The 72,089-nt window shown below is 36.5% G+C and overlaps 2 protein-coding genes, 1 long non-coding RNA gene and 2 pseudogenes across 3 annotated transcripts; 2 read left to right on the top strand and 3 right to left on the bottom strand.

The window, feature by feature from the left end:
- The first annotated feature begins 1,837 nt into the window (after positions 1-1,837).
- On the top strand, positions 1,838-5,339 carry LOC120154509 (annotated as a pseudogene).
- Positions 5,340-24,807: 19,468 nt separating this feature from the next.
- Positions 24,808-26,864, bottom strand: LOC120154479. The gene is made up of 2 exons (XM_039166220.1): positions 26,316-26,864; positions 24,808-24,945 (listed from the first exon to the last, which is right to left on the bottom strand). Exons 1-2 carry the CDS (start codon positions 26,862-26,864, stop codon positions 24,808-24,810), a joined length of 687 nt encoding a protein of 228 aa, XP_039022151.1.
- A 6,532-nt stretch (positions 26,865-33,396) lies between these two features.
- Positions 33,397-33,825, bottom strand: LOC120154519. Its single transcript, XR_005518886.1, has 3 exons — positions 33,785-33,825; positions 33,577-33,673; positions 33,397-33,486 (listed from the first exon to the last, which is right to left on the bottom strand). It is a non-coding gene; the product is annotated as an uncharacterized LOC120154519 (long non-coding RNA).
- A 4,510-nt stretch (positions 33,826-38,335) lies between these two features.
- On the bottom strand, positions 38,336-39,980 carry LOC120154478. The gene is made up of 2 exons (XM_039166219.1): positions 39,693-39,980; positions 38,336-38,482 (listed from the first exon to the last, which is right to left on the bottom strand). The coding sequence occupies exons 1-2, from the start codon at positions 39,978-39,980 to the stop codon at positions 38,336-38,338; spliced, it is 435 nt and encodes a 144-aa protein (XP_039022150.1).
- Positions 39,981-53,900: 13,920 nt separating this feature from the next.
- On the top strand, positions 53,901-71,498 carry LOC120154477 (annotated as a pseudogene).
- The last annotated feature ends 591 nt before the right edge of the window (positions 71,499-72,089 follow it).

The following is a 72,089-nucleotide window of genomic DNA, read 5'->3' as shown; positions in this document are numbered from 1 at the left end:
CTCTGTATTGTGTACCAAACAAGGTAACAATCTCCTCCTTTCTCCGTAGTTACGTTGATGATGGATATTCATCCCACTTTTCTAAATCATACATATGCACTTTATTAAATTTACTTTTTACTACATCAAACATATTATAATAAGTGATGAAAATTTTATGTAATTAATTACTAATTCATCATTTAAATATTAAAATGTCCACCAGCTACTTGGTAAAGTGACCGGTCCAAACTTTATTAAATTCCCGCGGAAAAGGCGCTAAAAGATAAAATATAAGTAAACAGCTTTTATCAACAAATATATAAAAATAAGATAATGATATATTGCACTTTGTGCACTGGAGATAAAATAAAATGTTATCGATTTTAGAGGTCTGTTACATGAAATGCATGATATTTAATCATCGAGATAAATTAATTATTTGAATTAATTTCATCATATTTCATATTTAACTTATATAATAGTATCATCAAAAATTACTAGTTCCCGATGATTATAAAATTGAATATATGGAACTTTAAAATAATCGGGAGCTTAATCATTCAACTATAATGCAAAAATATTTTTATTATATCAAATTTAATACTTACTTATATTATTAAATTAATATTTTTTCACTTTATTTAATAAAATTATTTAAATGATTATTTATATATTTATAAAATTTATATTAAAATATTCTAAAAGTATTATAATATATGAAAATATTTTAAAATATTTATTTAATTTTTAAAATCATACTATTTATTTATTGAAATAATATTACTCTTAAGTAATATTTAATTTTAAATAATATTATGCGTAAACAAAGTGATAGTTGGATACAAAATGTATAATTTATCTTAAATTTTAAATTATTAAAAGTAATAGATAATTGAAAATAATACTATTTCAAATAAATAATTAATTATATTTTGAAAATAAATAAATGTTTTTATAATAAGATAATATACTTTTTCATAATATTTAATATATTTTTTTACAAAATATATATTTTTAAATTCTAATAAAATAATTAGTCGTCTGATTTAATAATGATAGGTAAGTATTAATTTTATTGTAATAAAATATTTCACACTATAGTTGAGCGAATAAGCCTTCGATGATTATTTAAAGTGTCTCATATTTGAATCTTATAATCATCGAAAAATAATTTTATGGTGAATCTATTATATAATTTAAATATAAATATGGTGAAATTTTTCCAAATGACTAGGTTAGCTTAATAGTTGAATGATTTATTCTCACTTAAGAGACTTAAAAAATGGCTGTCCCTTTTTCTCATATGTATGAGTAAGGGGAGGTAAGAAGTAGGCCCCAACACCAGGTTAAGAGCAACTTTTGTAAGAGACCTCCGAATTATGAAATGTCCTCCGTTGACTCGATCCCACGACCTCAAGGTTAAGAACCTTGTGCTCTACCAACTTAAGAGACTTAAGTTGAATTCATATTACAAGCTAAAAAGTTTTTTTTTTATCTCCATAGTTGGTGACACATTATCTTAATTGGTTGAACAAAATTAATTAAATAATAATGAATAAAAAATATAATGTGGTAATTAAAAATAAAAAACTAACATGTGTCACATAAAAATTATCGTTAATAGTTAAAAAAATTAAATTTAAAAACTAAATGAAATAAGAACAATTTAACTAATAATATATTTTGATTTTTCGTTTTAATAGTGTGCGTGTGTGACGTGAATCATAATTTTTTTTATAAAATAATTTTCCTCGGATAAAAATAATAATTTCCATAAAAAAACAATAGAATATAATAAATTACTTTTTTTCCTATTATGCATTTATATGATTTGAAATTGGAGCGGAGGAACTGACAAAGAAAAAGATACTTTCGTTTCTGCGATTGTGTTTGAATCAATAGCGAAAATGGAGGAAAAAATTCTAACAGATCGTAAATCTACAAATCATCAAGCTCTGGAAGTAGAATTAGGGTTTTCTTCTGTTTCCATCTATTTTGTATTTAGCTAATGGAAGCTGATGTGCCCATTTCCTTCTCAAACCCCAACGGAATCATCTCTCTTTCTTTCTACTGAGATTTAGGATTATTTTGGAATCTTTTTAAAATTATTTTTTCGATGAAGATTAAGGTGTTGTGATATTATTGTTATGGATCCTCTGTTTTTTGGGTGTTTGTTGGATGGCTTCAGCTAGTGTGCTGCTGGTTGGGAACAACATTACTATCACTTTCGACGCTGTTGAAGCTAATTTTGGTAAGCTCTTTTTTTTTTTCTTTATATTTTTTTAAAGATTTGCTCTCAGCTTTTCCTGTTTGGTTGCTGATAAAGTGCTGGAAAATCGAGAAAGATTGAATCTTTTCTTTGTGAATGAATATGCGATTTAATGTTTTGTTTGTATATTGGTGTTGACATATAATTGATTCTCGCTTGATGTTTTCATTTTTGTTGTTGATAATTTTCAGCTCCACCAGTTAAAGTGTCTGGGAAATGTGGGGTATTATATTGGCAAATCCTATCGATGCCTGTTCGGATTTGAGTAATAGTGTTGAAAGGTTTCCAATATTACTTCTCCCTTTGCGCTGGTTATTAGAGGAGGATGCGGTTTTTGATGAGAAAGTAAGGAGAGTGCAAAAGGCGGGGTTTCAAAGCCGCTATTGTCTATGACAATGATGATGGTTCCTTGGTTGCAAGTAAGTCCCATTCCTTTAAAAACACCTTTTCATTTTGAATGATTGAAATTGCATATTTTGCTTTTGGTAAACTTGGTTTTACTAGAAAGATACTTGAGCCATTCTAGCAATTTATTGCCAGTAATCATTATTGGAGCCTTTTTTAAATGCATAGAATATGCCTTTTTTTTCTTGTGAATGGATTCTAAAATACCTTAAACAGGATATGCTGAATAAATAAATTGTAAATCCTATATAACATGTTTGTCTTCGTGAAACCCTTTGATTGCCTTTTGACATTATTTGCTACTAACTCTTGATCGCATCAGTGCCATTGCTAATCTTTTGTTCAACCCTTTCGGACTTTTCGATAATAATCATTCTCCACATATTTGATGGATGATAGTTTAGTGTTAATTGGTAGTCATGATGCCATAATTTTGTTTTCTTATAGATAGACACTTTTTCATCTTTCACTCTGCAATTTATCTCTGGGTCACCATGATAACATTACATTCTTGATTTTGTTTCTGAGGCATTAAATTGTGTGAATGACTTTGAATTTCATATTAATTCAACACTTGCCACATGCATGTAGAACTCAATTGTGTATTATGTGATTCTTAAAGCAGTATGCATACTACACTCAAGCAGTTTACTATGATAACTCATAATGCTTATATCTTGATTTCTTTAGATTTACTTCTGGCTGAGTAAATATATTATTCCAGTCAAACTATAATTGATTTAATCAATCACACTTGTAATTGCAAAACCATCTTCACAAGTAACTTTTTGGATGTTGGAAGATACTGTTTTGTTAAAGTATATTGAAAATTTCAGTGTGTGCTTGAAATTAAAGATATGTTATATAATATTGTGGTGTATTCTTACTGGATAACAGAAAGCTTTGAAGAAGAGTGAGAATTGAGACCAAATCTTTAGTAAGATTTCTTTCTAGATTTATAAATATGCTTCCATTATTCATACATATTTCTTCCAGGTCAAATTTATTTGTTATCTTTTTAGTGTCTCCTTGAGTGGCAGATGTTAATTTCTATCGGTCATTATTGTTTCCCTGGAACATGTATGATTTTCTTTGTGGTGCATCTAACTTTACCTCGTAATATTTTCTTTTACAGTGGCAGGGAATGCTGCTGGCATAAAGATACATGCTGTCTTTGTTTCCAAAGCTTCTGGTGAAATACTCAAAAGTATGGGTCCACTGATATCAAGCTATGGCTAAGCCCTACCTTTGAAAACTCTGCATGGTCGATCATGGCTATCTCCTTTATATCTTTACTTGCCATGTCGGCAGCGCTCGCGACTTGTTCTTTGTACGCAGGCATCACATTAGACGAGAACATCCTCGATCTTCTCAGTTCGTGAATTCCATGGAATGAACAAGCGTTTAGTAAAAGCAATGCCTAGCTTGATATTCACTGCTGTCTTGGATGATAATTCTACTTCAAGAAATGTGCAGTATGTCTTGAAGATTATACCATTGGAGAGAAGCTCAGGATTCTTCCATGTTGTCACAGTAAGCTTCTTACACACTGAGGATGACATTGCTTACTATTTTATCTGGTAATTATATTTGTTAATGTGATGATCCAATGTCTGTTCGCATGAATGTTGCATAGTGATTAAGCCCCCAATTCATGAGACATTTTTTGGTGGCTGTCCTATTTCTGTTCTCGGGACACAAAGCATGAGCTGTGAATGTAGACTTTCGGTATCATTCTTGCCTACATAATATAGTGACTTCTGTAAAGCTTCAACACTTGATTGTAACCTTATTTTAATTTGTTGTGTTTTTTTTTAATGTGTGTATATCTTAATATTTCCCGACATTTTTCAGAGTTCCATGCTTTCTGTATTGATTCTTGGCTTACAACATGGAGAACATTTTGCCCTGTTTGCAAGCATGATGCAAGAACCACCGCAGGTGGTTTACCAGCAACAGAAAGTACACCATTGCTTTCAACTACCCCAAGCTCAGTTTCCTCTGTGTTATCAACCTTTAGGTCATTAGCATCATCATCATCCATACAAATTGCCCCCAGCAGCATGGGCATCTCCACTGGCTTCTCAGACTCACTCTCTTGCTGGCCTTCCATATATTCTGCAATCATTTAGGTCCTACCATCAATCTCCTCCCATGAGCTATAGCAGAAGCTCAGTAGACCTTAGAAACGCATCTTCTCAAAGATCTCATACTTCTCATTTAGTTTCACCTGCCTCGTTGAATTATCCATCTGTATCACCGCTTAATGGAAGATACATGTCCCGATATTTTCCAAGCCAAGCAACATGTCACCAAGTTTAGTCAGTTCTTCAGGTTGCCAACTGAATCCACTGCATTGTAGTGGGTCAGCTGCTAGTTTTTCACCTTTTGCATCTGCTCATTCCCTTCCAGAATGTTAATGTGGTAAGTCCATTATGGGGTGAATTTGGAAGAATGCAATGCCCTACATATGGTAAATGATTACAGCTCTTGATACGGTCGGTTGTGTCCTTATCTAATGTCGAGATTTGACTTGCTAAACTTGTACATTGTAGCATAAGATTATGTCATTTATTTTAGTTTCCCAAATGATCAGAGTTTGTGTAATGTGATGTGAGTGGAAGATTGTAAACATTGTTTTATCAGTCTTGTAAATATAGTTATCTCCCAATGCTATGCTTTGTTATGTTGATTTAGTTTTATATGTTTATTCATTTTTTTCATGTGTATTGAAAAAAATTGAAACTAAGATATTCAAAAGGATGCGCTAAAACTAAGAGTTAAATTTCATAAATTTTTGTGCTCTGTAATTTTAGGATCTTGCGAATCCTTGTTTTCCCGATTAGTTTGTGCATGAACGAATCTATTCCGCCTCTCTGGTGGCCGCCATGACTACTATAACCGGACACTTTGGAAAGACCAGGCTCCTCGGTCCCCTTGGATAACCAACGGGTGCCTAAGGACAGAAACGAAGTATCACAGGGAATTAATATCTCTGATCATGGCTCTCCTGGTTTTGCGCCTGTATTGGTGAATCAAGACACCTCTATGGGTGAGGAATCGCAGGGGGATTCTGAAGCCAATAAATGCTAAGGATGGTTCAAAAAGTACGGAAAGCCCCATTATGCAATCTTATGAGGCTAGTTGATGGGTGCCGATCTTGGTCAATTGAGCAATACTATTTTTGGGGAAGATGAAGTTGCTCTTCTGGAGGGCGATGTAGTCTTCGACATAAGTGGCTCATACCCGGGTATAATCCAATTCTCCAATCAGGTTCATAATTCAATCGACTCTAACATGCGAAGGACGGTTATTGTTCGTCTATTAGGTAAGACTATTGGATACACGGCTCTTATGAACAAAATTAAATTACTTTGGTAAGCACAAGGACACTTTCAAATAATTTTTTTTGGTAAATAAGGGGATACAATCGCAAGTCTCGTTAAAAACTTCGCTAGACCTAGTTGGAGGAAAAGAGTACCTACGATAGTATTATAAGAAACAATTCAAGATACACTCGAGGATACAAACCAAGAACGAATTCATGAGATGACCGAATACACAAGGAAAGCGAAAAATAAAACTAACACCAAATAAACAGTTAACCTCCAGGTAGCTCGTGTTCATTGCCAATAGGAAAGCCTGAATTTGAATCTGCAAACAGTATCTCAATAATGTTCTGAAAAGATTTAAGAAAAATGATTCTGATATTTCTCTAACAGCAGATTACATCTTTTAAAGTAAGAATTAGTGCAAAAAATAGGAAAGAATCCCTAAAAATTAGGAACTACAATTAGAGACATATTTACACTAAGTCAACTCCTAAAAATAAGGAAGAAGATTCAGTTCCTTAATTCTAGGATTTCCAACACTCCCCCTCAAGCCGGTGTGTAGATATTTATCAATCCCAACTTGCCAATAAAATCTTCAACACATTCTTACTCAAACTTTTAGTTAGCAAGTCTGCAACTTGTTGCCTAGTAGGAAGATAGGATATACAAACTTCTCCTGAATTTACCTTCTCTCTGATGAAATGACGATCTATCTCCACAGTTTAGTATGATCGTGATGAACTGGGTTATGTGCTATACTGACAGCAGCTTGATTATCACAATATACTTCATAGGTTTAATATAGGATACTTTAAGTTCCTTCATTAATCTTTGTAACCAAATTCCTTAACATATACCATGAGATAAAGCTCGATATTCTGCCTCTGCACTGCTACGAGCCACAACGGACTGTTTTTTACTTCTCCATGTCACAAGATTTCCCCACATATAGCTACAATAATAACTTGTAGATCGTCTATCACTCACTGATCCTGCCCAATCAGCATCAGTGTAAAGTTCTATGCCACGCTGGTGTTTTTCTTGAAATGAAGACCTTTACCTGGTGTTCCTTTCAAATACCTTAGCATCCTGTAAATCGCCTCCAAATGTTTTCCTTTGGAGCATGCATATACTGACTGATGACACTCACACCGAATGCAATATCAGGTCGGGTGTGAGATAGATAAATAGTTTTCCCACGAGTCGCTGGTATCCCCCTGTCTACTTCTTCCCATCATCATTGCCTAGCTTAGAATTGAACTCCATTGGGGTCTCGATAGGTTTACAACCTAGCATGCCAGTTTCAGCCAATAAATCAAGAACATACTTTCGTTGGGAAATAGAAATGCTTGTCCGAGTCCGTGCTACTTCCATGCCAAGGAAGTATTTGAGACTCCCCAAATCTTTAAGCTCAAATTCTGTGTTGAGGAAGTCTTTTAGTTTCAACAGCTCACTCGAATCATCCCCTGTTAGAATAATATCATCAACATAGACGATAAGAATATAGTATTTCCCATTTTCCGAGTGTTTGTAAAAATAATGTATGATCTGCTTGCCCCTGAGTGTAATTCCTGCTGGTCATAGCCTTGGCAAACCAGCTGAACCAAGCTCTTGGGGATTGTTTTAGTCCGTATAGTGACTTCTTTAATCTACATACTCGCCCTTTTTCTTCTTCAAAGCCTGGTGGAAAGTCCATGTATACTTCCTCGCTCAAGTCTCCATTGAGGAATGCATTTTTTACATCAAGTTGTGTTAAGGGCCAATCAAGGTTGACAGCTAAGGAAAGTAGCACTCGAACAGTAATCAGCTTTGCAACAGGGGAAAACGTCTCATCATAGTCGAGACCATAGGTTTGAGTAAAGCCTCTTGCCACAAGCCGGACTTGTACCGATCATTACTCCCATCATGCTTGATTTTTGTGGTGAAAATCCATTTACAACCCACGATTTTCTTCCCTTCTGGCAGATCTGTAACTTCCCATGTCCCATTATTTTTAAGAGCATTCATTTCTTCAAAAACAACATGTCTCCATTCGGTTGATTCCAAAGTCTCTTTCACATTTCTTGGAGTCTTTACACTGTCAATATTAGTTACAAAAGTTTTGTAAGCTTTAGATAAATTTCCATAGGATACAAACTGAGAGATTGGATGCTGAGTACAAGCTCTTGTGCCTTTACGAACAGCGATAGGAAGATCTATATCCGACGAACCAAGAGACTGATCTGAAACAGGACAACCTCGGAGTTGGATGAATTTGGCACTGCTGCTATGTCGTTTTTAGGAGGAAAATGTTTCTGAGAATAAACAATGATTTCTGGAGGCCGTAGTTGGGGTTTCTCAGAAGGATTAGGTTGTTGAAGCTTACTTCCAATGGGGATTTCATCGCTGGAAAATTTTCTCTCCAGTGGAACACTCAAATCTGGTGTTATGAGGACAGGGTCACCCTTAGAATTTTGTGTGACAGTGGTGTTAAGGATAGGCTCAGGGGGTATAATAAGAAGAGTATGAAGAGTCTCATCTTCGCTAAGAGTCTCCCCCTGAAGATGGGTGGCAGAAAAATACAGGTCGATTTCAAAAAATATGACATCACGAGAGACAAATATGCGACGCAAGGTGGGTGAGTAACATTTGTATCCTTTTAGTGTGGATAAGTAGCCAACAAAGACGCATAGGTGTGCTCGGGGATCAAGTTTGGATTAATTAGGTTGGTGATTATGTACAAAGGCTTTACAACCAATATCTTGGCTGGTAAGATAGAAACACGAAACATGGGAAAGTTTTTTTGTAGGACATGTAAATGAGTTTGGAGATTAAGAACTCTAGAGGGCATACGGTTTATTAAATAACATGCAGTAAGGACAACCCCCCTATAAGTATTTGGAACTTTCATGGTAAACATTAAGGCTCGAGCAATAGCTAGTATGTCTATTTTTTCTTTCTGAGATCCCGTTTTGTTGAGGTATGTCTGTACAAGACCTTTGATGAATAATGCATTGTTCGGAGAGATAAGGGCTTAAAACAAAATTGAAATACTCCCTTCCATTATCAGTGCGGAGCGTGTGTATGTTTGAGTCAAATTGAGTTCAGATCATGGAGTGGAAATTCTGGAATACCTTTGGTGTTTCTGTTTTTTCTTTTAGAAGGTAAACCCAACATACTTAGTATGGTCATCAATAAATGTTATGAACCATCTAGCCCCCGTGATGTTTTTAACACGACTTGTCCCCCATAGGTTACTATGAATCAAAGAGAAAGGTTTGGATTGTATATAAGGCTTCAATGGATAAGGAACACGGGTATGTTTTGACAATTGACAAATTTCACATTTCAGGGAATTGATTTTTTTATTCCAAAATAACATAGGGAGCAAATGCTTCAAATACAGGAAATTTGGATGTCCTAACCTACGATGCCACATCATGATAGTGTCCTCGTTTGAAGCAGAGAGAGAAAATACTCCTTTTTTATTCTTGTCCTTGTTGTCATCCCAAATATAGAGTCCATCATCAACCTTAGCAGTGCCAATCATCCTCCCCGATTTCTGTTCCTATATAATACAACCATCAGCAGAAAATTCAGCACAAACAACCTTGTCTTTGGTAAGTTTACTTACTGACAGTAAATTACAAGATAAATTCGAGACATGAAGGACTTTCTCGAGTGAAGTCCTTAGTGAGTCGAACAACCCCAATTCCAACAATAGATGAGTATGAACCATCAGCTATCTGAATTCGAGATTGGTTGTTGCAGGGGGCATACATATGGAATAATGATAAATTACCTGTCATGTGATCGGATGCTCCCAATCTAGAATCCAGGATGGATGGTTACTAGATTCAGAAGTAATATTAAAAGCAATACCTTGAATAGCCAAGAAACCGTGGCTTATTGGTGCACTGAGTAACTTGTGAAGAGTTTCAAGTTGGGACTTTGTTAGGCGAACATCCTGAACGGCTTCAGTAGGTATAGGGGTCGCAGTGGATGAGCTGCCCAAGGATAAAAGAGCCTTGTTTTCCTTATGAATTTTTTTTGTATCGGATAACCGTGGAGCTTGAAACATTTTTCCTTTGTGTGGCCGGTACGGTTACAATAGCTACACTACAGTCGATCTCCTGAGCGACTTAGTTTTGAATCATTCCCTGCTCGAATTTTTGAAATTGAGGGCCCCTTGAGACCATGACAGATGATTCAGTAGGACTATGACCATAATTGGTCACAGGTTTTGGTTCCTTGGAATCTCCCATCATTACTCGTCGACGATTTTCTTCTCTCCGAACCTCTGTAAATGCTTCTCCAATGGTTGGAAGAGGGGTCCTACCCAGAATACGGCCACGAACTTCGTCCAAGTCTCGGTTCATCCCTGCTAGGAACTCATAGAGCCGTTCTTTATTGAGATGTGACATGAACTTGGTGTGCTCTAAGCCTTCACCCAGTCCACTTCATAGTACATATCGAGTTCCTGCCATAAGACTTTTAAGTTGTTATAGTACTGTAACTTCAAGAGTTCCTTGCTGAATGTCTTTTAATTTTAGCTTGATTTCAAAAACTTGAGAAGCATTTCCTAGATTAGAATAGTTCTCCTTGACTGCATCCCACATTATTTTGCAGTCTTGAACAAGAGGTAGGTTCGGCTTATGTGACTCTCCATGGAGTTGATCAGCCAGGCCATGACAATAGAATTATTGAGTTCCCACGTAGCATATGTAGGATCAGTAAGGTGAGGACGTGGAATTTCTCCACTGATATATCCTAGTTTCCCATGACCTCGAATCACCATGAGTTGATTAGGACCACTGTAAAAAAATCTTCCCATCTAATCGATGATTAGTGATTGTGAGGGACAAATTAACATCACTATGAGATAGTGCTTGGTTGACATTCTGAGTTACCTGTGAAGTCTCAGAATTAGAAATATTTCCAGTGTTTTCCATGATAGAAAAACAAGACACGGGAGAAAAATAAAGAAGTAGAATGGATCAGAAATATCCCTACAGCTATGATACCATGAACAGATTTGAGAAAAATGATTCTGATATTTCTCTAACAGCAGATTACATTTTTTAAAGTAAGAATTAGTGCAAAAATTAGGAAAGAATCCCTAAAAATTAGAAACTTCAATTAGAGACATATTTACACTAAGTCAACTCCTAAAAATAAGGAATAAGATTCAGTCCCTTAATTCTAGGATTTCCAACATGTTCTGAGGTGGAAGATCATATTGAACAAGATCAAAGTTGTCCATCAGCGCCATCTTTGCAGGCAATCCGCCACAATTTCCATCCCGACGGACATGAGAGAAAGTAATCATCCAGTGTTCCTTACCAAGCTCATGAATATAATGCAAGATTGTTGGGTTGTTCGGTTGGAACCTCAATTTTTTCATCAAATTTAGTGCATTCAAGTTATCCCGCTCAACCACAATGTATGGACAACCCAATTCCTAAGCAAGAGACATACCTATATAGATGCCCCAATGTTCAGCTTCTAAGACTGAGCATACCCCGATAAATTTGGAGAAGCTTACACGCCATCACCCATGTCATCTCAGAAAACACCTCCACAATAAGCTTTTGCATCGGTTACATTTCGAGCGTCTTCAGTATTTAATTTAATCCAATTCAAGTCGGGAGGGATCCAACGATTTAACCCAGCGTTAATATTACTTCTGCTGCTATATCAGTATGTAGCGCTTACTGAATGATTCCAGCAAGATGACAACTCTGATTCAAGATGGATCCATTATACATATCCTCATTATAAAAAACCACACTGTTGAGAAAGCACCAAAGGTTCCAGATGATAGCTACAAAAAGAAGATCCCAATCATGTTGGTTCTTAGCAAATCCCGCACCAGTTGTAATGTTTTGCCCAATCCAATCTCGAAAATCCAGATTAAAGAACTCGTGAAGTTTATCATTCTTAATAAGGTCGTTCCATATAGCAAGGGCAGGCGGGCAATACATCAAAACATGGTCAATAGTTTCTGTTCCATTAGTGCACACGAAACACCCGGTATCCGAAGTGAAATGTCTACGCGCCATCTCATCATTGCTCATGAGCTTTCCTTGACAAGCAAGCCACATAAAAATTTTAATTCTCTGAATGCCACGATAATGGTGAATCCGTTTCCAAATAGGGTCATGTAAATCAGGAGAACCTCCTATCCGAATTGTATAAGCAGATTTGATGGTAAACTCATTATCTTTGCCTTGCGACCAACCCACACAATCTCTATTCATCGAAGCCTTCGAGCCCTTCAGAGCAGCTATACGTAATAAGATATTCCACCAAAGGAGATTTTGGAATAGATCCCATCGCCAATTACCATTCTCATAAGCCATATCAGCCACACAAATCTCCGACAGTGAGGTGGCTTGGGTGATTTTTGGTTCGTTTACAACAATAAAGTAACTATACAAGAGTTTTTACAAAAGGTCTTGGGTGAGTTTTGGAAGTTATCTGATAGTTCAACCGTGAAGTAGGAGCTTCAATATCTTGGATAGTCACCCTTCTCAGATTATAGTCTGGATTCGTCTGTCGGGACTTTCATATCGCTATTACACAGTAGTTATTTTGTGTGATTGTCTCTAAAATTAGGAAGGTAATTAAAATTGATTATAACATGCATGCCGGAGAACAAGGTAAATTTGCACGTCTTGTAGTCGTCGTTGATCTTAATAAACCTTTGCTTACATGCATTAGAATTGATGGATTTATGCAATATTTGGAGTATGAAGGTAAACATTTACTATAAATGTTGTAACCCGTGTAACTCAGTCTGGACGTTACTGTTGAAAGTAAAACAATACAACAAACTTAAAATCAAAGTTTGGCACCGCCAAAGGGGTTTTTCAAATAGGTTTGACACCGACTACGCATGGTTTCAAAGTTACAGATTTTTGTTGATTTTTTGTAATGGGTAAATTACACTTTAGTCATTGCTCTTTAGGATATTTTCAAATATTAGTCCCTAAACTTCAACTATAAATACCCTAGCTCATTTAGCTTCAAAATCATCCCAAAAATCATTTCTCTCTCCCAATACTAGAGTTTTCTTATGAGTAGTGAGTGTTTTGAAAACACCTGTAAATTTCTCTCTTAGTAAAAGATATGCAACAGTCCAGAGACGTAGGCACAATTGGCTGAACTCCGTTATCAATTTTTCGAGTATTATTTTTCCATTTTATTTCGCATTCTCACTAATCTGGTTATAGGAAATTACTCGTGCTCAGTTATTTCCTAACAACTGGTAATCAGAGTTTTGGTTGTGAATTTTGTCAATTTTTACGAGGTTAGTATTCATTACTATTTACGTGAATAGTAAATTTCGTGAATAGTTAAACAAATTTGTCGGCGATACAAATTTGTCGACGGAGGTGTTTTAATACACGATGGTTCGTAAGAATTGTCGAAAACGATCCAAACGAAGCCAGATTCGAGTAGAAGCGATGACTACATATGAAGGGAAGGTGAAAATTGAAAAGTTCGATGGTGCGAACTTTGACTTTTGGAAGATGCAGATTGAAGATTTTCTGTACCAGAAAAATCTATATCAACCCTCTCAGGAAACAACCAGAGGGCATGAAGAATGAAGACTGGGCTCTTCTCGACAGACAGCCCTAGGAGTTATCCGACTGACGTTATCCCGCAATGTTGCTTTCAACATAGCAAAGGAAAAGACCACGTCGGGTCTTATGGCGGCTCTCTCCAGTATGTATAAGAAGCCACGGCCTCAAACAAAGTTCATTTGATGAGGCAATTATTCAATTTGCAGATGGCGGAAGGGGCATCGGTGTCACAACACCTAAATGAACTCACACAATCACAACCTAGTTGAGTTTCGTGGAAATTAAATTCGATGATGAAGTTCGAGCTTTAATTCTCTTATCATCTCTACCAGATAGTTGGAATGCTACTGTTACAGCAGTCAGCAGCTCGTCGGGATATAACAAATAGAAATTCGACGATGTTCGGGATCTGGTATTAAGTGAAGAAATTCGACGAAGTGAATCGGTGAAGCATCAACCTCCTCAGCCTTACACATAGAGTCTAGAGGGAGAACTTCATAAAGAAATTCAAATCATGGCAGATCCAAATCTAGAATGGTAAAATCAAGAATGGGAAAGAAAGATTATACTTGTTATAATTGTGGCAAGAAGGGTCACTTTAAAAGAGATTGTTGAGCACCGAAGAAAGATACCGGCAAATAGGAATCTGCCAACATGATAGAGGAGACAGGTGATGCCATGATTCTAAGCGACAACAGTCCGATTGAATCATGGATCTTGGATTCAGGAGCATCTTTCCACTCCACCCCTTGCCGAGAAATCATGGAGAACATATCAGTGGTGATTTTGGGAAGGTTCATCTACTGATGATGAAACCTTGAAGATCGTCGGAAAAGGAGACATCCAACTAAAGCTGCCAAACCAGACCACCTGGAAGCTGACAGGAGTGAGACATATTACTGGCCTCAAAAGGAATTTGATTTCTGTAAGACAACTTGATGGAGAAGGATATAGCACAACCTTTTCAGCTGTGAATGGAAGATTACCAAAGGAGCACTCGTCATTGCTCGTGGTAAGAAGACTGGTACTCTCTATGTAACGTCAAATTTAGAGAATATCATTGTAGCCGCAGATGCTGATGGAAAATCAAACCTATGGCACCAAAGGCTTGGCCATATGAGCGAGAAAGGGATGAAGATACTTTTTTCAAAAGGGAAGCTGCTGGATCTAAAGAATGTAGATGTCGGACTATGTGAGAATTATATCTTTGGAAAACAAAAGAAAGTCAGCTTTGCAAAGATTGGTAAGACACCCAAGGTTGAAAAGTTAGAGTTGGTTCATACTAATGTATGAGGACCATCTCCAGTCCCATCTCTTGCAGTCTCATTATATTATGTCACCTTTATCGATGATTCTACAAGGAAGGTGTGAGTTTTTTCTGAAGAAGAAATCAGAAGTCTTTGATACCTTCAGAAAATGGAAGGCCATGGTGGAAAATGAGACTGGTATGAAAGTCAAGCGGTTGAGGTCTGACAATGGAGGGAGTACAGAAATCGTAGATTCAGAGATTTCTGATTTCTGTGCAAACAATGGGATCAAGATAGAGACAACAGTTCCATGACACCGCAGCAGAATGGCGTAGCAGAGCGCATGAATAGACTCTGAATGAACGTGCCAGAAGCATGAGGATACATGCCGGATTGCCTAAATTTCTATGGGCTGAAGCTATCAACACTGCAACTTACCTGATCAACCATGGGCCCTCAGTTCCTTTGGATGGCAAAATACCATAGGAAGTTTGGAGCAAGAAAGAAATAAACCTTTCACACTTAAGAGTGTTTGGTTGTATTACTTATGTACACATAGATTCTTCTGAAAGAAGTAAACTTGATGCTAAGTCCAACAAATGTGCATTTTTTGGTTATGGCGGTGATGAGTTCGGTTACCGGTTTTGGGACTATGAAAATGGGAAGATCATCAGAAGCATAGATGTCATTTTCAATGAGAATGTGATGTACAAAGACAAGTCAACTGTAGAATCAAATAGCTCAAATATCGAAGCTAAAACAAAGGAATTTGTTGAATTCAAGGAGATTTCTGGAAATTATGTTCAGATCAGTCCTGAAGCAGTTCAAGAAGAACCACACACCAGAACTAAGACGTTCCTCTAGAATTCCTAAACCAACCCAGCGTTATTCGCCTTCTTTGCACTACTTGTTGCTGACTGACAACGGTGAACCAGAGTGCTGATGAAGCAATGCAAGTGGAGGATTCGGTCAAGTGGGAGTCTTCCATGAAAGATTAAATGGACTCGCTTATGTCAAATCAGACGTGGGAATTAGCTGAATTACCACCAGGCAAGAAAGCACTCCATAACAAGTGGATTTACAGGATCAAAGAAGAGCACGATGAGAGTAAACACTATAAAGCAAGATTGGTTGTCAAAGGTTTTCAGCAAAAAGAAGGTATTGACTACAATGAAATTTTCTCTCCAGTCGTAAAACTGTCTACACTCAGACTGGTGTTGAAAATTATAGCTGCAGAGAATTTACATCTTGAGCAGTTAGATGTAAAGACAACTTTCCTTCATGGTGATTTGGAGGAAGAAATCTATATGAGGTAGCCAGAAAGCTTCATAGGCAGGCAAGAAAAACCTGGTATGCAGGTTGAAGAAGAGCTTGTATGGTTTAAAACAAGCTCCTAGACAGTGGTACAAGAAGTTCGATAGTTTCATGAGTAGCAGTGGTTTTACCAGATGTCAAGCAGATCATTGTTGCTACATCAAGAGGTTCGACAACAGCTTCATTATTTTATTGTTGTATGTTGATGACATGCTGCAGGATCATACATGCAAGAGATTATAAACTTGAAGCAAGAATTGTCGAAGCAGTTTGCTATGAAGGATCTGGGAACTGCCAAACAGATTCTTGGGATGAGGATCAAGAGAGACACAAAGTTGGGGACATTGATGTTATCACAGGCTGAGTACATCAACAAAGTACTCTCCAGGTTCAACATGCAAGATGCTAAACTAGTAAGTAAACCTTTAGGTGTTCATTTTAGACTCTCCAAAGATCAGTCACCAAAGACGGAAGAAGAGCACGCACACATGGTGAAGGTGTCGTATGCCTGAGCAATTGGAAGTCTGATGTATGCCATGGTTTGTACTAGACCAGATATTGCTCGTGCAGTGGGAGTTGTTAGCAGATACATGAATAATCCGGGCAAGGTACACTGGGAAACTGTTAAATGGATCCTCAGATATCTACGAGGTACCACAAACAAAGCACTTTGTTTTAAAAGTGGAGATACGATGCTGACATACTATGTAGATGTTGACTTAGCCAGAAATGTTGACATCAGAAGGAGCACTACAAGGTATGTCTATACTCTAGGAGGTACTGTAGTGAGTTGGTTTTCTCAACTACAGAAGATAGTTGCTCTCTCCACAACTGAAGCAAAATATGTCGTTGTTACGGAAGCCAGCAAGGAGATGGTCTGGCTTCAAAGTTTCTTGGATGAGTTAGGCAAGAAACAAGAAAACAATGTCTTGTATTGTGATAGTAAAAGTTCTATTTATCTAGCAAAGAATCCGCATTTTCATTCCAGAACGAAGCACATACAATTGAGATATCATTTTATCCGGTCCCTTCTGGAAGATGTGATTTTGAAACTTGAAAAAATTAGTGGAGCTCAAAATCCGGCAGACATGTTGACAAAGACGGTGACTACGGACAAACTGAAGTTGTGCTCAGCTTCAGTTGGCATGCTAGAGTAACGAGACCAGAAATGCTGCTGCATTGATCGAGGCGTGAAGACATATTAAAATCAGTCTTCAAGTGGGAGATTGTTGAAAGTCAACAATACAACAAACTTAAAATCAAAGTTTGACACCGCCAAAGGGGTTTTTCAAAGAGGTTTGGCACCGACTACGCATGGTTTCAAAGTTGTAGATTTTTGTTGATTTTTTGTAATGGGAAAATTACACTTTAGTCATTGCTCTTTAGGGTATTTTCAAATATTAGTCCCTAAACTTCAACTATAAATACCCTAGCCCATTTAGCTTCAAAATCATCCCAAAAATCATTTCTTTCTCCCAATACTAGAAAGTTTTCTTGTGAGTAGTGAGTGCTTTGTAAACACCTGTAAATTTTCTCTCTTAGTAAAAGATCTACAGCAATCCGAAGACGTAGGTACAATTGGCTGAACTCCGTTATCAATTTTTCGGGTATTATTTTTCCGTTTTTATTTCACATTCTCACTAATCTGGTTATAGAGAATTATCATACTCGGTTATTTCCTAACAGTTACGATCGAATCTCGGAGACCACAACAATGTTTTGGTTGAACGAAAATCAAGAAAATCTCATATTTTAGCATGCATTATCAATAAATCATGAAAATCCGTAAGTAAAAGTAGGAGTTCATAATATAAACAAAATACTATGAGTTTAAAATCTAAAATAGATAATATAATTTAACATCCCTGGTTCTCATAAATAAAACATAATATAAACGAAAAATAAATAATAAAAGTCTTGAAATGTCCATACGAATGATAGTAAAACATGTTACTAACGATCCTCTAAGTACTGGTCGTAGTCCTCCAAGTCCCCGTTCTGTTTCTTCATGAATTTAATCCCCGTCCTATTTCTGCTTAGACATTTATCGTATGGACATTTCCATACTTTTGTTATTTATTTTCCGTTGATATTATGTTTATTTACGGGAATAAGGGATGTTAAATTATTTTATCTGTTTGGATTTAAACTCATGGTATTTTGTTTATATTATGAACTCCTACTTCTACTTATGGACTTTCACGATTTACTGATGATGCATGCTAAAAATAAGATCTTCATGATTTTTGTTAAACTAAAATATTGTTGTAGTTCCAAGATTCGATTGTAACGTCCAAGTTGGGTTAAGGGAGTTACAAATGCGGGGCGTACGACCATTCAAAACTCTTGTGGTATTAACTTTAACGAGAAGGAGATTAACCAGAATCTCAAAGAGCCCGACAATACTCATAATAGCGAGGACCTTAAAGGTACGTGGATGGTTGCTCCTAGTCGAAAAAGACGACCTCGAAAAACACAAGGAGACAAGAATTCTGACGGTAATGTGATCAATAAAGCTTTTACGTTCCACCATGAAATTCTTAATCAAGTCAAACTTGAGAGTGATAATAAAAATGTTAATCCCAACATTATTAAAAAAGTGGAAGCCCCACATGTGACTAATGGATCTGTTAATAGGAGGAAAGGCAAAAAGGTGGCTACTTTCACTACTACTGGACGTGAATCCAACTCAGGTAAGTCGAGAGCAGCTTTGGCTCCGAGGAAAGTTTTGCAACCAACGATCGAAGGTCAAGCTCCTCAAGGTATCATCAAAAAGACAAACATCCAGGGTGGTTCACATAGTGCGATCTCGATTGATGATGGAACGCAAATTAAAAGAACAAATTCCAAGATTAGAGATGTTACCAACAAACCGATTATGATCAGAGGTATCAAAAGCTTAATTCAAAGGGGTTACATGTTAAAAAGAACCTTAATTACAAATCGTCGGGTGGACCACTACTATCCAATTGGGTTCAATCAGCGTTCACGATGGTTGATGAATTAGTCGTTTAGAAACAAAACCAGCAAATCCCTGATGAGGATGAAATGGTTATGCAGGACCATTGGGGCATTGTTGCGACACCAAGCGTTAAGGTTTGAGTTGTTGTTTGCTGTTCGTTTTTTTTTCCTTCTTCTCTACTTATCTATGTTTAGTTGCATCATTTGGAACAGTGAAGGTGTTGCTATTTCAACTTTCAGGCGACACTTTCATAATTTCATTTATTTTTATCACCCTCCCTATTCTGGAAACAAGAGTTAGTGGGACTCGCGCTGATGGTATTTTACAGAAGTTGCGTTATTCGAATTCTTTCCGTATTGAGGCAACTGGGTTTAGTGGCGGCATTTGACTTATTTAATAGCATGCTATCCAAGTTAAGGTAATTCATATCTCGAATCAATTCATACATGTTCTTGTTAGTTCTAGTAATCTTCCTCGGCCAGTTTTTATTACTATTGTGTCTGCAAGCCCCAACAATCAATTCAGGAAACACATTTGGTCACAAATGGAATGACTAGACCCTAGTCAAGATTATCATTGGCTTCTTGGTGGCGATTTCAATGCTATTCTTAGTTATCGGAAATATTTCGTGGTGGTGTTGGTAGAATTAGAGTTAGTCGTGAATTTTCTATTTTTTTTATAATGCTTTGATTGATATTGGCTTTCGGGGTTCTCTTTTCATTTGGACTCGTGGTTCTTTACCTCAACGCCTCGACATGTCTTGTTAATGACTGTTGGAGTAACCTTTTCCCTGATTTTATGGTTGAGCATCTTGATCGCCTTGGGACGGATTATTGCCTTCTCTCTTTACAAATGCAACCTTGTACGCCCAAGATTGTTCCTTCGGATTTTTGGTTTATTTTTTGCTTGACAGGATCACCTTAATTTTCATAATATTTTTCGAGAAATTTAGTTGTCTGCTTTCAATGTTTGTGATAACATTAATAGGCTCCATTCAAAGCTTGTTGCTTGGAATAATGATGTCTTTGGAATGATTAGCAAACGAAAGAGAATAATTCGGGCAAGATTACGTGGCACTGATCGCTTTCTTTCTGTGAGGGATTCTGATTATCTTTTGAAATTGGAAAAACAACAGAAGGATGATTTGGATAGTGTTTTGGAGCAAGAAGAAAGCCTTTGGTTTCAAAAATCTCGTGTAATTAGACTCTCTTTGGGGATCACAACACTAGATATTTTATGCTTGTGCGAAAAGTTGGCGTAAGAGAAATACAATCCTTAGTCTGTGACTTGATGATGGCTCGTGGTGTTCTGATCAACAAATACTTGGTAGAAAGGCCTCTGAATTTTTCATCTCTTTTCACTAGTTTCGGTGATGGTGGCCACTCTGATCATGTCCGAGATAATTTCTATCGGTTTTCGGATGATGCTCTTAAATTTCTATCTGTCTTTGTAACAAATGAAGAGATCAGACAAGTAATCTTTGATATGCATCTTTCGAAAGTTCCAAGGGTTGATAGCTTCCACGCTTTTTTCTATCAGCGTAATTGGGAAATTATAGGGCCTAGTGTGTTCCATTTGGTCCGTGACTATTTCACTAGAGTTGAAGTTCTCATGCAACTCAATCGTACTTTATTGGTGCTTATTCCTAAAGTTGAAATTCTAGATAACTTTGTACAATTTCGGCCTATCAATTTATGTACGGTATTATTCAAAACAATCGCGAAAGTGATGGTTAATCACCTCAAGCCTTTTTTACCGAAGTGGATTTCTGAAGATCATAAAAGTTTTGTTCCAAGATGGAATATCTCTAATAATATCATTTTTTCCAAGAGGTAATCCATTCGATGAAGCGAAAGATTAGGAAAGTTGGGTGGATGACCATTAAAATTGAACAATCGCGAAAGTGATGGTTAATCACCTCAAGCCTTTTTTAACCGAAGTGGATTCTGAAGATCATAAAAGTTTGTTCCAAGATGGAATATCTCTAATAATATCATTTTTTCCCAAGAGGTAATCCATTCGATGAAGCGAAAGATTAGGAAAGTTGGGTGGATGACCATTAAAATTGATCTAGAGAAGGCCTACGACAGACTTGAATGGGACTTCATTGATGATACTTTATTGCTGTGGGTTGCCCAAATGATATTCGTAATCTATTATGAGTTGTGTTACTTTAGAAATCATTTGGAATGGCCACAAGACGGGTTCTTTACAGCCTCGAGAGGAATACATTAAGGGGATCCTTTATACCCTTATTTGTTTGTTCTTTGCATGGGACGTTTGCGCAGGCTATTCAAATAGCCGTGATTAATGGAGAATGGAATCCAATTAGACTCTCTAAAGGAGGTCTGCTATTGTCACGTTCATTTTTTGCTGACGACTTGTACTTTTTGCTAAATCACTTTGATTCAACTTGATGTGACGCAACGAACTTTGCGTGATTATTGTGATCGGGTAATAAAGTGAGTCTACTAAGATCATTATATGTTTTTCCAAGAATGTCTCGGATTCTTTGCATGATGATATCAGCTCTGAATTTCAATTCACTCGAGTTGATCATCTCGGGTAAATATTTGGGAGTTCTCCTACTTCATAACCGAGTTACCCATTCCACTTACCTTATATTGTGCAAAAGTTCGTGATTGACTTTCGGGATGGAAGGCTCGTCACTTGTCTCTCGCGGGGCGTGTTGTTTTGGCCAAATCTGTCTTTGCGACAATTTCGTCTGTAATGCAAACATGTTATATTCTCAAAGGTACTTGTGAGGAGTTGGAGCGCCTCATTCTGGTTTCATTTGGGGAGGGACGGATGAAAAGCGCAAGGCTCATCTTGTTCAGTAGGATGAAGTTTGTAAACCTTTTTCCTCGGAGGTCTGGGAATGAAGAATTTAAGCCTCCAAAATGAAGCGTTCATCATGAAGGTCGCTTATCACCTTATTTCTGATACGGGTCGACTTTGGGTTCATATTTTGCGTGACAAATATAAAGTGAAAGAGCATGTCCAGTTAATTCGGTCGGGTTTGTTCAAGACTTTGGGAGGGTACGAGTATGATTTGGAATGAAGTTAGGGAGGGCATTGTGTGGACTCTCAGAAATGGAACAACCAATTTTTGGAATGATGATTGGCTAGGTGAGTTAGGCCCTCTTCGCAACCTGTTGCTGCCCAATGTCAACCCCTTGCTGATGTCATGGTTGCTATATGGTCGATAGTAACAGTGAATGGAATGGTTTCTAATTCAGGGTAAGCTTCCTGACTCGGTCCTCCTATCCCTTGCTGCAGTACGACCTCCCCTTGGTAATGGCAGCGTTGATAGACCGAGTTGGAAATGGGGAAAGAATAGACAATTCACAGTGGGGAGTGCTTATGCTCGAAGAGCAGGAGAAGATTCCATGGAAACCGCCCCTCGCTGGCTCACTTTAACCAAGTTTCGGGGTTTATCCGGAGTTTGTATATTGATCTGGCTCATTTGGAAAGGATCGCTCATGAAAAATGAAGAAAGAGTCCGTAGGCACATGAAGTCCGATGCGAGCTACAGCATTTGTCGTACTACTGTCGAAACTCCCTCGCACATCTCTAGAAAGTGTCTAGCTGCTTAATTGACTTGGAGCTCACTGATTCGCAATGTTCGCCTCAATGAATTTATGAACATGCCTTGTGATTCTTCGATAGAGCATAGCCTTTGCAAGCCTAATTACTTCCCATTGATGCAAATGATTGGGACATCTTTTTGGGTCCATCTTGTGGTGTATGTGGACTAGGCGAAACGGCTTAGTGTTCTACCCGATTTTATCGCGAATGATAGTATCTGTTGAAATATAGAAGAAATGCAAAGAAAGAACACGAGATAATACTTTCTTGATTGTATTCAATGATTCACTTTTACAGTATGCAGTACTGTGGTTTTATACTACAATGCTGCAACCTCCTGTAACAAATTAACAAATTGAAACAAATTCATAACAACCTAGTCTTCTAGAACTTCTCCACACCCAGCTGTGCATGAACTAAACGTGAGCCTAGCCATGCTACTACACATGCACATTCCTTTCACACTATTACACCCACGATCTGCATCATTCATTCTCTCAACATTCTCCCTGCTTCTCCCTCTCTTCAGAAAAACAAGCACACATTCAACTTGTCACGAAAGCTGCTGTGAGTGATTCACAGGATTAGCACTTAACGCAATCGCACTGGTGTTATCACACCATATTGTTGGCTGATTACATTGTGATACCTTCAAGTTAGTGAGCAGAGCATCAACCCATGCTACTTCAGCTGCTGTGTCAGCAAGGCTCTTGTATTCAGTTTCCATGGTTGATCGAGACACCACCTTCTGCTTTTTCGCACTCCAAGTCGCCAAACTTCCTCCAACAAAAACACAATAGCTTGACATTGACCGTCTATCATATGCACATCCTCCCCAATCGACATTTGAGAAAGGTGATATATGCAATTTACCTGGCACAAATCCCAGACCATAGTCCAATGTCCCACTTAAATAACGCAGGATGCGTTTAGCAACAAGCATATGTTGCTCTCTTGGTGCATCCATATATTGGGCGACTTTGTTCACACTAAAGGCAATGTCGGGTCTTGTATGACACACATAGAGAAACCCTCCTACTAGACTCCGAAATTCTCGTGCATCAGCCAATAATTGCCCTTCATCTTTCTTTAATTGCGAGGATGTAACCATAGGAGTAGAGGTACACGAGGCCTTAGCCATTTTTGCTTTCTCAAGTAATTCGAAAATATATTGCTTTTGACTAAGAACCAATAACTGATCACATCTCCTGACTTCAATGCCCAGGAAATAGTGTAGTTCCCCTAATTCCTTCAACGAAAACTGATCTTTTAACAACCTGACCACTTTTTCAATTTCACTCGTCGACTGCCCGGTTATTATTATGTCATCAACATACACTAAAATATATGTTGGCACTTCTCCTGCTGCCAGAACAAAAAGGGAAGTATCAGCTTTGGACTCCTCAAATCCAAGACGCACAAGACTGCTTTTTAGCTTTGCATACCAATTACGAGGTGCTTGTCGCAAACCATAGAGAGACTTATGCAGCTTGCACACTAACTTTACACCATCAGCTGTGTATTGTTCAAAACCAGGCGGCTGATGCATGAATACGTCTTCACTTAGCTCACTATGAAGAAATGCATTATTGACATCGATTTGCCTCAGTGACCATCCTCCAGATACAGCAAGGGCAAGTATAACGTTCAACGTAGCAAACCGCACCACTGGGCTAAAGGTCTCCTTGAAGTCTTGCCCAGGAACTTGAGAGTATCCCTTAGCAACCAACTTAGCCTTGTATCTTTGAACCGTTCCATCAGAGTTGTATTTAACCTTAAATAACCACTTACAGCCAACAGCAGATCGTTCTTCAGGTAACTGAACAAGTGTCCACGTGCCATTACTTTGAAGAGCAGTAAGTTCAGCATGTACTGCTTCTTTCCACTCCTTGGATTGTAGAGCTTCATTAATCGAAGCTGGCAGCACCTCACTTAACGAATTAGTAAAGACCTTGGGTTTAAAGACCCCACATTCACTTCTCGTCAACATAGGATGTTGATTAATAGTAACTTGATTCTGTTCAGCAGATGGTTGCAAGTCATCATCTGGTACACCTTCAGGTACTGCAGTGGATAACTGTGTGGACTCAGGACCACTCGACTCAGTCTCGTCATTATCCATATCTGAATTAATAGCATTTTAAGGAGTAGGGTCACCTTCACTCGGAATGCTGGAGTCAGCACCATCAACATGTGCATGTGAAGACTCATTAGAGCGCGTGGAGAGACCAGTTGTTGCTTGTACCCTCGCGTAGAGAGACCAGTTGTTGCTTGTACCCTCGTATGACAAGGAACAATATGTAAAGGAGCAGACTTACACACACTAGTATGAGGCACAGACTCAGGTTATTTCATATCTGCAAAGGGAAACACATGCTCGTCAAACTTAACATGTCTCGAGATATAGACGCGGCCATCCTGAGCGAGGCATTAAAATCCATTATGCTGCGAGTTGTACCCCAAGAAAACTCAAGGAGCTGACCTAGACATTAATTTATGTTGTTGAAAGGGTCTCAAGTGCGGGAAACAACGACACCCAAACACACGCAGCGTGGTGTAATCAGGTTTAGAGCCAAACAACTTTTCAAAAGGTGAAATATTACCTAAGACTTTGGTAGGCAGGCGATTAATTAAATGTGTTGCAGTAGCCACAGTATACGACCAAAATTGAAACGGGAGAGCAGCCTGAGCTAGCAACACGAGTGCCATTTCCACCAGGTGACGATGTTTTCGTTCAACCACCGTTTTTCTCAGAGGTGTGAGGGCATGCGACTCGATGTAAAATACCAGCACGAGTTAGCTCATATGACAATCGTCTGTACTCACCTCCCCAATCACTCTGAACTGACTTGATTGGCAGAGAAAATTGAGTGGTGACCATAGTTTGAAACAGTCGAAATACATCAAGAGCCTGAGCTTTGTTCTTTAGCATATACACCCATGTATGTCGTGTACATGCATCCACAAATAAAACATACTAGCGATAGCCACAGAAGGAAACATTGGCAGCACCCCAAAGATCGGTGAAAACAAGTTCAAATGGAACATTATACACAGTGACAGAAGAATTAAAAGGCAACTTGTGACTCTTTCCCATGCAACAAGCAACACAAGTGGTATTTAAATTCTTTGAAATGTTAACATCGATGGAATGACATACATCTTGCAACGTTTGAAATGTAGGGTGTCCTAATCGCCTATGCCAAAGGTCAAATATACTAGGACCAACATCATTAGACTTATTACACAAGAAGACTTTAGGTTCCATAGCAAAGTTGTACAACCTTTCATGTTGCTACCCTCGAAGCACCACTGCACCGGTTGTTTTATCTCGAACAAAGCATTCATCAGTATGAAACTCAATGAAAACATTGTTATCCCTAGCAAGCTTCAAAACCGAGAGCAGATGTTTCGTTATTTTGGGTACATGTAACAGATCACTTAACATTAAAGCTCGAGAGAAAGCAGTCAAAATAGTATTACCAATTGAATTTACCCCTAGTGACACACCATTACCTACTAGGAGATTACCTGGGCCAGAAAATTCAGAGGAATGCATCAACTTGGACGCGTCTGGGGTGACATGGTGAGTTGCCCCTGAATCAATGACCCAATGTTCACCTGCTACCAAGTTCGCTTGGGACTAACTCGAAGAGGGCTGCTGCTTAGTATTGCAACACGAGCATCCTGATGAGTCGAGTGTTGCACAATTAGCATATTGAAAGCATTTGTAGCTCGTGTTGAACTAGAATTGGCATTGACTCCAGGGAAGTCTCGATCGAAGCGATACCAACACCGATCGACAAAATGACCATTTCTACCACATAACGGGCATTGAATTCTTGTACGACCTCGACCACGCCTATTGGAACGACCAGCACGCGGTGCCTCAGACGAGCCAGCCGCTACTCTTCCTTGAGCAATATGAGCACTCATCGGAAGATCCTCAGGCTGGGCATCAAAACCAGCAATCTGCGTTTCTGCATCAACAAGCATCGAGCAAATCTGATCCAAAGATAGAGTTTCTCGTGTAATGGTAATTATAGCCATGAACGGCTGGTATTCTCGCGGAAGACCTTTAAGAATGCTCACGACATGTTCAACTTGAGACACCAGACTTCCACAAGATGCAAGCGAATCACAAATTTCCTTAATTCGAGTAAGGTAAACTCGCATAGAATCCTCACCTTTCTTCATAGACTGAAGCTTGAGTGGAGATTCATGATCGTGGTGGTGGAGCGATTAACAAAAAATTGCTGAACACCGTGTTCCACACTGCAGAGGCTGACTCGGCACCAACAAATTGTGGCAACAATGGAGCACTAATCGTGTATAAGAGCCAAGACGCAAGGGTACTGTCCTGAGCTATAAAATCTTCATAGGCTTCATTAGCAACAGTCTCGCCGTTTGCATCAACAACCGTATGTGGAGGAGGTGTTAACGAGCCATTCAACAACCTTTCAAGGCAGTGGCTACGAACTGTAAGTAGAACCTGCTGCTTCCATAGGAGAAAATTCATCTCATCAAGCACCACATTTACCCGTTTATTGGTAAACATACGGGCTGACGAAGAGGAGGAATCACCAAAGAGAGCCATCGCAACTCAACAGAGAGCTCCAGGACCGAAAGAGAATGATACCATGTTGAAATATAGCAGAAATGCAAAGAAAGAACATGAGATAATACTTTCTTGATTGTATTCAATGATTCACTTTTACAGTATGCAGTACTGTGGTTTTATACTACAATGTTGCAACCTCCTGTAACAAATTAACAAATTGAAACAAATTTATAATAGCCTAGTCTTCTAGAACTCTTCCTTCTAGAAGTCTTCCTTCTAGAACTCTTCCTTCTAGAAGTCTTCCTTCTAGAACTTCTTCACACCCAGCTATGCATGAACTAAACGTGAGCCTAGCCATGCTACTACACATGCACATTCCTTTCACACGAATTACACCACACGATCTGCATCATTCATTCTCTTAACAGTATCACTCTTCTCAGCAGGAGACTGACTTCCAAGGCAATTAATAGTTTGATGATGCGCTCAATCTTAAGGACCAACCGTGAGCAACCTAATCGAAGGTATATTCCTTGGACTCTTCCTCCTGTCGATTGGGTCGAGATTAATATCGATGGTGCTCGTAATAATATTAATGGATTGACCACTTGCGAGGTATTTTGATTTATCACTTGAAGAATTGGATTATGGATTATTCTAAAGCTATCGGTGTTTGTTTTATTCTTAATGCAGAACTTTAGGGAATTTATGAAGGATTATCCATGGCTTGGAACATGGGTATGCAGTGAGTTATTATCGAAACGGACAACAAAGAGGCTCTTACGGCTATTGGTTACGGTAGGGGTTTGTCTGTTTGAGCGGATATTCTTCGATGGTGTCGCACGTTGCCAATTGGTTCTCTAGACCTTGGGTTCTTCAATTCTTGTTTGCTCCCCTCAAAGTTAATAAAGCGGCTGATGCTATGGCTAGATTGGCATGGAATCAACCTTTTGATCTGTATATGTTCCACGATCCTCCCGAAGAAATCAAAGCAATTCTGGTCGCAGATTCTTTAGCTTCAAGAAGCCCCAGTGCCTTACAAATGAACGTTGAAGGAGAATGTTAGACTCTTTCTTTCTTTATTATTAAAAAAAAGGATGCACTAAAACTTATTGCCACATTGTCCAAAGTTCCTTTATTTATCAAGTATGAATAACCGAATCTACAATAGTGCTAAGAGGAAAGAAAAATTAACCATGATAAAACAATCTATGACTTGCTCTTCGATGTCTGATATCTTGAAACAAGGTGTGCCCTACAGTGAGCATCATCCGTTTGAACATACCATGGTCAACATATTTGTTTCCCACTCTGAACTCCATTGCCTTTTTCTTTAGCTTGGTTTTATATTTTCCCCAGGGTTATGCCTCGATTTAATCTTGTTTCTTCTTGGGTCTACACTATACACTGACTGTTTTCGACCTCAGAGCTCTCGACATGACCAACCTTGTCACGATGGACAACCATGAGACCTTCATTGTGTAACACCCCAGACCAGTACGACACACAGTCGACCGATTTAAGATGCTACATAGAACCACCGAAGTAGTTGACCAACTTTTTCTTACTTTCTTTGACTTTAAAACAACCATAATATAAAACTAACCATAAATAAAATGAAAATATAATAAAAATTTACACTGGGATCCCAAAATAAAATATTTACATTTCAAAATAATACAGACCCCTTTTCTAAATTTACAACTCAACTGGACAACAATGTTTACAAATATAACTGCCCTTTTTCAAAAGCTGAGATATACTCTGATTTGCACTGTTTTGATTTGGAACTTGGTCTACCTATTGCTCCTCACCTGCTGGATCTACTAATCTGCCCATAATACATTCAAAGGATGAACTAACTAGCTCAGCGCCGCACTAATAGCTAAAACATACTAATTGTATATCATTAAAAGGTTTAAACTATCAAGTCTACTAATCTGATATGCTTTGAGAGTATACTCTTATACTCACTCTCTACACTATAGTAGACATCATGGTGAGGAAAGGTATTACTATATCTCGAAGCTCACACACCACTCTAGTCTACCGAGGATATGGCCCCTGGAATTTTGCATCAGACACCATACCCCTGACTAACCCACCCCTTGCGAGTGTCAGGCCTCGGCCTTAGTTAATCAGTTTTAAGGGCCTCACGCCCTCTCTAAGGATATATCCGGACTGCATCTATACTTTTGATTCCACTAGCTTCTAAAGGAACTCGAGTGTCTGAATTGTTTCCCGAGCATCAGACAATGCTAGTTTTATGCCACCCTAATTATCTGGTTTCTACGTTTGATTTAAAGATTAATATCGTTCCACTTGTAGTATTATTTGATGATATAATGAAGTGTTGGGTACCTCGTGTCTAAATCCTTAAAAAACTGATATTTTTGCCCAAAACAGACTGAAAGTATCGATACTAGTCCAAGAGTATTGATATTCCTATAAAAGTTTTGATACTTTATATAAGTACCGATACTTTTAAGCATTCTAGACTACCTGGTTTTGATACTTTCTAGGAATTTCAAAACTAAGACGCAAAGTTTCTAAACTCTTGAAAGAGTTTCGATACTCCTACCCAGAAAACATGATTTTACCCAGAAATGAAGAACAAGTATCGATATTAACCCTATAGTATCGATACTCTACTTGCAGAAGTCATAAAACAAGCATGAAAAACTCTATTTTTCAATCCCAAAGATCCTAGTGAGGTCCCCAACCATTATGAAAGTCTTATGTGATATTAAGGGAGCATAAATAAGGTTTAGAAACATGCTAAAAACATTAAACATAAAATCTACTATGGAAAGCTACTAAACATATTTTATCTCAACTTTATAGCTAAAACTCCTTTCTAATGATTATATAACTGATATGGAAAAGCTAATAGTGTGTTATCTGATTGCCTTGGCTGCTAAAATACCTCTTGAATCGACTATGATTCACATTCTCCTTATTTCTAGCCTTTTGAGCTTTCTCCAACTTCTTTAACTAATTAAAGGGAAGAAAAGGGGTTTACTAACTTATCTAAGGATTAAAATAAGGTTAAGGGCACTCTAATTAACTCAAATTTACTAGAAACAAGCTTAAATCTCTAAATCTCTTCTATTTCTTTAAAAGCTCGTTTTTGAAAAACTAAGCCAAACCTTGAAATTAATGGCTCTAATGGAAGCTTAGATGATGAAAAATAGATTTCTTACCTTGATTGCTTCAATCTAGGCTTAGGTTTCCTTAGAGCTTGATCTTTACTAGAGAGAAGGAAGGAAGAAGAAGAATCTGGAGAAGAAGAAAATGAAGAGATATTTTTGAGAATGCCTCACGTGAGATACTATGAGAGATGGGGGTTTTAACCTTTAAAACAAGCTTTGGGTAAACTACACTTTTAGTCTTTTTTCTTTATAACTTAAATTAAAAACATCACTTTCCTTGACTTTTGGGCCAACCTTAAGCCTAATACCTTCCTAAATCACTAGTAGAAAAAACCCCTTTAATAACGCGCATTGCGCGTCATCTATGGGTGCGGATGACACACATTTTCCTGTCGTTGAAGCCACCGACATGAATTTAAGATGACGCACAACTGTGTGTCATAAATTTATGACGCACACGACACACATTTGTGTTTCATAAATTTATGACACGCGTTTATGACTTACATTGCGTGTCATTGAAGCACACATCATTATAAAAGATGACACATATTCGTGTGTCGTGATTATATGTCGTAAATTATATATATATATATATATATTATAGATTGACAAATAATCAAACTAAATCACATTTAATGCCTCATAATACTAAATATATATATCATATTATATATAAGCAATCCATTTGCATATAATATATTAACATTAAATTATCAAAAATATTGTAATCATATGTCGATACAAAATATCACGGCATAATAAAGTTTTCCACATAAGATACCCATTCTTTGTGAATATCAAACATGTCGACGTTGCGGGAGATGCAACTCCTCTAGCTTCTTCTGCAATTTTAAAGTTACTTTTTCAGAGTCGAGAACTCTTGAAACAGGCTGCGAATGAGCATTGGCTTCAACTGAACTAGTAGGAACATCAGATGCACCAGCTGTTCCCAAACCCTTCCCAAAATTAGAGCTGATCACCTTTGGTTTCCACTCCTTATTTGAACCAACTGCTGATGACATATAGGAATTAATACTTTTCATATATTAATCAATCATCAACTATCTTCAGTTGAGAACATAAAGTATTCCAAACATTTGTAAAGAGCAAACATTTTCATTTATGATTATCAAGTCATCACTCATCACTAAGTAATATGAAAAGAACGAAAAATCAAGTAAATTTTTGTTAAAGGTATCTTAAGCTTTAAAAGCTTTACTTTTCATTTCTCACAGTTACACTGTTATTTAAGGGGATACTTATTTACAAATGGGTAATTCACCCATCCTTCTCGGTTATAAAGATGATTTTCATTGAAACTTGCAACAAACGTTCTATTGAATTCTTTTTTGCTCAGAGGAAAAGGTGATTGATAACCATTTACCAAAATTAGTTATAGATTCCAATGATTATAAGGAGTAACATAGTGGGTCTGAACTCTGAACATCCTTAATCAATCAAACAAAGGAAGGCATTCAACTGAACTTTCCTGGTCTAAGTGAATTTAGATAAATCCCATCTCTAACAAATAACACATATCTTGATAACTTAAGCATACATGTACAGTCCAGCAAAAAGCCAAAAATCAACTTTTTTTTTTAAATATCAACATTCACATAGACTGCAATAACTTTCATTATATCAGTATGGGATGGGAGATTGTCGAGTGCAAGCTAGACATGCATCATAAATCTTCACTGGACAACTAAAGATTCTAGAACCAATTAACTATTTTTTAAAACTGATATCCACTTCATTGATGAGGCCAAGTTGGACTATGTATCTCCAAACTATCCATCTCAACCCCAATATAAGTCACAAAGAGAAAACATTGAACAAATATCAAGGAATGAATACCCTTTTAAAAAATATATATGTTCCAATAAGAAACAAAGGCAATAGATGCATGCTTGCAGAGAAGTAACACAACTAAGGAAAGGAAGAAACTTAAAGGGAGATTAACATATACCTTCGGATGGCTCTGGTCTGTACCTATCTTTTCTGTATTTCTGTAGTGAAAAGATCGGTTAAAGGGTAATCAAATCCAAGCCTTTGTACACACATTTACTATATATATATAAATTAATAACTAATAGAAAAGTCAATGCACCTGCAAATGACTTTTAACATGATAAATTGTCAAGCCTTCAACTTTCATAAGCTTCAACACACCCTTTGGAGTAGCTCCTGTAAGTTGAAAATACCAAACAAATTAAAAAATAACATATTTTGGAAAAAGTTTCATGAGAAATGAAAGTAACGCACTTTCACTGCCTCCCAATTGGTTGACAGCTTCAACAAAGGCTTCATGAAGTTCTAATGTCCACCGCATTCGTGATTTTATTGGAGCATCCACTAACGCTGTAACTAATATTAAGGCTCTTCATAACAGTTGCACTTGCAGCAGCAGAGATAATACAAAGACAAGACAATAGGAAACCTTATTATCATCACATTACACATAATATCCATTTGCATTCTCTTTATCCCAAGCCAGTCAAGTCTCACATTAAGCTAAAATCTAAGTGATTTAAAACCAAACAATATGAGAAAGGATATATGAACCACCAAATGGGTGCATTGAGGATATAAACTAGTACGGTATTGACCACCTAATCTCTCTGTTGCATCCACGACTTGTCTTCTTGCTTCTGCAAGCAAAAGAGAAACATCAACATGTAATGGCAAAACATGATGAGTTCAATCAAAATTCAAAGTACCCAGACTCGAAATCATACGAGTTTTTATCAAACTCAGACAATAGTACACTGTAAGAAGTACCCCAAAACAATCAAACCAGAAATAACCAACCTTTAGATAAGCTAGTGACGCAAATAACCAGACCAGAAAATGGACCGGGGTATCGAACCGTTAAAGGTTCAGAACAAAGAGAGGTAGGGGCAGGGGACATTGGTTCAAGGAAACATTCATACAGATCAAATTTTCAAGGAAACAAACATAAGTTCAAAAACGAACAAAAATCAATCCAGATATAAATAACCTACGGCACAAAGCTTTTTAGTTAGCTTAACGGAGGCCTTTAAATTTTCTAAAGTTTCCTGATGACACTTCGGATCATGCCACGAGAAATCGAACCTAGCCACTGAAGAAAAACAAAAACAAACGAATAAATAAATATTGCTTCCAATAACACAGTAGTAACTAAAAAGAAGTGAGTCCGAAAATACAGTACCAGACATTCCAGCTTTAAGACAACCAAAAATAACATCAACAGATCGAGACCTTGGACCTAAAGTTCCCACTATCTTGGTCATTGCCGGGAAAAAATTCTGTAAAGAATACGAATGAATCAGTTTCCAAATCTACCAAGATCCAAACAGATTCCCTGGAAAACTGAAAACCCTAAACAGATTGGATTGAAAAACAAAAGGGAAACTTACAGCCTTAGATGGCTCCAGGATTGAAACCATCCTGATTGGCTAGTCTAAAACGCAATTTCCTTCAAATCTAACATAAATCCAGAAGAATTTATTCAAATCCAAGAAATCCCACAAGTTCCCAGTTCAGAAACATTAGAAAGTAACAAATCAAAGTTCTACCACCAAGCGTAAAAAATATGCGTACGAGAGGGGGAATATGGGTGTTATAGATGCATAGATGGAGTGAGCTTACGGTGCAAAGTGGATGGAGAAGAGGAAGTAACGAAATTGGAAGGAGCTGGCTGTTCTTTCATCTCCACATCTTGAGTCATTTTTGAGAACCTGAAACAATTTCAAGGTTCAAACTGATTATCGAGGGGGGAAGAAACGGGAAGGATGAAAATAATAGGGGGAAAATTAAAATACGACTCCTAAAGATGACACACAACTAAAACTATACTCCGTGTTTTTGTAAATTTTTGGATTATGACTATTAAATATGACATTATTGTAAGTCATAAATCGTTCAGATTTTAAAAAACATGACATTTTTTAATGACACACATGTTTTGCAAGTCATAAATTAGCGTGTGTCATCGTTTGTGTGTCATTAAAGGTATATTTTCTTGTAGTGAATGGTCCAAACTATTTTAGGAGGTCTAATGGGCTCTACTGACAGGTTTCAAGTTGACCGAAACTTCCATCCCGGAATTAGGGGTATTACTCATTGATCTTATATTAAGAGCTTGAATACTTTGATCGGGAAAACTCAGAGCTATGGGACACTATTTAAAAAGATAAACTTAATTGAAGGATCAATTTCAGCCTTTCTCCTTGCATATAAGCATCAGCACAATGTGTTCACAGTATCCAGTAGCCGAGTATTATTACTACGGCCATCATCAATATCATAATGATGTTCAGGGTCATATAAATATCAACATTGCACTGATGATAAATAGTTATTCTCTTTTTTAAATAGTGCAATTATAAGGCAATATTTGTTTAAATTTTTTTAACTTATAGATAATTCGCACACCCAACAAGGATAACTGCTCGAACTCGAGACTCTAGGGAGAACAACACCAACGACTCGAACCTAAAACTTTTAAGGAGAACAATATTTTTTTTTCTTCTTAAGACCCTTCAATGGGTTCTTATAATTGTTATTCATATGTATATTATTTATTACTATATTCATTTGTATATTATTTACTACTATTATTGTAATCAATTGTAACTTAAAAATAAATACAATACACGTCTTACTTTTTTTGTACATTATTGAATTGGTTTTTGGAAGTTGCATTTTTATTAACACAATACACTAGAGGTATTGACAAATACAATCTTAGAGGGATGGCCACGATATTTCAAGTAATTGTCAATAACTGAAAAAGGAGAAAAATGTTTTAAGAACAATGCTTGGCCAAATAATCAGTAAGGCTTTGAAAAGTAGACTCGTCGCAAGGTAGAAGAAGCCTGTTGTTGTGAGTATTGAATCCATATTCTTCTGCAGCTTTGTCAAGCAATTGCTGGAACATAGGGCTCTTCAGGAACGATGTGGGAATTACAAACCTCCTCATTTCACTGCCCACATATACCACGAAATGCCCCTTTGGAGGTTTACTCCTTTTATCAACCTCTGCCTGGTTTTGCGTCATCACTCAACAAAAGTAAAGTGAGAATGAATTATGTAATAAAGAATTAAAGACGTTTGGATACATTATAGGAAGGGGAGGGTATATATAGAAGTTTGAAGGAGTGCCTTTGCCTTCATTATCATGGAAGACAAGGCATGAACAAGCCCTGGTATTGAGCGAGAGACACAGATTGATGGACAGTCAGCACTTCTACTGGGTTATCTCTACTCACAAAGCAACAATTAAATATAATGTAGCAGAGATAACTGCAGTATATTTTGGTATTAGGATCTGACGCCAAGAACCAATTCAAATATATATTATCTTTGACTTGTGAAAGATCTAAAAGTAGTTTTAAGGATGAATACATATATATTAACAATATAAATATTTTTAATGTGATGCGTATAAATAAATTTTAGGGTAGACACTATCAGTAAAATAGATTACTAGTTGAAGAAAATTTAGATTTTAGAGGAGACACGTACTCATCCTCATAGAATTATGGATTTGCCACTATTTTTTATCATATAAAATATAGAATAAAATATCTTATCAATTATTACTGAATTTAAGTAAAGACAAAGGTATATAAGTAAAGACAAAGGTTATATATAATGTTTTAATTAAAATTGTATCTTACTAATGTGAAGTACAAATAATTTCATCATATCACATTATTATATTATACTATTTTTTTCAACGATCGACAATCAGATAATTTTGTTATGTTCTCAAAGTTTATGATATGACAGTTAAATATTATGTAATAGAAACAATTTTTGTATATTTTGATATTAGAACTCGACACCAAAATTTAATTCATAGATATCTTAGTATTTAACGTTTAGAATAATTGATAATTATTATCGTATATTAATTGAAACTATCATTTAGAAAAAATACCAAGTTAAGTTCAATACATTTTAAAGATATATATATTTAAGATCAATAAGGGTTTGATATAATAATATATATATATATTAAAAAGAGAAGTTAAATTTAAACTTTTGTTGATATCCGCAAATTAAATTATGCCAGTGGTTAAAAGAATCGTTAATTTTTGTAGAGATTATAAATTCGAATATCAACAGCTGCAATAATACTTAGAGCTGATACTATATATATCAAACACCTATTAATCTTAAATATAATTTAAACTTAATCGTCGGTTAAAAGTTTTTTATTAAATTCATTATAAAGTAGTATCTGTTTATATACGATTGGAGGTAGAAAAAAAAGGAAAATATTTAAGCCGCCATACTTGTGGGTACCTTGGATTCCTGAGGGTAGCATGTAAATGAACTAAACGTTCAACGAACCTTTCATGAACCGTGCGGCGGGAAGTTCGTTTATATTCGTTTATTTATTAAATGAACGAATATGAATAAGATTTTACGTTTGTTTAATTAAATGAACGAACACGAACAAATGACTCGTTCGTTCATTTACGTTTGTGAACGTTCGATTATATATTCGTTCATTTACGTTCATTCATTTATGTTCGAACTTAGGGCAAGTTGAATATGTTACGAAGATTATTGAAGTTATTTGGATTTCAAGAAGATTGTTTTGTTGAACAAATTAACTTTAAGACTTTATTATGTTCATATAACTTATTTATGATTTATGTATGTTTTTTTCGTATTCGAACAAATTAACTCTAAAGTTGCAGGTTATATTAATGAATTTTAAGTTGTTATTCTTGTTGTTTACTTTTTTACATTTATTTGTTGTGTTCGAATAAGTTTATTTTTTGTGTTTGTGTTGTTCGTTTATGTTCCTTTATTATGTTCGTTCGTTTGTGTTCGTTTATCATTTAAATGAACGAATATGAACAAACTATATTCCTTAATGAACGAACATGAACAAAAAAAATTGTTCGTTTATGTTCGTGTTCATATATGTTTATTTATTTATTAAATGAACGAACATGAACATACCTCCATCGTGTGCGTTCGATTCGTTTACAGGCCTACCCACTCGTCCGTCAATCGTTGACTTGTCACTGTCGGTTTTGTTTAATTAAAAGTCAGGACCAAAGGGGCTGCTTAATATTGTACGGAAACCTAATGGCACAAGGTAGGATATAACGCAGTTTTACAATCAAGGAACTGCAGATTTGGGATCTCGACAACAAGTTAGTTGGTGAACCTCTTTCTACTCCACCAATCTTGTTTTATACATATACTCATTGAGTTGCATTAATTGTTGCACATACAAAGCCAAACGACATCTTCCTCTATAATATATTTTTTTTACTACTCACGTCTATTAGATGAAGAATGTGTGAGGTTAAAAGTTATCTTTAATGTTTGATTAAATAATTATTTTATCTCTGTTTTTCTAAAGTATTATTATTAATGTTTTATTTTTGAGTTAAAATATCTTTTAATGCTTGGTTAAACAGCACTTTAATTCTTATTTTTTTCATAACATTTTGACTCTCAACGTTTTATTTTAAGGTAAAAAATATTTATTTTAGAGTACTGACAGTTTATTAATTAATTGGTCTGATTCATAGAATGAGTTTTCACCTTAAAATAAAACATTAAAACGAAAATACTCCTAACATCAGAAATATTTTTTTATTAATTAGGCGAAGGAGAGAAAAGAAATGTTATTGAGAAGAGACATCTCTCTCTCTCTCTCTTTCTCACAGTGTCTCTGGGGCGTGCCTCCCATATCGCATGAAAAAAAGGATAAGGTGAGGAAGAAATATGAAAACGATGGAGCTGAGAGCGTTTGGGCTTGCAGCCTGGACTGGTATTGTGGCATACACTCCATTCCCCGAACTGAGAAAACTCATTAAGCACCAATGACAAAAACTTGCCATAAGGCGTGAAAACGAACCTTAATTATTGATGTCGGTTTCCGGAGCTCCTGCCTAACTGACACATCGCCATCTAGTTGAAGTCCCATGTCGGTTTTACGTCAACTTCAAATTATATTCTTTCTTCAAATTCCAAAGCGACAAAGCCAAAGGCATGGACCATGCAGACATGGATTTCAGCACCATCTCTAACCAGCTTTTGGTTTCAGCCTCAGCAACTTGATAATCATTCATTTTCAATACCTGGTATAAGATTTTACGTTATTAGGTGAATTTTTAAAATTTTAATAATAAATAAATTATTAAAATTTTAACAGATGATAATGAATTATTAATAAAAAATAAAATAATTTTAAAATGTGGTAATTTTAAATTTTTGGGAGAGAAAGAAATCCATTTTAATCCATCTCCCAAGAGCTAATTTTTCGGATACAATCCACATGGTATAGGTATAGACGACAAAAGGATGAATCCTTTTGTCATATGATGCATGGAAGTAATGGAACTGAAAGCGGACTATGGTGTTCAATCATAAGTTAACTCGTGTCGGTTTGTGGAATTTATTTTATTTTATTATCAATTTTGGTATTACATTCACATTGTATATATATTTTTAGCAGGAACATTTTTTACTCGTTATCAACAACATTATCTTTATTAGATTTTTGCCATATCACGATGTAGATATACTAGCAGAGGATTTACATATATGTTCATTATCTTTCTTGTACTTCAACTGTGGTTTTCAATTTTTTTTTAATTTCATGATTATATAAGATTATAAAAATATAAAAACACTCTTTACAATAATATTAATTTTTTAAATTATTTTTAAAAAAAATCTTATTTTTGTTATCTTCCCGATTTTAAGGTTTCATCCTAATTAATCTAAATCAATCTACATCATACATTTAATTTTTGGTATATGAGTAATTTTCCGCATAAACTCGAACCTGATACATAACTTAAGTGATATCAAAATGATTACTGTTAAAATATGCATATATAATATACATAGTAAAGAAATTGCATTTATGTTCTACAAAGGTCAAGTACACTTTTATATACACAACTACAATAACCACCAGCTTACACACTGGTATAATCGTGTAACTGCTTCAACATCTGCTTCAACAACTTCTTCTAGAACCACCTCATCTAAATACACAGCTGATTCTAGAATACTTCAATATTCTCCCTACTCTTTCTTCTCTCAACCTCATCAAACGAGAAACCCCCAAGCTTCTATCTAAACCGAGCATAGTAGTCATTTGTTAAAGCCTTTGTCAATCCATCTGCCACCTGATGTTCAGAGGAAACATAATTCACTTTAAGTTTCCATGTTGCAACACGTTCTCTGACAAAAATGAACGTCTAACTCCACATGTTTGGTCTTCGAGTGATACACAGGGTTGGCGCTCATGGCAATAACACTAGTGTTATTATTCCAAACCACAGACGTAGCTCGAACTTGAACCTTCATATCGTTTAACAAAGCTTCAAGCCAAATAACATCAGACGTAGTATCGGCTAAACTTCTATATTCAGCCTCTGTGGTGGATCGAGACATCGTTTTATTCTTTTTTGAGTTCCACTTCACCAAACTACCACCAAGAAATACACACGTTCCAAATATCGATTGTCTGTCATCGATGCTACCCCCAGTCAACATCAGCAAATGCCATAAGCTGGAGTGACTCCATCCGCAGAAGAAATACCAACCCATAATCAAGAGTACCATTGAGATATCTTAGCACTCGTTTAAATGTCGCTAGATGATGTTCACAGGGTGTATGCATAAACTGAGCTAACTTGTTTACACAATACGATATATCTGGTCTCGTATGACACGCATAGAGCAAGGAACCAACCAGACTGCGATATTCCTTTGCATTTGTTAATGGACTTCATGCATTAGTCATAGTAAGCTTAACTGATGCAACCATAGGCGTCGGGGTTGGCGCAACCTTACTCATTCCTGACTTGGCCAGAAGCTCCATTATGTACTTCTTTTGGCTAAGAAAAATAGCATCATCAACACGTTTTACTTCAATGCCAAGAAAAAAATTGAGCATGCCCAGATCTTTGAGAGAAAATTTTTCTCCCAACAGCTTTACAACCTCCTCAATATCCTTATTTCCCTTCCCTGTGACAATAATATCATCAACATATGCTAGAATATATGTACCACTACACTCACCGTGCTTGATGAACAAAGAACTATCTGCCTAAGAAATTTGAAATTCCATACTCACAAGATAGTCTCTCAGCTTGGAGTACAAATTCCTCGGTGGTTGCCTCAGCCCATACAAGGCGTTTTGTAACTTGCAGACCAAAACTTTCCCATCTAGAGACTGCTGCTCAAATCCTTGAGGTTGTTCAATGAACACCTCTTCATATAAGTCACCATTTAGGAACCCATTATTAACATCGATCTGCCTCATGTTCCAACCATTACGAGCAGCTATCATTAACACTACATTCATTGTAGACACTTTTACAATAGGACTGAAAGTATCCTAAAAATCCTGACCAGATACTTGTGAAAACCCCTTGGCTACAAGTCTAGCCTTATGCCTTTGAACCGAGCCATATGTATTACGTTTGACTCGAAATAACCATTTATATTCTACCACAGACCTACCTTCTGGAAGAGGAACAAGTGTCCAAGTGTTGTTCTTGACAAGAGCTCCATATTCGGCAATAACAACAACCTTCCACAACGGATACTTGAAGGCTTCATGAACACTCAAAGGTTCAACTTCACCATCCTCATGCATAGACTCATCTTCATCTCCATTGTGCATGGAAAAGTAAACTTTGGGTTTAAATATCCCATTCTTGCTACGTGTCACCATGTGGTGACTTTTCACCGGTATTGAAGCCCATTATGACCAATCCTTTCCTCATCATTACTACTTGTGTCTACACCATCCATAGAAAGTAGACTAGCTGATGCATTTCCAGAAATTTCAGCATCCTGCTGCACAACACACCTTGCTGCGTAACGTCATCTTCAACACTATTTCCTGACATCACATGCATAGGCATAACATTATCTGATCTATGAACAGATTCTCCAGCTGGATCCATATTATTAAAGGAATTAAAAGTCTCATTTGTACTTTACAACACATTATCATTACAATGTGATCTTTCGCCTTCCATGCAAACACGATGAGCACCATTTACTACAGAGAGATTCATGCCACTTCAACGTGAAGCGCAACTACACCCAGTTTTTCCATTCAATACAGAAAAAAGACTTCATCAAAAATCACATGGCACGAAACATAGACACGCTCATCCGAATCCATGCATTGATAACCCTTGTGTTGAGTGATATATCCTAAAAACACCCAAGGCGAATAACGATAGCTCAGCTTGTGAGCTTAATAAGGTCGTAGATGTGGAAAGAAACGACACCCAAAAACTTTAAAGTAACCATAATTTGGCTTCTTAGCATATAACGCCTCAAATGGTGACTTGCCATGAAGAACACAAGTAGGCAGTCGATTAATAAGGTGTGCAGCAGTACACACTATATAAGACCATAATTTGAATAGAAGAGATGCTTGAGCCATCAAAACTAGAGCTAGTTCAATAATGTGTCTGTGTTTGCGCTCAACGACACTATTATGCTCAGACGTGTATGGACAAGCCAAACGATAAACTACACCCAACGATTTTAGCCAGGTCGAAACCGATCGGTACTCACCTCCCCAATTACTCTGAACTCTTTTATCGTTGTATTAAATTAGTTTGCACCAGGCTAAAAAACAACTGAAATGTTGAAAGCACTTGATATTTAGTTTTGAGTAAGTAAACCCAGTTGTGCCTCATACAGGCATCAGCAAAAGACACATAATACCTGAATTCAATGGTAGTTATATGAGACGGTCCCCACACATCACTAAACACCAGATAAAACGATTTGGCATACACCATTGTATAATTACTGAATGGAATTTTATGACTCTTACCCAAGAGACATGAACACAAAATGAACTATCGGTTTTATTACTTTGAGAAGGAAAAATTACACCAACTTGTTTACATGCCTGTACAAGAATAGAATGAGTAGGATGCCCAAGCCTCTTGTTCCACATATCATAGTTTTTATTAGTACTACTAGGATCTTCTACCACCGTAACATGACAGGCTTTCAAGCACTCAACATCTGTAGTAAATTGATAGATTCCAACACACTCTTGTTCCTTTATCAACACCTCTTTAGTTTATTCATCCTTAACCAAGCAAGACCCCACATGAAACTCAAAGTAAACTCTATTATCTCTAGAAAACTTTGACACATAGAGAATATTTTTCGTTATTGATGGCACATGCAACAAATTATTAAGAAACAACATTCGAAAGTTGACAAACATAACAGAAGTACCAGCTCGAGCAATATTCATACTATGTCAATTACTAACAACCACTTTATCTGGTTCAGTATAATCCGAGCTAGTAGCAAGCTTCTAGGCATCAGGGTTGATGTGATGAGTCGCTCCCAAATCCACAATCCAACGACCAGAACTCATAGACGCAATATGTGTTTGAGCATGAACACCACTGCTGCATGACTTACACTCATCAACAACAGTATGAAGCACCTCAGTTTCCTCACTTTTATCAGCCAACACTCCTGAAAACGTTTGATCGAAGCAATGCCAGCAACGATCAATGGAGTGTCCATTTTTTCCACACAACTGACATTATAGCCGTGGACAACCACGACCGGGAGCTCCAGATTTACCACCCCTATTATAACCACCAGCCCCATTACCACTACACGATTGGGCTGTAGATCTGTCATTCTCACGACTATCATCACGTACACTGGCCATATTAGCACTCATCAGAAGAGATTGTTGAAGTTGAAAACCATTCAACTGAGATTCAACATCCATCGAGATTGTTTTAACATTATCAACTGAACACATGTCTTTGCTGGCTGTGATCACCGCCACAAACGATTGATATTCAATTGAAACACCATTTAGAATAGTAATGATCTGTTCAAGATTAGAGATTGCACTCCCACACGCAACAAGTACATCACAAACCTCTTTGATCTTTGTAAGATAAGATCTCATACTATCATCACCTTTCTTGATCGATCTAAGCTTGCAATGCAAGATCATTACACTTGTGGTCGATCGGTTAGCGAAAAACTTCTGCACCGTATGCCAAGCATCAATTGTTGTTTCGGCATCTACAAACTGTGGCAATAGAGGATCACTGATAGTAGAAAGCAGCCAGGATGCAATAGCACTATCCTGAGCAACAAAACTTTCAGTCTTCATTGACAACAAGTGCACCTGAGTCATCAGAGATTCGCGTCGGCGGTGGTAATAGCTCTCCATTGAGCAGTCTTTCCAACCTGTGACTGCGAACCGTGAATAGCACTTATTGTTTCCACAATAAGAAATTCGCCTCATCAAGCAAGATATTGATCTTTTTGTGCATGAACAACTTGCCACTACGAACAAACTCTCTAAGCTCAAAAGAAATGTTACCACAGTCACCCATAGAAACACAGAATTGCAGATAGAATATACATGAGTAAAGAAAATGCATTCATGTTCTACAAAGGTCAAGTACACTTTTATATACACAAGTACAATAACCACCAGCTTACACACTGGTATAATTGTGTAACTGCTTCAACAACTACTTCTAGAACCACCTTATCTAAATACACAACTGATTCTAGAATGCTTCAACAATTACCACTTGATCCAACCTCCATTGATTTTTCAAAAGTTCCTTTTTTTCCATCAACTGAGTTAATATTTATTGCTCATTAATATCAATAATTAAAATTTTAAGGAACCGTAGAGTACATATAAATATAAAATTATTTATAAAAACTTATGAAACGCCCTAAATTTTATACAAAAAGCGATAAATTCAAAAAATGATATGCTTTTGAAAAATGATTTTTAAAAGTGTCACGGAAAATAACTTTTAAAAATAATTTTTTATAAGTTAGTTTAAATTTTAACTGTTTAAGATTATTGTTAAAAAATAATTTTAAAATGATAAAATGTTCATTTTTGACATTCTATTGTAAATTAAAAATATATTAGAATTTAAATTATATTTACACTTATCAATACTATAATAAAAAATATTTTAAGATAATTAATTAATAATAATTTTTATATATAATGTTTTATTAAGAAAAAATATTATAAATACTTTTTCATATTTGATTTTTAAAGTAGTATTTTAATTATTTCGATTTAATCATAATCACTCATTTGAAATTTAAAATAAAATAATTTAAATGATATATTTAAACTTTTAACCATTAAAAAATAGACAATAAAAAGATATATGTTAAAATAAGTTATTATTATATATGAAATATATCAATTTAAATTATAATAAAAATATAAAATATACAAATAAAAATATAATTATAATAAAAATATATTTTATAATAACACACTATTAATATTTTAATATATAAATCATAAATGTTATTTACTTTTAATTAAAATAAATAATTTTAAAGATGTTAGTATTAAATTATTGAAATAAAATATAAATACATAATTAATAAAGGAAATTGAATTTTAAATTTTTTTCCGAGAGTAAATGAGTGGAGTTCTTGCATTGATAAAAGTAAAATTATAAATTGAGAAAATAACATCATTGACAAAAAATGCTTTATAATATACGATTTTAACCAACGTTTTTTGGATTTGCCAAAATGACCAACTAAATCGTAATGCGATCGATAATTCGCAACGCGATCTCCGGTATCGCAATGCGAACTTCGACTATCGATAGTCCAAGTTTGTGTTGCGACGACTGTGGTATTGCATTTGTTTCTTAAAAATTTCTCTAAAAAGATAGTATTCGCGCGGACGTGTCGAAGACACGTATTACCACGACCACGACACGACACGACACGACCACGACGACACACCCGACGAGAGACGGGCGGCGGCGGCGCGCGAGAGTCCCCCTTGTTCTCTATCACTCAACAAGGAAGTGGGAAAGCCAAGCCTTAAATACCATTCCCAATAGTGTTTCCAATACTATGTGGGATTGAGCATTACCAACACTTGTTTCCAATACAATGTGATTATTCAGGAAACAATTAACAATCATGCACCTTAAAACAACTGAATCAGCAACCAATTGCATTAGTATTATACGATTAAATATGTCATAATTAAAAGTCAATCTACAATCAATCGCGATTATTGCAATTTTAAGCAAAACATTCAAAAATAATATCACTATTTAAGGCTCAATCCCACATAGTATTGGGAACAAGTGTTGGTAATGCTCAATCCCACATAGTATTGGAAACACTATTGGGAATGGTATTTAAGGCTTGGCTTTCCCACTTCCTTGTTGAGTGATAGAGAACAAGGGGACTCTCGCGTGCCGCCGCCGCCGCCGTCCGTCTCGGGTCGTGGTCGTGGTCGTGGTCGTGGTCGGGTCGTGGTCGTGGTCGTGGTAATGGTAATGGTAATACGTGTCTTCGACACGTCCGCGCGAATACTATCTTTTTAGAGAAAATTCTTAAAAGACAAATGCAATACCACCAGTCGTTGCGATTTTGGACTATCGCAACGAATTTGGAATAAATCGCAACGCGAACTTCGACTATCGCATTGCGATTTACATATTCGCATTGCGATAGTCCAAGTTCGCAAGTTCGCATTGCGATAGTCGAAGTTCGCGTTGCGATAGTCCAAGTTCGCATTGCGATAGTCGACTATCGCATTGCGATTTACATATTCGCATTGCGATAGTCGAAGTTCGCATTGCGATAGTCGAAGTTCGCGTTGCGATAGTCGAAGTTCGCGTTGCGAATCTGGAAACTGATTTGCGATACCGGAGATTGCGTTGTGAATTATCGATCGCATTGCGATTTAGTTGGTCATTTTGGCAAATCCAAAAAAAGTTGGTTAAAATCGTATATTATAAGGCATTTTTGGTCACTGAGGTTATTTTCTCTTATAAATTTGCTTCGAAAGTAAAGTTGGAAATTAAAAAACTAAAATCTTAGGTTCGTTTGGTTTTAGAAAATATTATCTATTTTCATTTTCATAGAAAATAGAGAACATTAAAGAAAACATGTTTAGTTGTAAAATTGAAAAATAATTTTTGAAAAATAAAAAAATACGTGAAAATATGAAACATAAAAAAATATTTTCACTATTTTCATTAAAATTATTTTGAAAAATCGAAAAATAAAGAATTATTGATATCTAGATTTTTAACTTGACTTTCACAAATTTTCTAACAATTTTTTTATTTAATGATATTTTAAACCCTCAAAATTTTATAAAAATCAATATACTCCCTAAACTTTTTCTACACTCAATGTAGCCTTAAATTAAAATTATTTAATAATTTAATTTTGTAGTATTTTTATATTTAATGTATTTAAAATCTTAATAATTTTTTATATTTTTAATCTAAATATATTTTATTCTTTTTAAATTAAATAAATCCTCAAACTTTCTAAAATAATCAATTAAGTCCATCTCCACATCATCAGCCATCGAGTACTGCCACAATAGTATAATGAACTACCACATCATTATTGCATATTGCTATGTAAGTTTGTGAATTGTCATATAAGCGGCGTGACTGTCAACGTTTGATTTCGCTATTTAAACGGTTAGATTAATTTTTTTCTAAGTTTAAGGATAATATTTGGTACAAAAAAAGGTTCAAAGACTACACTAATTATTTTTTTCGAACGTTTGAGGGTCTCAATTATCACTAAACATTTTTTATGTTAATGACACTTTTGTGTGCTATTGCTTATAACTATATTTTTATATATTTTTTTAATTTAATTGATGTTTGATATGCAATAACATTATAATCTTTTATAAATAAAAATAAATTTTGTGTTATGAAATTTGTTATCAATTTCCATACTCATTTCAAAGCTATTTAAAAAATAGAAGATCAATTGTTAAATTTTTTTTATATAAAAAATAAGAGCTTTGATATTTCCCTAGGAATAGGATAGACAACAATAGGAGTCTATGACTTTCCCTCGTAGCCATCGACTATCCTTAGTCTCTGAACAAATGATATTTGTATTTTGGTTGGAATATTATTCCTAATTAAATTTAGATTATTTTTTATTAACATGGTTATGTATAAGATAATATTTATTTAATTAAATTTAGATTATTCTTATATCTCCCTATAAAGAGATGTATAGTTCTTCATCACACTAATAAGCCTACAAAGACTCGTTGCATACATATTGCAAATAGAGAGGGTTACATATATTGTCAGGAATTTTTTCTAATCTTTTTTATGTTTGTGAATTTTTTGTTAAGAGTGTAACACCCTCATATCGATACAATTATGCAATCCAATCCGATGTGTCATAATAGAGCCACCGGAGCGACTCACAAAACAAATTCAGGAAAAATTAAATTTTTATTAAAACATGTAAAACCATAAAATAATTTATAAATAAAATACAAGTTCAGAAAATCATTCATATATTACAAACAAAATTAAAATCATACAAGTTTCAGACTCAGTATAAAAATCAAATATGACCTACATGCCCCCTAATTATACATGTACAATACTCGGCAACAACGCCGAAGGAACTCACAACGTTGATGTCGATAACTATACATGATCTACTTGTCCACGCTGTGTGAGTACTATAAATGGGTGCGGATATATGTGCAAGTATACACAATCGAACAAGTAATACAGTGATAAGTGAGTATCGTCTCCATAGGGATTGGAGGAAATTTAACAAGTTTGTCAAAGCGCTTTACTCTGTCACCCTAAGTAAAGTTAGTGATGGTATGTACAAATGATAATGTTGTGGCAAAATGAAATGGATGTTGTGGAAATAGAATGGTGGTTGTATGGTAGCAAATGGATAGATCGCGACAAAGTGGATGGAAATGATGTGGCAAATTGAATTGTGTTGAGTGCAAACAAATGGAAATTCAAGGTAAAATTAAATGTAAATATATGATTTAATTGATAGGACTTTGTCTTTCTTACACGACAAGCTACTATGGGAATAAGTGATAGGAGTCACTAAGGAAAACCTAAGTCTACTTCTCAGAATAATCTTCCTTCTATGCCTTATCCGCCCGACAGAGTCTACTAAGGTGCCCTATGTTATCTCTAGTAAGGGACTCGACAGATTGAAGATGCCCTGGAAAAACCGGTTGGCGTAAACCCTTGCAGTGATCCTATTGGTCCAATAACAGGATATGTCTCGATAATACCTTTTTGCGGTAACATTAACATCTAACCTATCGTTCATGCACATCTTTTTAGTCGAATGAAATCTTAGCCTTATCTCTAAGGTGGATTAGGCCTAGTTACTATCTAGAACCCCTTGCTTATGTGGTTTCTCCCTAGTTTCTCTCGAACACTAAGGATGTTCTACTTAGATATTCTCTCAAACCCTAAGTAATCTCCTAAGGAATGGCTATTCTCGTAGCTCCTAAAACCTTAAGACACTAAGATTCATAAACAAAACAAATTATAGCATAGAAAAACAATCATTCATTGAAATAAAACTTAAATATCCAAAATGAACTCCCACCAAATAGGATTAGTTCATGGTGGGGTTCGAAATAAGCAAGCACAAAGCAAATTTATCCATTCCTTACAACCCAAATGATAAAATATGAAAGAAAAGAACAAAGGGAAGAGGAAAAGCCTTCGACGTGCACTACCGGAGCTTCCTCGGCCATCACGAACTGCCCCCAGCGAACTAGCTCCTCTCGGACGCCTAGAATGCCACTCCCTCAAGCTTATCACGGAGAAATGCCACGGCAAGTAGAATTGATGGAGAAAAGTGAGACATTATCTCTCTAACTTTGAAGCTCAAAATGGCGTGGAACCAAAGTCTTCTTCATTGTGGCTTCATCCTTTATTTATAGGGGAAAATTAACCCTAGGACTTGGTGTTAAAATTCCTAGGATACCCCAAACCATAGTTAAATAATGTGGGGATCGGGCAGAGCTAGCTATGATCCAGCCTGGGTTGTTGGCTGAGTACCCGACATAATCCCACTGCAAAAGCTCAAGGACAGACAGGATCTGCAGAGCAGACGACACAGTCAGTAAGATCGGCTGTAGTAGCACTGATCCCTCCAAGCGGATCTTCGAGGAAGATTTCTCGGGCAAAGGTCACGTGAAAGTAGGGGACAGTTGGCTTCAAAAATATATTCTTTCACTATGTTCGTTCTCAAAATGCCAATCCAACTCGGCATTTTCATTCATCTCAGCAATCTCCTTATGTCACGGCATTTCTTTTCCTCTTTTCCTTGCTCTCAATTCCTGCACATCATTAGACAAACACCTTTCCCATAAGGCAGCACCGCTTTAAAAATAAAATGTCACGGCAAATCGAATTCCACCACATGCAACTATATGCTCCTAAATATCAAAATAGTCCTAAATGAGCTCTTAGACATTCAATAAGTCCTAAATTGTGACCTTTTTACGGAGTTATAACACCCCCAAACTTAAGCTATTGCTTGTCCTCAAATAATGGATAGTATTAAGCAAAACAAAAATACCATGGCAAGTTCAGAAGCATAATAGTTATATGGAATAAAATTTCAACCCTCAACATTTGGCTTCAACATGCTAGACTAGTTTGAGAAATCAAGCATGTCCCCTAGGGCAAGATTCTTTTGTGGGTGCATGCATGTTTGTATCCAGTCCATGCTTAACAAACCTAAAAATTTTCTAAGCAAACTTTTTTAAATTGCCATGACATTTACAAATGTTTACTCCTACCTTGTTTTCTTTTCTTTCATTAATTCTGCTACGAGGGGAGTCACCCATCACTCTACTATCCCACACTCTAGGTGAAAATGAGTATACCTTCCACCCCGAGCTAGTCAGGTAGAGTCATCCCGTGACTACTTTCATTCACTAAGATGCCATGGCATAGCGGAGTGTCCCTCTACAGATATGCGAGGCATTTATTTATAGCTTCACTTATTCATTTGATTTTTTTTTTGTGGGGTTTTCATCATTCAAAGTTTTATGCCACAACATTTAAGAATTCTTATAAAAAAATTATAAGTTTCTTAAGCATGGAAAATATACAATCGTGTATTCAAGGGTTTCAAAGAAGCAAGTCCTAGAGTTGGTTCTATCATCCTCAACCAGTCATGTACATTCTATACTAGCCATAAAAAATTCATCATCATCGGACATCCTTAAATAATTCCATAAAACTATTTAAACACTTACTAATGTCATGGAATATTTATTTTACTAATATTATCATGCAATGTGTTAGAACCCTACTTCCCCCAAACTTGAGAGAAGCATTGTCCTCAATGCTTACTAAAACTAAGGAAAATGAAACTACATGCTATGAATGCAATGCAATGCAAGGTACCTCGACTTCATACGTGTGGTGGTACGGCGGTTGCACGACGGGTACGCTTTCTTAGTTTTGCGGGGTTGGAGTGTTCGAAGTCAGAAGCTGGTGCAGCCAGAGAAGTACTGGGACCTTTTGGGACGGTTAAGAGCTGGTGCATCTGGTTTTGCCCTGGCATGTGGAGTTGCAACAGCGCTAGACGTAGTTGCCTCCTTCTCCTTTCCTTTGGCTTCCTTCAAACCCAATAACATAGGGATTTTGACCTTGTTAATACCCACAATGCCATGTAAAATATCGTCAAACTGTTCTTCAGACACCTTCTTTTTACGGTATAAAGTCGTGATGAGATTCGAAAATACCATGGCACTTGCAGGCTGCTTCAGTCATAAGTGAGCTTACTCCACAATGATTTTCCCTACGTCAATGGGACGCCAAAAATAATTAAATGCAAGAGAAGTATCCGCTGACAGGAAATTGTGGTATTGTGGGAAGTAGGAAGAAGCTTGTGCTTTATAAAGTGATTCCACAACTTGACTTGCGGAAATAGCCTCTCTTGGTCCACCATCCTGCAGCTCAGTTGCTGGCCATTCCATTGGGTGTCGGGAAGACAAAGGTCTTCCAGAATACCTTGGTATGTTTCATTATCTGCTTCTTGCGTGAAAGTGGTATAGCAGTCTTCAACAGCCTGCAGTTTAAAATAGAGATTAATAGCAAGGCAGTAAATTGAATGAAAATGCCACGAACTACAATGGCATGTTGGTTCGACTCGTGATGTTGGTGTAGAATTCCTTCACCAACGATGCGTTTACGTTAGCACTTGGCAAATTTTTGCCACTTGCGCATTTTGACGTCGTCGAGTACATCACTGCCTAAGTCGGCATCCTCGTCCTCGGAGAAAAAAATCCCAACTCGAAGAATACTCATTGGTTCTTGATGTTTTGGAACCGATCGCGGCTTCATCCACAAAGCAGGGTGGGGAGGCAACAACGGAGGTGGATGGACGGGATCACCCCATGGTCAAAGTAGAAAGCAAAGAAATAGTGAGAAAGCTTTAAGCTTTGCGTGGCTATGGAGGTGTCAGTGCAAAGGATGAAAGAAGAAGATGAAAGAATGTAAAGTAAAAAAAATAAAGTGAAAAGTGGGGTAGATAAGAACAAAATAAAGATTTTGGGGGGAATATTTAAGGAGATGGTGGGGTATGGGGGAAAAGATAAAGGAAAAGTGAAAAAAATAACCCTAAAGTGAAAGTAAAAATTAAAAAAGGTGAATAATTTTCCATCCTTTTTCTTTTCTCTTTCCTTGTTGTCGCCCAATTTTGTTGGTTTACTTGTTTTCACCGTACACCGTACGTGCTAGCTACGTGGGATAATTCTTGCAACAAAAATAAAATAGAAACAATTACTTAAAAAGAAGATATAATAAAATAATAGCAAGATAAAATTATTTATGCACAGGAGTAAATTTAAATGTCACGGCATCCTCAAGATGCTTGGCCAGTATCGACATCGTGCAAAAGAAGTGCAGACTTGTCACGCATGGGTAAGACTCTTGGTAAGCCTTCAGGCGCTGGCCATTGACTTTAAAGATGAACCCATCATCCATGTTCTTGATATCCACAGCTCCATAAGGGTAAACATGGTGGACTTCAAATGGTCCCGACCATCGTGACTTCAGTTTGCCATGGAAGAGTTTGAGCCTAGAGTTAAATAAGAGCACTTGTTGGACAACATGAAAATGTGTGGCAAAAGCATTTTGTCATGCCACTTCTTGGTTTTTTATTTATAGAGCTTGGCATTTTCATACGCTTGTACTTGAAACTCTTCCATTTCGTTCAGATCGAGCAACATTTTCTCCCTAGCTAGTTGTGCGTCGAAGTTCAGCTTCTTGATTGCCCAGTATGCTTTATTTCTAACTCTACTGGAAAGTGGTAGGCTTTTCATATACCATCTTGAAAGGCGACATTCCCAGAGGTGTTTTGAATGTCGTTCGGTAGGCCTAGAGCGTTCGTCTAGTTTTGAGGACCAGTCTTTCCTTCTAGGGTTCACCATCTTCTCGAGGATTTGCTGGATTTCTCGATTGGACACTTCAGCTTGCCCATTTGTTTGTGGGTGATATCTCGTGGAAATTTTATGTCACACTCCATATTTTTGTAATGCCTTGGCAATTAACTTGTTATCAAAGTGGGTGCCCTCGTCACTGATGATGGCTTTTAATACTCCAAATCGAGTAAAAATGTTATTGTGAAGGAACTTGAGCACCGTCTTAGAGTCATTCCCCGGTGTGGCAATCGCTTCAACCCACTTAGAGACATAGTCCACCGCAAGCAAAATATATGTCTCCAAAAGAAGATGGAAACAGTCCCATGAAATCAATGCCCCAAACGTCAAAGAGCACTATCTCCAAATATTTTGCAGCATTTCGTTTCGTCTGGAAATGTTTCCAGTGCGCTAGCATCTGCCGCATGCTTTGAAAAACTTGTGGGCATCCTTAAACAGTGATGGACAATAGAAACCTGATTGGAGGACCTTTGCACCAGTCCTCGCACCTCCAAAATGCCCTCTACAGGGTGTTGTGTGGCAATGGTGTAGGATGTCTCGTTGCTCATCTTCAGGGACACATCGTCGAATCATTTGATCGGTGTATTGTTTAAACAAGTACGGCTCGTCCCGAAAATAGAACTTGGCCTCATTATAGAACTTCTTCTTACTCTGACTATTCAATTCATAAGGAAAAACACCACTAACAAGAAAATTAACAAGGTCAGCGTATCATGGGATTGCTGTGGCATATAAAATTTTCTCATCAGGGAATTCTTCTTTAATATAAAAAAATGTCATGGCATTCTGAAATGTTTTCTAGCCTAGATAAATGATCTGTAACCTGGTTCTCAGTACATTTCCTATCAATTAGCTCTAAGTCGAACTCATACAGTAGTAATATCCACCTAATCAGTCTAGGCTTGGCATCTTTCTTGTTCACTAAGTATTTTATGGCTAAGTGATCGATGTGAACTATGACTTTGGTGCCTATCAAGTATGGCATAAACTTGTCAAATGCAAATACTACGGCAAGTAATTCTTTCTGAGTGGTAGTATAGTTCAATTGTGCCTCGTTCAACGTACGGCTAACATAATATATAACATGAAAGATTTTACCTCTACTTTGTCCAAGCATAGCTCCACGGCAAAATCACTTGCATTATACATCAATTTGAACGGTGATGTCCAGTCTGGGGGAACCACAATTGGTGCAGAGATAAGTCTTCGCTTTAACTCATTGAATGCGCCATGGCATTTCTGATCAAACTCGAACGCTGGTTATGTTGAAGCAGGGTGGACAAGGGATTGGATATCGTGGAGAAGTCCTTGATGAATCATCTATAAAACCCAGTATGTCCAAGGAAACTCCAAATTCCCTTAACAAAGTTGGTGGGGGTAGCTTCTCGATCACCTCGATCTTGGCTTTGTCCACCTCAATGCCCTTTGCAAAAATTTTATGGCCTAGAACAATGACTTCGGTCACCATGAAGTGGCATTTTCCCAGTTCAGCATGAGGTCAACCTCCACGCAATGCTTGAGTAACTTTGCCAAATTGCCGAGGCATTTTTGAAAGTCATCGTCGGAAACAAAAAAATCATCCATAAAAAGTTCTAGAAAATCCTCTCCATGTCTGAAAATGTGGCTTGCATACAGCGCTAAAAAGTTACCGGGGCATTACAGAGTCCAAAAGTCATTATTCAAAAAGCATAAGTGCTATAGGGACACGTGAATGTTATCTTCTCTTGGTCCTCTGGTGCGATGGCAATTTGATTATACCCCGAGTATCCATCCAAGAAACAATAATATGCCTTGCCAGTAAGTCGATCTAGTATTTGATCGATGAATGGCAAAGGGAAATAATCCTTCTTGGTGGCCTTATTGAGCTTGTGATAGTCCATGCAGATTCACCACCCGGTAACAGTGTTTTGGTAGCAACCCATTATCTTTACTTGTCACCACGGTCGTGCCTCCCTTCTTTGGCACACATTGAACGAGACTCACCCAAGAACTATCAGAAATGGGGTAAATCACTCCAACGTCAAGCCATTTGAGAATCTATTTCATCACAACTTGCTTCATGATTGGTTTAATCTTCGCTGCGGCTCTATGGATTTGCCATGACATTCTTCCAGCATGATTTTGTACATGCAGATTGTTGGACTTATTCCCTTCAAATCTTCCATCTCCATCCTAACGCTTTCTTATGTTATGATAAAACACTTAGCAAACTATTCTTGGTTAGGAGTAAGGACAGAGGAAATAATCACATGTAAAGTTTCGTTACTACCCAGATAAGTATATTTAAGATATTCTTCAGCTCTAGGGTAGGAGCATGCTGTAATGAGGGCTTGGGAGGAACAAATTCTTCAAAATTCAAAGGTTTAAAATGCGTACCTGGGCTAGCTTTGAGGAAGCTAGCCTTTTGTTCCTCAGACGAAATATCATTAGGCTCTTCGACCTTTAAGTTTTCCAGTAGGCTCTCATTAGTATCCAACTGAATGAAATTGTCATGGCAAAATTGTTCTACTTATCTTGTTATTATGTATCCACATCTAAAATGCTCTGGCATTCTTCAGAATCATCCATGTATTTGAGAGATTGGAAGACATTCACAGTGACACATTGATCGGCCACTCTCATGGTTAGCTCGCCCTCTCGTAGTCGATGAGAATACGACCAGTAGTAGGAAGGGTCTCCCCGAGATTATGGGTGTTGTGGCATCGACCTCACAGTCCAGAATCAGAAAATCGACTGGAAAAACAAATTTGTCAACCCGCATAATGACATCTTCGATTCGCCCTTTAGGACGAACATGTGATCGATCGGCTAATTGCAAAATGACAGAGGTGGGTCTTGCATTTCCTATCCCAGGCTTCACGAAAATTGACTTAGGCATCAAGTTCACGCTTGAGCCAAGGTCACATAGTGCCTTCCCAACAAATTTGTCTCCTATCGAACATGGAATGATGAAACTGCCCGAATCATATCTCTTTGGTGGTAGCTTGCTTAAAGAAGAGCAAAATTCTTTTGCTGTGGCAATTGTCTCATACTATTCAGCCTTTCTTTTCTTGGTAACATTCTCTTTAAGGAATTTAGCATATGTCGGTATTTGTTCCATAGCCTTCAGAAAATGAACATTGATTTGAAGTTGACTCAAAATGTCAACAAACTTTATGAATTAAATATCCTCGTTATGTTTCTTCAGTCTTTGCGGAAAAGAGGTTGGGGTCTAACTTCCTGTACTAACGGGGTGGGAACAAAATTTATCCTAGAATTTTTGTTTGTTCCCTCAGTCACTTTACTCGATGAACCCTCATCCTTATCCTCTTCTACTGGTGCTTCTTCCAGTACTTCTTGATCAGCTTACACGGTCACAGGGGGTGAACTATCCTTCGGTCTTCCCCTAAACTTGTCTTCAACATTAATTTGTGTACCACTTCGGAGAGTTAGCACACTGCATTGCTCTTTGCCATAAGGTTTGGTGACTTCAGTGTCACTCGGCAGATGTCCTGGTCATTGTTCTTGTAATGCCGCGATAATTTGACCAACCTAACTCTCCAACGCCCTCAGCGACGAACTGTGGCTCTGAAGCAAGGCTCCTTGATTTTTGATGGATGTCGTATGGTCTTGCAGCATTGTCTCATTGTTGCTACGAACTCTTGCATTATGGTCTCCAAAGAACTGGTGTTAGATGAAGATGGCCCTCCCTTGTTAGAATTATTCCATGGCATATTTGATTGAAAACCCTGGGAGTCATTGAAATTATGCTGCAGAGTTGGTTGATGAGTATTATTGGTTCCTTGATTTCCCCATGAAAAGTTTGGATGTTGATGCCATCCAGGATTGTTGGTGTTAAAATAGGGGTTGTTGTTACCTCAGTTAAAGTTGCCTACATAATTGATGGATTCTTGATTGGTCGGGCATTCACTCTTATTATGATTGTCATGACATAATAAACATGTTGAATGGGATGCCTTTACTTCTCTCACCTCACTTGGTCTTTGCAAATTCTTCAACATATTGGTGATAGCAGCAAATTGGGCAGACACCGTATCCTTAGAATCTAGCTCGAAAGCTCCATGTGATTTGCGCCCAAGTCCAAGCCTTGTGGATGAAAATTGATAATCGTTGGTGGCAATCCTATCCAGAATGTCAAATGCCTCTTCTGGTGATTTGTCAAGTAATGTCTCATTTGCTGAGGCATCTAGCATCATCCTCATGGGTGCATTTACTCTATTATAGAACATCAACACTTGTGTCAATCTTGAAAACCATGATTCAACATTTGCAAAGCAATCATTTGTAAGGATCCCAGCACTTATACATCGATTCGTCATCAGCCTGACGAAAAGAAGTGATGTCATTCCTCAGTTGGGTGTTCATGTTCGGAAAATTATACCGCATCAAAATTTTTTGCATAGATCAATCCACGACTCTATTGAACCCGTTGGAACACCACTCAACCAAGCCCTTGCTAGGTCACACAGAGAATATGGAAATAGCTTTAACTTCAAAACATCTTTGTGCACTCCTTGTTGACAAAAAGAATCACACACCTCCAAGAAGTTACGAATATGCTATCTGGCATATTCATTTAGCATGCCCCCTAATTGCCCTATGGAATTTAGCATATTTAACATGACAAGTTTGAGCTCGAAGTGGGCTGCCTGAATTTCTGGTGCCACAATTCCAAGATTTAAGTCATCTAAGATTGAGTTTAAGTTATCATGAATGGCACGAGGTCTGGATGTATTCCCAGCATTTAGATTTGCCTCGGCATTCTGATCTTCCTCATGACCAATACCTTGATTTTCGATTTGATACATATTTGCGTGTTGAGCACGTCTTCTTCTCCTAAAGAGCCTCTCAATCTCAGGTTCAACCGATTCCAATGGCTCGTCAGGATGTCCTTTGGTCATACACCAGGAAAAACCTAAAAAAAGATAAGGAAAATAAAAAGTAAAACTATATATAAAAGAAAAATAAACAAGTAAAATTAAAATGCTATGACAAAACAATTTAACTTCCAGTTGCCAATCCCCGACAACGGCACCAAAAACTTGTTCGCGCTGTGTGAGTACTATAAATGAGTGCGGATATATGTGCAAGTATACACAATCGAATAAGTAATACAGTGATAAGTGAGTATCGTCTCAACAAGGATTGGAAGAAATTTAACAAGTTTGTCAAAGCGCTTTACTCTGTCACCTTAAGTAAAGTTAGTGATGGTATGTACAAATGATAATGTTGTGGCAAAATGAAATGGATGTTGTGGAAATATAATGGTTGTTGTATGGTAGAAAATGAATATGTCGCAGCAAAGTGGATGGAAATGTCGCGGCAAATTGAATTATGTTGAGTGCAAACAAATGGAAATTCAAGGCAAAATTAAATGTAAATATATGATTTAATTGATAGGACTTTGTATTTCTCACACGACAAGCTACCATGGGAATTAGTGATAGGAGTCACTTAGGAAAACCTAAGTCTACTTATCAGAATAATCTTCCTTCTATGCCTTGTCCGCTCGACAGAGTCTACTAAGGTGCCCTATGTTATCTATAGTAAGGGACTCGACAGATTGAAGATGCCTTGGAAAATCGGTTGGCGTAAACCCTTGCAATGATCCTATTGGTACAGATAACAGGATATGTCTCGGCAATACCTTTTTGCAGCAACATTAACATCTAACCTATCGTTCATGCACAACTCTTTTTATTCGAATAAAATCCTAGCCTTATCTCTAAGGTGGATTATGCCTAGTTACTATCTAGAATCCCTTACTTATGTGGTTCCTCCCTAGTTTTTCTCGAACACTAAGGATGTTCTACTTAGATATTCTCTCAAACCCTAAGTAAGCTCTTAAGAATGACTACTCTCGTAGCTCCTACAACCTTAAGGCACTAAGATTTATAAACAAAACAGATTATAGCATAGAAAAACAACCATTCATTGAAATAAAACTTAAATATCCAAAATGAACTCCCACCAAATAGGATTAGTTCATGGTAGGGTTCGAAAAACAAGCACAAAGCAAGTTTATATGTTCCTTACAACCCAAATGATAAAATATAAAAGCAAAGAACAAAGGGAAGGAGGAAAAGCCTTCGACGTGCACTGCCGGAGCTTCCCTCGGCCACCACGAACTGCCCCCAACAAACTAGATCCTCTCGGACGTCTAGAACGCCACTCCCTCAAGCTTGTCACGGAGAAATGCAACGACAAGTAGAATTGACAGAGAAAAGTGAGACCTTCTCTCTCTAACTTTTAATCTCAAAACGGTGTAGAACCAAAGTCTTCTTCATTGTGGCTTCATCATCTATTTATAGGGGAAAATTAACCCTAGGACTTGGTGTTAAAATTCCTAGGATACCCCAAACCATGGTTAAATCACATGGGGATCGGACAGAGCTGTCTATGATCCAACTTGGGTTGCTAGTGAGTACTCGGTATAATCCCGCTGCAGAAGCTCAAGGACAGACAGGATCTGCATAGCAGGCGGCACGGTCAGCAGGATCGGCTGTAGCATCATTGATCCCTCCAGGTGGATCTTCGAGGCAGATTTCTCGGGTAGAGGTCACGTGAAAGTAGGGGACAGTTGGCTTCAAAAATATCTTTTTTTCACTATGTTCGTTCTCAAAATGCCAATCCAACTCGGCATTTTCATTCTCTCAGCAGTCTCCTTATGTCACGGCATTTCCTTTCCTCTTTTCCTTGCTCTCAATTCCTGCACATCATTAGACAAGCACCTTTCCCATAAGGCAGAACCGCTTTAAAAATAAAATTCTACGACAAATCGAATTCCACCACATGCAACTATATGCTCCTAAATGCATCAACATGGTCCTAAATGAGCTCTTAGACATTTAATAACTTAAGTTAAAAGGTCCCAAATTGTGACCTTTTTACGGAGTTATCACTACTCTTTAACATGAAATAATAAGTAAAAGAGTGAGATTTTGGAAGCTCAATAATACATAACTACAAGATGATGCTGAATGACAAGTAGATAAACGACAAACTTAAAAGTTTTCTTATTGATTCAGCATCTACAAGTTTTCGAGATGAACTGAGGTTCCACTAATATTTCTTCAAGTAACAGACAAGAAGCTTGTAGTTCAGAGGAAAAGTTTATAAGACCAGTTTAAGAGATTGAAGCATGCATCTAGTTTGTTCTCTCAAAACCCGAATAAAATGTAATCATTGTTTTAAAACACTAGTAGTTATTTCGTAAAACATGTTTTTTAAAATCATTGTAGTACCCCCATCCGAATACTCCATGTGAAATTCCTCATGACATCATCCATAAGACTTACCCTAAACATCTAGGATCTAGAGTCCAATATGAATGATCATAATAGAAAGGATTTACCAGCTAGCTGAATCTCAGAGACTTCAAAATCCTACCGAATCAATACCCCAATAAAACAATTCCAATAGAACCAGTAATATTAGAAAACAAAAGTTGGGTTTTTATTTAAAATATAGAGTTTCCCTCTAACCGTACACCAAATGCATTACCCCAGAACAGGCATCCATAATGACTTACCCTAGACCCCTAAGATCTAGGAGTCCAATATGAACAATCAGAATAGAAAGATTTATCAGCTAGCTGAACTTCAGAGACTTCAGACACCTACCCACACAATACCCCAATAAAATAGATTAGATAACAGACAGTATATCATAAATCAGGAGTTAATTGTACCTTGTATCAGAAATCAAAAACCAAATATCAGAAACCGTGATTTATATAAATCAGAGAAAACTTTTTATCAATAGAGAACACACTAGAGGATCCATATTTTTTTAATACACTTGAAAATTATCATGAATATAAAATATGAACTTATGTAAAACTGATCGGATCTCAGGATCGAGGTATCTATTAAAAGGGTTCAATTACAAATTAATTTAATCAGGTATTCAGGAATTGATGCTTCATGACCATTTAGATTTCAAGTGTATCAGAAAGGTATTTAGGAACCTTTACATCATAATAAATTTCAGATATAACCAGAGTGATTCCATTATTTAGGCTATCAGGAGTATTTCAGACACTTTGATTTCTAGTGGATTCTTAGCAACTTAATCGAATAAGGTAAAATGATGATTTACGATTTTCAAGATTCATGTCGATTTATCAAGATATCGGGTCAACTTGAACTAAACAAATCCCAACACTGCGATACATGTCAACCACTTGAATCGATACACTTCAAGAATATTCACGCTTTAATACTGACAACACTAGTCAAACTGATCATCTTTAGAACAATTATTGAACGGATCTTGAGGAACTGTACGTATTCTGATGGTATGTGTTTTATTTATGTATTGCAACAGTCTCCAAGATGACTGCATACTTAGGTCGTCTCCATAATCTTTAGGGGTCATTAAAATATTTAAGGCTTCACTGGTACTTTCAAAACTTGTCTACAAACATTTCCTTAAATTGGGTCATTTCAGTACTCGGGGTTATTCTAGTCATTCTCTTTCGATTCAGTCTTATCATATAATTCAACCATTTCTATCCATTCACACATGACTGATACCTTGGTTGGTTTAGTCTTCAGGCGTTTTCTTAAGAACATAACTCTAAGTATGTTTTTCCACTTCAGAGGTAAAAATTGATTATCAAGGGTTATTTTTGTTATTATGGATCTTGATGTCAATTGATTTATTGATTAATCATTGAACTTGAAATTTTCCTTTTTAATGGTCTTCCAATTTCTTATGTGAATTCTTCAAGTGTTATATAGTTTACTAAACTTTTACTGAATCCAGCTCGAGTCCTAAAATAATTAACTATACAAAAATGTCTAATAAAATTCATTCATGCAATAATCAGTATCGACGTGTCCGTAAAGCATGCAAATATTAATAATCTATTACCTCAATTTCTGTGTACATCAATCGATCAAATATCTCCATTCGATAGCCCTTGAACTTTAAGTCCACATCCCATCAAGTCTCGGATACATAGCAAACGAATTTAAGTTAAAAACATAACTTAAATATGAAATTTCGTATCAAATTGGGAGATAAAACATCGAAAAATAGCTTACTGGGTTTGAATTTGGTGAAACGAAATTTGGATTCAGACTCAGGATGTCGTAAAACATAAAATAGGTTTTTTTTTTCCAGAAAAGTCGACTTTTGGTCAAAATTAATGGTCAACAGGTCAAAGTCAACTGTCAACGAGTCAAAGTCAATGGTCAACAGTCGTGTCAACGATCCATGCCAACGGGTTGACTCGGTCTAAGTTAACTCGATCAACCCGGTCTGAGTTAACTAGGTCAATTTGATCTGAGTTTACTAGGTCAACTTGGTCCGAGTTAACTCAGCTTCTGGAAGAATCGGTGGACGGAAAGCCCCACGCGTGGTGGTGGCGCGTGGCGGCAGGTGCGACAAGGACGGGGCAATGACCGATTTACCAGAAAAGCACCAAACACCATAATCAACTCATGTTAACCCCAAAAACCAGCCAAAACATCGATGAAAAATAAAGTATAAAGCAACCAGAGCTTACCCCAACGGCGAACGGAGAAAACAATGGTGAAAAGGGATGATCCCGGTTGGGTTTTGGTAAGAAAGAGGTGAGCAATCCAACAACAACAGCGTTGATGGTAACGGGGGTCGGGATTGATCGTAAATCAATAAAAGTAATGATGGTGAATAGGTTTCTCCGATGAAAGTTCAAAGGCTTATTAGCATCAAATGGTAGCCCTAAACAGAGCGAGGGTAGTCAGGTTTTGCTTAACATGTGACGGTGGTCACGATGGTACCGGTGGTGACGCTCACCAGCGATCGACGAACGAGGACAGAGATGGGTTTCTCACAACTTCTTTCTCCGATATTTGACCGACGATGATCGTTATGGATGCTTTGAGGGTCGGAGCTTGATCAGGAACCACGAGGAACGTCGTGGTGGTGGCAATACAAGCCACTGTCGGCCGGAGGTCGATGAATGGTGACAATTTGATTCAAGATGCTATAAGGTTCAAGGGAAGCTTTTCAGAGGAGCACAAAATGGGAATATGGGTTTTTTAGAATCTATACTAATTGGTTTAATATTAATATTTATTTAAGTCCCTAAATTTCTTTGAAATTTGAAATGGCTCTAAAATTTATAATAAAGTGTCAAAATATTCCCCACATTTAACCGATATAATTATTAACATTAATTCTATAAATTTTGGGTTGTGACAAAGAGACTATATTTTTAATATTTGTGAGTTCAAGAATATAAAAAATATGTATACTTCACATCATAAAATACTCATTAACATTTTTTAACATTATTTTGTGTGCACACAAAAAATAAACATATCAATTTCAATTAAATATTGAAATTTATCCAACATATTAGGTATTTCAGATTATTATTTTTGTACACAAACATTAAATTTCTAACACACTCAACCTTCATTCACTTTGGCATTTCCTTTTCTTGTGAATATTTCTTCCCCTCTTTGGCTAACATGTAAAGAATGCAGAAATTGAAATCTAATGAGGGATGAAACATGAAAGACATGCTTGGGCCTCCTTTATCATATATCTCACTCTAAGTACCATTCCATACATGAAAAATATGAGCTTTTCATGAAGATGATCATGAATTTTACCTATAAAAGTCTCAAGTGTGAAAATTCATTCACAAAGTTAACTCCTTTAACACCAAGTTTCTATATTTGAGAATAGAGGGAAAGATGAAGAGAGAAATAAATGAAAGGAGGGGACAGTTAAGCTTAAATTATCAGTTTGTATTCTCTTTGTCCAACGCTAAATCACCCTTGGGACCACACGTGCGTTGCATTTTTTTAAAAACAATGGGTTAATTGCATCCTAAGTCTTTCAACTCTTACACGTTAATTAAAATATTTTTTAATCGTTTTGAGTGCAAATTCTAATTAGATTAATCTATCATCATTAGAAGAGTTTATTAATAGCTTTCAATTGACTTCAGATAAAAACACGAATTTGAACCTAAATTTTGAGGTGATATGTTTTTTTTTTCTAAATAAAATAAGATTTTTATTAAAAACGTGATACAAAAAGCAAACATCCGAAATCAATAGAAAAATGAATTATTATTATTCCTTTAGATCTTGGTTTTGAGCATTAGAAATATTAGTATATGAGCATTCAATGTTAAATGGTTGAGAGTTATCTTCAAATAAATACTACTTTGTATTTACTTCATATTAATAAAAAAATTAAATTTAATCCTTGAATTCCTCCTTTTCCCACTTTAGTCCCTGATTCTTTTACCACAGTAGTCCTTGAAATTAATTTTCATTTCTTGAGTCATTTCTTTCCTCAACAGTCTTGCTTCAAACAGAGGACCAATGAAAAGATGACATTTGGATTTATTTTTAAAATTTAATTTAATTTAATTTGCAAAATATTAATCATCAAATATTTCTGATTTAAAAACTTCAAAACCACCAAATCCGATCTATTGCGCCATAAATCCTTTAAACACTAAAAACATTTTTTTACCAGAATATAGTATTCTTGACTTAGAAACCCCAGAAATTGCAATGGTAGGTATTTCAAGGAAAAAATACAGTGAACCTAGCTTCTGCTTCTTTTTTCAATGAGTCGAGCCGACACTTCCAAACTTTTTCAATAATTCTTCTGAGTCAGAAACTCGAGTAAATTTCATGTTCTAAAATGAATCTATTATTACATTTTGGGATGGCGGACATGTACAATTTTATAGATTTCGAATCATATTCACATCAATTGGAGCGGGGATGAGTATAAGTTTAGTGAGTAGTGGGCGGATGTGGATATAAAAAGTCATACTCGCCACGAGTAGTGGGCAGATGATGGGTTTGAGACCTTACTCGCCCCGCGTCCGCCTGCCCCACATCCGCCCGTCACCATATAAATTTTGGACAATTATGATTTTAAGTATAATATTAAAGACTATTTTATAAATCTTAAAATTTTATGGGATATGACTTGTAATTTAATCAAATGTTAGGGTATAAACATTTTTAGAATTGAAGATCATTTTTTTATCTCATATGACGGGTAGGTATATATGTACGAGATGGATGGTGGGTATCTAGTTGGGTAATGGGTGTAGAGGTTGATTTGAGAATGTACTCACGTAGGCGAGTGTGAATTTAAAAATTTTGTCCTTCATGAGTGGTGGGTAGGTGAGTATGGAGATGGGGAAGGGATATTCTTATCCGCCCCGCTCGTTTTCCGTCCCTAATTGCATGATGAGATGTTGTCGTACAAGAATGCAACAATGATCTGCTTGTATTATTGAACTGAATTATATTTGGTATACCTCTTTCGGATTTCATCAATGAAATATTTATACATGTCATACTAAATTATACTTTCATTGTCATTTATTTGAAGTTTCTCAAAACATTTAGAATTTTATATCTTTCGATCAACTTTAACTTTAATTCTTGACATGATTAGTGCTGAGATATTCATGTGATCTACTAATAGTTTGGTTTATTAGTTCTATTCATTTATGGATAACTATCATAATAGTAGATCTGACACCAATATTAAGAGATAATATATATGTCTTCATGCATGGTTGGAGAAAGGGGCTCTCCCCTATCGCTCTATGAGCTTCTCACTATTAATTGTTTTCTTCAGCTCATCACCTTGATTCATCTCTTTCATAAAACGACAACTACAATTCTATATCTAAATAAGATGAAATGAATTACTTATAATCATCACAATCTTACATTTCCATCAACAACTTTCAAGTTTCATTGTAATGCAATATTCATTATTATACCAATGTGTTGAAGATAGATATCACACTGCTATGATGTATGAGAAGCTGAGACAATTTGGCTGAAGCATAAATAAATTGACCCAGTGTCAATACCTGTCTTGAGTTTTGTAATAACGAGGGTCATACGTTAGGAGGATTGACTCAACAATTCATTTGTGACAAGTATGGAATCTGAAAGAATAGACAGGCTAGTATTGAGAAATCAATCTAAATTAAGGACAGCCATCGTAAGTGGGTTGGAAGATAAAACCCCTGTTGGAAAAAAGGATTGTCCTGTCTTCTTCTGTAACTGCAATCCACGATATATGGGCTGATCCGCTAGGTTTGTTCTTAACAAATCACATGCAACCCTAAATCCATAGCAATCGTTCCATGGGCTGATCCGCTGGATTTGTTCTTAACGATCACGTGCAACCCTAAATGGCTTGAGATTATGGAGTTCGATCCCTGACCAAAAACATGAAGACAGGGACAGGCAGCTTGTGAAAATTCCTATCCTCGAATACTCAACATGTTTTACGATATCTGACAACCAAGTCTGGTATATGTATATGTTTTATAAACAGAGAACTTTAAATACCTAAATCTTTAAACTTCATTTACAAAAATTCATATATCTTAAATCATTTTTCAATAATTTAAATTGTTAAACAATTTATTTTTAATTTTAGAATTTTTTTTAAAAAGTGTGATTAACTAAATGTGTCTTCATCAAAGTGTCATAGAAAGGGACAGATTTTATGTTAGTAGCGAATTTGAACTTAAATTTTAGGAGGATGAAAATATGTTTTAATAAAAAAATACATAAAAAATCTAAAATATATTAATAAAAAAATACATAATTTTTTTTATTGTTTTGGTTCTCAAGTAGTCTTTTCTTTCCCTTTATAAGTATCACCGCTTCACACATTTCTTTCCTTTTTCTTCTGTTTTCCCTCTATTTGGTTTTCTTTTACCGACCATTTTCCGGCGAAATATTCATTCATTCTTCTCTCTTGGGATTTGCCTGAGATTTCACTTTTCCCACATTATTGCTTCCTTAAATGTTTGTTTTTTCTTTCCTTCTAATTTATATGAAGCTCTGGGTGTTTTGATTTGTTTCTGTGATGTTTTGGCCCAGTATCTATCTGTTTTAAATTGGCTTGATTTAAGATGTTTCTTTTGCCATACGCTTTTTGGTTCTTCTTGCCATGCATCTTAATCTGTTTTTCTTCAATTTTCCCTCTAGTCAAGTATAATTCAGTAATTTTTGTAATGTACATTTCCAACTCCTTATATATTCGTGATGTGCATTTCCAAATCCTTACATACTGATGATTGGTAGTGTCGCAACCGTCTTTCGGGTGGGTCTGAAATTGGGTTTTGACTTGAAAAAAATGTTAGAGCCGCCATCGATCATTTAAAAAACATTATTTAGGTTGATCGGACACCATCTTACCTTATCTGTGTCTTACCATAATATGTAGGATTCGAGAGTCGTTACAGTCAAGGAAGGATTAACACCCTTGTACTACCCTTTCGGTACCAATTAATTTATCGGTTGTCTTAATTGCGAAAAAATAAAATTTAAAAATTCGATTCAATTTACTTACCTTTGATTGGTTGAAAGTATCCCTAAAAGTAAAAAATATTAGATAAGAAATAATAAATAAATATTAACTAAATCAAAGGAAAAATAAAATAAAATAAAAATAAAAATAAATCAAAGGAAAAAAAAATGAAAAAATATTAAATAAATCAAAAGAAATAAATGTTAAATTTTAAAAGTAATAAAATAAAAATAATAAGAAGTAAAAATAATAATAAAAATACTAAAAAAGAAAAAAAATAAATAACTAAAAATTTAAAGAACCAAATTGTAATAAATTGGAATTGATGGGTTGAATTGATACTAAAAATAAGCTGCAAGAGAAAAATAAAAAGTTAGGGGGCCAATTTGCAAACTATAAGAAATGTAAACAGGGATTAAATTGAATAAATTGAAAATTCAGAGACAATTGAAATAGGTGACCAAAATGAATTACAGTTCAAAAGTTGAGGGACGCGGAAAGATTTAACTATCCCCTAATTACACACAGGTCCCTTGGCTATAAATAGCCAAAAAACAAAAAAAAACATCATTTTTAACCAAACAAAAAAAAAATCCTCAACCTCTCTCAAAAGCTCTCCCCTAAGACCATCTGCCGAAGGCTGGCAACCTCCGACGACCTCCTCTGTTGTCCGATCCGTCGCTCTGTCCACCACCTCAGGTGGCCGAAAAATCAAACTTCCCTCAAAGCATCCTCTCAATGTCTCAAAACCGAAGCCAAGGTTTCGGGTTTTACCTTTTCGTCGTTTCTTCGTCGTTTCCCGATGACCGTCAGGTTGATTGTTTCTTTGCGGTTGTGTTGCTTTGGTTGTTTTTTTGTGTTTTTGTGTTTAGTATTTTTCACTCGATGGTTTTATTTGTACCATATACGATTCGTTCCCTTGGTATTTTGATGGCTACGGCGTTTGTGTTGCCCGTTTCTCCGTTGTTGTGTTCTTGTGTTTTTCGATTGCCAGATTTTGTGGGGTATTTATACCCCACCACCGATGCTCGTTATTTCCGCCCTCAACAGGCTGTTCCCGCTATTATCGGGCCGTTCATGCAACCGGTCATCCCGGGATGGTTCAATCCCAGGGATCTCAACCGGTCGTTTCACGTGCTTGGCTCTTAACTTCCCTGACCGTGCGATGCCCTCCTGCTAGCTAGACATGAAACCCTAATCGAGTTAGGGTTGGGTCAGGCCCAAACCCGATTGGGTTTCCTACTGGGCCTTACTGGACTTCGTTTGGACCTAAAAAATAAAAATTAATAATAACTAAAACGATGCCCTCCTGCTAGCTAGACATGAAACCCTAATCGAGTTAGGGTTGGGTCAGGGCGATGCCCTCCTGCTAGCTAGACATGAAACCCTAATCGAGTTAGGGTTGGGTCAGGCCCAAACCCGATTGGGTTTCCTACTGGGCCTTACTGGACTTCGTTTGGACCTAAAAAATAAAAATTAATAATAACTAAAAAAATAATAACTAATAATAATAATAATAATAATAATAAAAGGGGCATAATAATAATAATAATAATAAATAATAATATAATAAGACCCGCCGTGGTCTTTCCTTTGCTATGTTGAAAGCAACATTGGGATAACGTCAGTCGGATAACTCCAAGGGCTTGTCTGTCGAGAAGAGCCCAGTCTTCATTCTTCATGCCCTCTGGTGTTTTCCTGAGAGGGGTTGATATAGATTTTTCTGGTATAGAAAATCTTCATTTGCATCTTCCAAAATCCAAAGTCCGCACCATCGAACTTTTCAATTTTCACCTTCCCTTCGTCTGCAGCCATCGCTCCCACTCGAATCTGACTTTGTTTGGATCGTTTCTGACAATTTTTGCGAACCGCCGTGTATTAGAACACCTCCGTCGACAAACTCGTATCGCCGACCGAATTTCAGTATTCACGAAATTCACTATTCACGTAAATAGTAACCCGAATAGTAACCTCCGCAAAAATTGATAAAATTCACAACCCAAAAGCTCTGATACCAGTTGTTTGGAAATAAACCAAGTACAAGTAATTTCCCTATAACCAGATTAGTGAGAATGCAAAATAAAAGCTGAAAAATAATACCCGAAATTGATAACGGAGTTCAGCCAATTGTGTAACGTCTCCGGACTGCTGCATATTTTTACTAGAGAGAAAATTTACAGGGTTTACAAAACACTCACTACTCACAAGAAAACTCTCTAGTTGGGAGAAAGAAATGATTTTTGTGATGGTTTTGAAGCTAAATGAGCTAGGGTATTTATAGTTGAAAACTTAAGGACTTAATCTGTAAAACCCTAAAGCCTAGGGATTAATTGTGATTATCCCATTATCATTTTTCAACAAACATCTACCAAACTTTGAAAAATTATTTTTCAAAGAAACATTTACCAAACTTTGAAAACTATTTTTAAAGAAACATTTACCAAACTTTGAAAACCATTTTTTCAAAGTTGGTTACCAAACTTGAAAACCATTTTAATAATTTCAACAGTAAAGTTCTCATCAGACAGCAATATTGACATCCTTATTGCATATGTATAAAATCAAGGAGAATTTGAAATATTTTTAATTATTTTTAATGCTTAAAATCTATTACAATCTGTTGAGTTATGATAGTGAAAATTCATCGGATCGTTGCTTGTTGTTTTGTTTCACGTTTGTAAGAGATTTGTACCCAGTGCTTTGGCTTTTCGGATGAATGGAGAGCCTCAGATAGTTAAGAACTTCCTCTTGAAGACTCTACAACTTCAAGGGTGGGAGAAAAAATAGATAGATTCAAGCTAGGAGAAGGTGTAATGCCAGCTAGCTTTAATTATTTTTAATGCTTAAAATCTATTACAATCTGTTGAGTTATGATAGTGAAAATTCATCGGATCGTCTGCTTGTTGTTTTGTTTCACGTTTTTGTAAGAGATTTTGTACCCAGTGCTTTGGCTTTTCGGATGAATGGAGAGCCTCAGATAGTTAAGAACTTCCTCTTGAAGACTCTACAACTTCAAGGGTGGGAGAAAAAATAGATAGATTCAAGCTAGGAGAAGGTGTAATGCCAGCTAGCTTTGAAGTTCTTCATGACCCTGTACGTAAACTGGACACGATCGTTGCAGATTTTGGAGAGAAAGCCATTGGAAGAGTTGCTCCAGTTGACTCTGGATTCTGGTGGATCATTCTGCTCCGTGCATATACAAAATCGACCGGGGATTTGTCTCTAGCTGAGAGACCCGAGTGTCAGAAAGGGATAAGGCTTATACTTATGCTGTGTCTAGCAGAAGGCTTCGATACATTCCCGACACTGCTCTGTGACGACGGATGCTGTATGATCGATCGAAGAATGGTAACCAAACCTTCTACTTGTAATCTTTCTCTCTATTTGTGCATTGGTTCCCTTTCCAGTCTTGTAGTTAATTTTAATGCGAGATATATGCAAAGCATTTGAGAAATTAAAAGTATCAAACACTTATTTTACAGGATGTTTATGGTTATCCTATTGAAATTCAAGCCCTTTTCTATATGGCTTTGCGGTGTGCATTAGTGATGCTGAAGCATGATGGCGAAGGAAAATACTGCATTGAACGAATTGAGAAGCGTGTGCATGCCTTGAATTATCACATGCGTAGTTACTTTTGGCTCGACTTTCAGCAACTAAATGATATTTACAGATAAAACTGAGTATTCTCATACTGCAGTAAATAAGTTTAATGTCATCCATGATATTTACAGATACTTCATCCGGAATGTCAATCCTGCAAGGATGGATTTCCTATGGTTTTGTTTGGGCAACTGTATAGCGATTCTATCTTCGCTTGCAACGCCTGAACAATCAATGGCTATAATGGATCTTATTGAAGCCCGGTGGGATGAGCTTGTTGGAGAAATGCCTTTGAAAATATCTTATCCTGCAATTGAAAGTCATGAATGGAGAATTATCACCGGTTGCGATCCGAAGAACACGAGATGGAGTTATCACAATGGAGGATCTTGGCCAGGTATGACTTTACTTCTCTAATCAAGAAAGGGTCATCTTTGTCTTAACATTTTCTGTGATGTATAACAGTCATGAACTTGATTGATCATTTTATTTGCATAACTAACTATGCTGTAATATTCAATTCTATGATCATAAACCTTCCTTTTTCATCTTGCAATTTTCCACTGTTTGGTATGCAGTGCTTCTGTGGTTTCTAAAGGGTGCTTGCATCAAAACCGGAAGGCCGCAAATCGCAAGACAGGCGATTGATCTTGCCGAGACACGTTTGTTGAAAGACGGCTGGCCGGAATATTACGATGGAGAACTCGGGAGATTCATCGGTAAACAAGCGAGGAAGTGTCAGACATGGTCAATAGCTGGATATTTGGAGGCGAAAATGATGCTAGAGGATCCATCACACTTGGGGATGATATCCTTGGAAGAGGACAAACAAAGGAAGCCATTGATTAAGAGACCATCTTCATGGAATTGCTAAGCACTCGAACTAACAACAAAAAACACCATGAATGCTAATGTTGATACTCATACCAAGATGTTATGTGCTTTACTTAATTACATTAGTTTTAAAAAAAATTAATAACATAGACATTATAACATATTGAAATTATTCGATCAAAATATTTGATTCTAGTTCTATCTCTAGTAGCATTCAAGAAAACACTACAGACATTCGAGAATATTTAACTAACAGTCATATATATGATCGATTATTAAATTATGTGTGGTACTTAATATTATGATCTTTATGACATTTACTTAATACTTAACCCTAGTGGCATTTATGAGATATACAACCAGTAATGATGTGAGATTATCTAAATAATCGAATGAATATACAATATCATTGGTGGTCTATGATCAAAAGTTCTTTTGTTATATTTAATTAACTATCAGACTATAATAAATTTTATAAAGCATAAACACATAGTAATTAGAATACATTCCTACTAATATTAAAATGACTTTATGAGAATTAATTAATAATAAATGTAAACTAAAAATTCCTATTTAATATTTAAGTATACTAAAATTTAAACTTAAGTTTCACAGTGATAAAAATTCAACTTTTATCAACTTAATTTCTAAAATCCATA

This window comes from Hibiscus syriacus, unplaced genomic scaffold, assembly GCF_006381635.1.
Source record: "Hibiscus syriacus cultivar Baekdansim isolate YM2019G1 unplaced genomic scaffold, ASM638163v2 tig00111131_pilon, whole genome shotgun sequence".
Taxonomy (NCBI): domain Eukaryota; kingdom Viridiplantae; phylum Streptophyta; class Magnoliopsida; order Malvales; family Malvaceae; genus Hibiscus; species Hibiscus syriacus.
Note: the sequence above shows the minus strand (reverse complement) of the source record. Positions and strands in the feature narration are given on the sequence as shown.

What these genes read in the sequence shown, in the direction of transcription:
- LOC120154478 (XM_039166219.1), bottom strand. Translation starts at nt 39,980, where the DNA reads ATGGTACTCTTGATTATGGGTTGGTATTTCTTCTGCGGATGGAGTCAC. An exon ending in AAGTTCGAGCTACGTCTGTG is followed by an intron (nt 38,483 to 39,692) that starts GTTTGGAATAAT and finishes ATCTTATACCAG; the next exon opens with GTATTGAAAATGAATGATTA.
- LOC120154479 (XM_039166220.1), bottom strand. Translation starts at nt 26,864, where the DNA reads ATGAAGAAAGGTGAGGATTCTATGCGAGTTTACCTTACTCGAATTAAG. An exon ending in TAAGCAGCAGCCCTCTTCGA is followed by an intron (nt 24,946 to 26,315) that starts GTTAGTCCCAAG and finishes TTGTCATACGAG; the next exon opens with GGTACAAGCAACAACTGGTC.